The following is a 71,273-nucleotide window of genomic DNA, read 5'->3' as shown; positions in this document are numbered from 1 at the left end:
GTCTCGCACGCAGTGCAAGAAAGCAACCGTCGTTTGTCGTCCATATGGATGCAGAGTCTACATGAATCTGCTTTGTTTGCTGACAAAAAAAAAAAAAATTCACTCAGTAACTCATTCTTTATTTATCTTTCTTTGTCTTTATTTCAGGTGAGACTGAAGAACGTGAGTAATTGGTATCAGATTGGTGCTTTTGTGATTTCTTTCATGCAGTTGTTTTAGACTTCTCGTTTTATGACGTTATTGATAGTATTTTGGTTTCTTATATTAATTGGATTTTTTTTTCAATATTAATAAAGTGGAAATTTGCGAGGATGAGTTTATTGTGTTGAATAAGAAAATACTAGAGTTGAGAAAATAAACTGAATCCAAAAATTCGAACCAATCCTACCCGATATAAATGAATCAGAAGATCAAAACCCAACATAAATACCAAATAGATCTTGTTCTACGGTATTTTTGGTTTCATGTTTTACCTGAACAGAACCCAAATAGATATCCGAAAAAAACAAAAATATAAAATCCCAAAAAGAACTTTTACCAAACCCAATCTTAGTCCCTAATATATATCCAAATTACATTAAGATATTATTGAATACCGACAACAATTGTTTATTACATGAGTAATTAACTCAAATACTTAGTATAATATATATATATATATATTTGGTATTTAGTAAATATTAGTGTTTTTATGTTTTGATAATTGCATCTAAAGTTTAAACAATGTTGTTTTAAGAAAAGTTTAAATAGTGCTTCTTACGTTTGAAGAGTTGATAGTTGTTAATTTTAATTTTTGTACGTTTTATTATGTACTAGTGGTTGGCCCGCCCTACGGGCGGGTGAGTTTACATTGAAACTATTTTATATTAAAATGTATTTTTATTTTATTAATCAAACAATATTTTAATTTCATTAATCAAAAAAAATATTTTATATTTTTTGGAAATTTACTTTCAATTACTTTTAAATATTATAAGAGTATAATTTTAATATTATTACAATAATTAATTTAATTACGATAGTAAATTAATCCATTTCCAAGCTAAATCAATTTAAAATATAATATAATGTGATAAAATCATAAAGATATATATTTTAAAGTAATATATAAATAGTTTCAATAATGTCACAAATAATATATATATATATATATATATATATATATATATATATATATATATATATTTAACAATAAATGATGTTTTGTAATATATATATTTGTTTCCATTTATATTATATTTTCATTAATAATGATTATTCATCTTGATTTGTTGTACTAATATTAAAACTATATACAGATGTTCATTCATTGTTTGGATTTTTTTGTTTATGCCACTTTGTGTTATAATGTTGTTCTTTTAGCTGAGGATGTCTATTTGAGGTTTGTAATGGTTGAGAACTGTTTGTTTAGATTTGTCGGTTGAGGGTTAAAATAAGTGTGCAATCTGGTCATCTAGATAATGTGCTGTTGATTTGCATCTTACATTAGTAAACGTAAAGCTATACTAAATAGATGGTGGTACCAACAGCTTATGACTCTTGAGCATCTCAGAGGTGGAAGAGATGGAAGGTGAGTTAGGACGAAAATTGCAATGACGAAGGTTCTTATTACTTCTTTAAGGCAAAGATGTAGGTTGATATTTAATGTTGTTCGTTATAAATCACATTTTCATTGCTGCTATTAAATTTTGTTCTTTCCTCTTCAGATTCCACACTGTTTTTTCGTGCTTAACAGGTGGTCTCCAAAATTATGCAACATTATATAACATTTTAAAAATGACTTGTTAAGTAAAATACAAATTAGTTGTTTTCTTCTGCTAATATGCCGACTTGAAGCTGAGAAAACAGCTCTGAACAACTAAGGGCAATGATGCAGATAATCATAAAAGCAGAATCAACTCGTGAACTCGTCCAAATGCTGATATATCCTAAATTCCTATAAAATTCGCTAAACCAACACAACCCAAAATATGGTTCAGAAAATTGTTCAACGTGTACTTATTCATGAAACTCAAAACATAAAAAAGCTCAAATGCAAAAAATAACAGTGAGAATGATAAAACTTTTTCACGCCTGGTGTAGGCCACCTAGTCTTTGTGGTCTTCTTAGACCTGCCGCCTTCCTCTTCAGCTAATGCATCTCATAGCGAAACAAAACAATATTCTAGTTCATACGAAACTCTGACAGTAGTGGTCTCATATTATTTCTCAGGTACAAACCTCAACCGCAGTCCTAGCTACTTCAGCAGGAGAGAGTTTTGTCTCCTGGACTCTTTTGCCAGGCTTCAATTCTTCTAGAGGATGATAGTTTTGTGAGACCAACAGAAACTTTTGTGAGGCCAATGTCATGTCCACCAATTTATAAATGAAAGGCTGATTCAAAAGAAGGAATCTTGCACCTGGATCTGAATAGAGGACAACCAAATACAAACGTTTCCATTAAAAATTACTCCAAAAGCAAAACAATGGTTAAATAATCAAAGAGGTAATGAGATTTGTCATTGCATAAACAGAGAATCGAATGCATAGGTTTCAATGTGCCACATTTAAAGCTTGCAGCAATGGAGAGTGCACTAAAGATGGCTCACAATGTATAACTTTTTATTTGTGAATCTAGTTTCCTGTTTTGAAAATGTGAAAAGATTAAGGTCGTACCTTTGAATCAATAAGAAGCATATCAATGCCCATCAGTTAGCCCCTTTTCTTCACATTCCAGGCTTCCCAAAATTGAATGAGTTTGTCTACCACTTTTTCTAGACAGCTTGCATCCTTCAAATCTGCAAAATGGATTCGACAAGTTGCCATAATGAAAAGGTTAGTTTCAAAAATAACAAAAGCTCTGTAATCGGAAAGGGAAAAGTATTAAGCTTACGCTCTCAAGAGGTACATGTTTATACTGAATAGTCAAGCGAAGTCAGTACGTAGATTGAAAGATCCATTGAAGGACACTTTTATTGCTTGACATTATTGCTAAGCGTAACGTTGGCTGTGAAGGGAAGGGTTATCGAAGTCGAAGTCAGTAAGCAAGACGTTACAGAGAGGAGCTGAAGTCGGAGACGATGGAAAGAGGATGGCGTAGATCGGCAATATCCAAGAGGCACATGTAACCCTAAACGCAAGACGCGCCACATATACGAAAGCATGGCCCAAGGCCAGAGAAATGATTTGGAGATGTAGCAAAACGGGCTGCGTTTCGAAACACAAAACAAAAAATATAAGAACAGAGAAGCGAGATTTCAAAACAAAAGGCAAAGGAGGGGCTGTGCCTGGTCGACACGTGGCAGAAAAAAGAGCATGGAGGGATGACGTGGCTTCATGAGGAGCCTTTCTCTTCTACTTTATTAATATAGATGCTTTTGGTTCGTACAAGGCTTTGGTTTGTCATGAATCATAATATATTTGATGGAGTTTTCCCTTAAGCTTCCGACACTGCGCTAATTCATGAAAGAAAGAAACACATAGAACGAGATTGTCACAGTGTTTGGGATGAGGTTAATCAGCACTCTTCATGTTCGTACTAAAGACCAACTCGCAGATATTCTAACTACGGCGTTTGGGAAGCCACTATTTGATGTGTTATCGCCCAAGTTGGGTGTTACAGATCTCCACACTCTAACTTGAGAGGAGTATTTGGAAATCAGGATAATTTCCAATTCTTAGATATTCATTCCAAATCTATTTAAGATACATTCCAGATCTATTGAAGATATATTCTAATTCCAAATCTATTGAAGATATTTTTCCAGTACTCTTGTCTGAATATGGTGTAAGCTGCAACATTTGTCAATAAGAAAGTCTTCTCAGCATTTTGAATACTCTATTTACACCTCACAAACGGGTCCTTTAATCTGAGATTGTTGCAAGACCGATTCTTCTTGATCTTGAAAATCACTGCATCATCTTTCTTCTTTTGACTTGAGCAATGATGACAACAATCATCCTTGACTTTCAGAAATGCTTCATCTTTATCTTCCTATGCTTCTTCTCACTACTCTGTTACACTATCTTCTTCAGGAAGCCAAAGGACTTTCCTTTGCCTCCTAGTCCTCCTTCTCTACCCATCATCGGTCATCTTCACATTCTTCTCTCTATTCTAATCCATAGATCTTTACAGAAACTCTCCTCCAAGTATGGTTCTATTCTCTATCTCCGCATCTTCAGTCTCCCAATAGTCCTTGTCTCCTCAGCATCAGTTGCTTATGAGATCTTTAGGGCACACGACGTTAACATCTCCTCTCGCGGATTCCCACCGACGGAAGATTCCCTTTTCGCTGGCTCTTTCAGCTTCATCTCTGCTCCAAATGGAGATTACTGGAAGTTCATGAGGAAGGTTCTTGTCACCAACCTTCTAGGACCTCAGGCTCTCAAGCGGTCACAAAGAATTCGTGCTGATGAGCTAGACAGGTTTTACAATAACTTGTTCGAGAAGGCAGTGAATAAAGAGACCGTGGAGATCTTTGAGGAAGCGTTTACGCTCACTAACAACAGCATCTGCAAGTTGATCATGGGGAGGTGTTGTCCAGAGGAGGAAGGTGTGATGGAGAGTGTCAAGGGATTAGCTACTGAGTTAGATGACTTGTCGAAGACGATTATGCTGGCAAACCTATTGCCCCCATGGTTACAGAAGCTTGTTCTCTCACTGTTTAAAAAGGAATTGAAGGTTATTTTAAACAGCTTCAATGAGCTGCTCGAAAAGATTCTTGTGGAACACGAAGAGAAGCAGGGAGAGCATCATCATGATAAGGACTTGATGGATGTGTTGTTGGCAGCTTATGGAGACGAAAATGCATCGTATAAGATCACTAGGAACCATATCAAGTCGTTTTGTGTGGTAAATATTACTTACATAAGGTGGTTTCATTGAGAAATAAAACTGCTTAGCTTAAGAAAAAGTTTTGCATCTGCAGGATCTTTTATTTGCAGGCACTACCACCCCGGCTATACCAATACCGTGGATATTGGCAGAGATCATCAAAAGCCCCAAGACTCTTGAGAGACTGAGAGAGGAACTCGATTCCGTGGTGGGGACGACAAGGTTGATTCAAGAAACAGATTTACCAAACCTCCCTTATTTGGAAGCAGTGGTCAAGGAAGGTCTAAGACTGCACCCGCCGGAGCCTATCTTCGAGAGATTCTCCCAAGAAGGGTGTATGGTAGGAGGGTTCTATGTACCAGAGAAAACAACTCTAATGGTTAATGCTTATGCTCTGATGAGAGATCCAAATTACTGGGAAAATCCTGATGAGTTTAAGCCAGAGAGGTTTCTAGATACATGGAAAGATGAGAGAAAAGAGCAAGCACTTAAGTACATTCCTTTTGGAAGTGGAAGAAGAGGTTGTCCTGGAGAAAATGTATCTCATATTTTTATGGGAACTGCAATAGGAGTGATGGTGCAGGGATTTGAATGGAGATTCAAAGAAGAGGAAATTAACATGGAAGAGGCTATTGTAGGACTGTCCTTGACTATGGCTCATCCTCTTAAGCTCACTCCTATTGCTCGAAACCCAAACTCTCTAATTCTCAATCTAAAGAGTCGCGGTTAATGACTTTTTTTAGCAACACTAAAAAAAAGAGAAGCATGTCGCGGTTTATTTAAAGAATAAAAAATAACATTTCTATAATATTTATATATTAGGTGTTTATCCCGCATATGCGGGTATAATCAGTTAACTATCATTGGTAAGTTATTGTTTATGTTCTCAGAAATTTTAATATGTCTTTTCTTTCATTAACATTTTTTGGAAATTTGCACATGTTATAAATATTTTTTTTAAATATTTATATACTATATTTATTTAATCTTATAAATAAAATTTTCAAATCACTGAATATATATTTTTCTATTATACAACATTCAATTTTTATTTAATTAATATTTAATTTTGTATTTTCCTGTTTCTTATTTTTTAAAAAAATTTATGATTGAAACATATTTCAGATAATAACACATTTTATTATTTATTATTTATTTTTATTTTAAAATATATTTTTAATGCTTTTAGCCAATATATATATATATAAATTTATGCTAAATTATCTTAATCTAATAAATAAATTATATATATATATTAATAAAATATATTCAAAGGGGGAGTGTTCAACTTGGCATACTTCCAAACTCCAATCTATATACTATTAAAAAACTCACTTTCAGAAAAATACTGCATCTAACATCCAATTAACTGAATCGTACAATAGTAAAATCTGAAAACCAAGTTACTACTAACAAAAAAATCTGTGAAGAAAATGGATAAACTAATTTGCTGCATGACTTCTAAACCCAAGAAAAAAATGCGGATGCACAATCTTTATGTTTTTGTGTAAAGATATACAGAATAAAAAAATGTTGGACTCTTTAACTTCAACAAAAGTTTGAGAGACACACAAATTTAATATGGCCGGAATTATTTCTAAACGCTCAATCATTAAAGTTGTTATGAATAAGAAACTTAGTCATTCCCAATATAATGATAATTATTAAAACCATTTATAGCATTCATAACATAATATTAATCACTACAATCATAAACTAAATACTCCCTCCGGATTTGAATATATGATGTTTTAGTTTTTTTTTCTTGTATACAAATGTATGATGTTCTACTTTTCATTAATGCATTTTGCTTTTAAAATAAAATGTAAAAAATATAAGTGGTTGAATTTTATTGGGATTCAAATAAATCTTTAAACTAACTAAAAGTAAAACCAAAAAGTATTTGATATAAGTAAGTATTTAATTTCTCTTAATATGTGTGCACAACCTTAAACATCATATATTCAAATCCGGAGGGAGTATAAGATAAACGTAATTATGATATTATCAGTGGATATTTTTAATACCAATAGTTAATATTTATTTATTAATTAAATACCTAAATATCATGATAAGTATATACAATATAACCTCTCTAAATTAATACTATATAAATTAATATACACTAAAATTCTCTATAAAATAATATAATTTTATAGTTTCAAATTGATTATTAGTTCAAATAGTATATCGATAAATTAATATCTCTATAAATTAATAAATAATTATAGTTATGGTGTAGTCCCAACATTATTAATTTATAGAGGTTTCACTTTATATTAAAATAAAAATAAAAATAATAATATAAATTAAATTGATGACTTATCCTAAAATCACAGAGAAAATTATTTTAAATAATAATATTAATTAAACTAAAGACTTATCTTAAAATCACAGAGAAAATTATTTTAAATAATATTATTAATTAAACGAAAGACTTATCCTAAAATCATGTAAAAGATGACAAGTAAGCAAATTCACTTCTCAATTAATATTATAGATACAAATTCATATTCATAATTAATTAATTAGTACACAAACAGATAAATATAAAATAACTTAATCTATTTATCTAATATTTTATAAATTATAAAATAAAATAATTACATATATAGAATAACATATATTCATGAATTTTACAACATACTTCAAATTATTAAAACAAAATATCAATAGTTTTAAAACAAAAAAACTTTAGACCCAAATTATTTATAGGTTGAATATTTTTTTTTTTAAATACTATACACTATAATATTTTTGTCTAACACATTAATATTCATAACTACACACCCTAAAATCGGCATAATTGTGGCAAGATATTTTATAATGATTTTGAATGAGATATTTTAATTATATTAAAATATATGAATAACCAAAATTAAGGAAACTAAACAAATATCTAACAACTTTGAATAGGCCAAGTTTCAGATTGATTTGATTGGTAGATACCCCTTCATTGTTCAACAACCAATGGTGAAGTATATGCGTTTGCCCATCGTGGATGATTCTAGTCTTGAGATCATGCTTGAGGTTCCAAGCTATCATTCTTCTATCAACAGTGTGGAGTTGTACTTAGAGGTCAAACCGGTTTCTCATTGTTCGCCATTAGCAAATCATCAGACACGTAAGCGTTCTCGGCAAAATGATGCAGATGAAAGTGCCAATGTGAGAAACCCTCGTGAGAATAACAATAACGGGTGGCTTGAAGAGGATAATAGTACGGATGACGTAAACTGCGGTAATAACGAGGCTGCGCAGAAAGATTCAATGAAGAAAAAGCCAGATCCAACTAAAGAGCTCAGCAATTGTGTCTCAAAGCAATATATTTTGTCTAGTTCATGGCTTACTGAACGCGAGTTGTATGTTGGGATGCTTTTTAGAGATCAAGAGGAGCTGAAGAAAGCAGTGAAGCTCTACTCTGAGAGAAGACAACGAGACTACGATGTGTATGATTATTCCAGTAAAATTCATTTCAGGTGCACAAAGATCTGCGGATGGGATCTCAAGGCAGCTAAAACGAATGGAAATGGCTTCGAAATAACAGAATACAAAGGTGTACATACTTGTAAGCCAGCAAATGTGGGCTCCGACTTTTTGGCAGGGGAGATCGAATGTCTAATAAAGGCTCAGCCTTCACTCTCTATCTCGGAGTTGATCAAGTGGGTGAAAGAAGAGTTTAGCTACACAGTCTCGCATGATAGTATGTGGGAAGCTAAAAAGAAAGCCATCACTTCAATCTTGGGAGATGCGGACAAGTGTTTTAGCGTATTTCCCAAGTTCATGGCTGCCCTTTGCTCCTCTAATAAGATGGTAATGGATTGGCAATACGATCATTTTCCTAATCATCCTAAAGAAGCATCCTTTCGTTCTGTGTTTTGGGCATTTCAACAATCAATCAAAGGGTTTCCTCACTGCATGCCGGTGATCATGGTGGATACGGTAGACTTGTGCGGTAAGTACGGTGGGAAGTTGTTGGTTGCCACGGGGGTTGATACTGGATCTAAGTCCTTTCCACTTACATTTGCAATTATTACCCAAAAAAGTTTGGCAGCTGATTCTTGGCGTTGGTTCTTTGAGTGCATCAGAAAGAAAGTAACGCAAAGAGAAGGTCTTTGTCTGATAACAAGTCCGGATCCCGACATAGTTGCAGTTCATAACGAGCCTCAGTGTCAGTGGGCTCAACACCGGTTCTGTATTAGTTATCTATGCCTCAAATTTTACGATGTTTTCCGTAACAACCTGATGACGGAGTTTGTTCACAAGTCTGGAACCACGAGGTACAGATCAAGTTTTGATTACTACTTGAAAAAAAACCGAAAAGATGAATCCAGAAGCTCGGAAATGGTTAGACAAATGGTCTATGGCTCATGATGATGGTGGGATAAGATTTGGTTTCAAGAATGCAAACACGATTTTTGCGACTTACGGTTTCATATACAAAGTTCGTGATCTTCCCATCACAACCTGTATCTTGCTAATTTTTGATCACGTGGCAGAGCGTTTCAAATCTCGACGTGAAAGCCACGACGAATCACTGAAGAACAGAGGAGATAAGTTTGCTAAATATGTCATGAAACAGCTTCAAGATTGCAATGTAGCTTCTAGAACGCACGATGTATTGCCATTAGAACCAATCGGAGTGAGGTTTCAGGTTGCGGTTGCGAAGCAAGACGGAGGATATAGTCGATATGTTGTTCATCTCAACGACCGGATTTGCACGTGTGGGATATTGCAACTTGTCAAGTATCCGTGTTCGCACGTGCTGGCGGTTAGCAGGAGGATTAATAGTGACCATTTGCAGTATGTAAACGACTGTTACAGCGCAGAGAATTATCTTGGAACTTACGCTGCTGATTTTAATCCACTTCCGGGAGTCTCTGATTGGTCGGAAGCTTCTGAAGTTCCACGACTGTTTCCTCCTGGAAGTCGTGCGCCGTCAGTTGCCCAGCCAGTGCCAACAGCGCCACCGCACAACAAATCAGCGAAGGCAAGTAAGTTGGTAACAAGCAGAAGACGTTCCACCAGTAAGAAAAAGGCCTGAAAGATCAGTCTGGCGTTGGACCATACCAAACTGAACCGGTACGTTTGGTTTTGAATTCATGGTGTAATTTTGTATGTATGAGAATCGGCTAAAGAAGTTGGTGCATTTTGTTTGTGAAATATGCTAACCGGATAATGAAGTTGGTGGGTTTTGTTTGTGAAATATGATAACCGGTTAAATGTAGGTTTTTGGGAAGGTGTATGTAGAAAACCGGTTTGGTTTATGTGGGTCGTGATGGGCAAGGTAGGTTTTTGTACAAGGAGATGTCTTTCTGTATTTGTTCAACTTTTTTATGTTGTATAATTAAGTATTTGTTACTTTTAGTTTCGTGATGTTCTATGTTTAACCAAATTTGGTTTATGTGGGTCAAACAAATTTAGATGAAAAATTTAGGATTGGACATCTTTGTAGTGTGTTGCTAATATTGTCAAAAAACACTCCAAAGATAGATTTGGTTCTGAGGAGATTAAGGTCGATAAACGAAGAATCAGACATAATTGCATAATGTAGTAATCTTTGCTTAGAGATTCAGACAGTACGAAAAAGTATCATGTTTTGGTTTAAAGCCGGATAACTCGTTTTGGATGTTAGTTATGCATGAAGAACTCGGACGAAGAACAATTCTCTTTATACTCTTCCTTTTCAAGTGCAATAACCTTTGATTCATTTCAAAGCCTTGCTTTACTCTTTTCTTCTGCCAAATAAGCTTCAATGCAACCATTTATTATATACACAATCATATCGTCTGCACTGCGAGATGATTAACATGAGAGACTGACGATTTAGAAAGAGTGTTTCCAGCATGTGTGAGATCCAATAAGCTGATCACTTGCTGGTTGAACCCAAAGCAAATTAAAGAATGCAGAGACTGAACCTCCAAGTCACTTGCTATATTAAACTGCTAACAAGACCGAAGAGATTTGACTACACCCGAAAAAGTGAACCAACATTGAGCTGTAACTTGATTCACTTTCTGGTTCAAGGAATTGTTGAAAACTCGGGATGAATCGAACCTCTCAAAGCTGAATCAAATCACTCGTTTGTAACCTCGCAATCACTCAAGAACCTAAGCGATCTAAAAACTGTAAAGAAAGCAATAGAGAGACACAAGATTGATAACCCAGGGTTTCTCTCCGATGTGGAGAACTAATCCTTAGAGCTAGACTCAGTCTAGCAAATCCACTAGAACAAAGGACACCACTCGCAAACCGGAAGTGGTGATGAATAAGGAGTCTCTGTCATCTCTTCTTTCTCACTCTGATCTCTCTGAGTCTAACCTACTCTCTCGCTCTAATACTCTTTTATATGAACCAAGAGCTTACAAGCCTAACCGGAGCTTAAGTGTTGAACCAGCTGAACAAACCTTACCGACTCCTAACTAACCCGAGTAACTGAATAACAACCTAATGACTAACCAACAAGTATAAGTTCAGCTCACATAATAATTGGAATCAATGTTATTCTCCTCAAGTATTACTCTTCTCAAACTCTTTTACAAGACTTCCCACATCATGTAGAACACTCTGTTGAGCTTATCAGCCAATACGTGCACGATGTCACTTCCTCTTCTCAGTGTCTGTTGAAATTCTAGCTCAGGTTTGTATCTCTTCTCGTTCTTACTCTCTACCTCTCCTTTTCTCTGTCTTTGTTTCTCTGTTTTTGCTGTGCTAAGTCTTGATTTTACCAAACAACTTTTTCATTCATTCTTGCATACATCTTACGGACATTACTCTTCCATACTAATAGTGACATTTCTACTTCCTCTAACCATGATTTCTTGTTCATGCTCCATCGGTATATGTTCCATTTTTTGGGTCTCCTTTATTTTCGACAGCTTTATTTTACTTTGGTTTGTAATCAAACTAGTTTCGGTAATTAATAACTTTAGTCAGAAAAATAAAGAAAACCCCACTAAATGACTGCGATAAAGTGAAACTACTGCGATAGGTCTGCAATATGGAGAAACTACTACTACATTAGTATACATCTCTTTCTTACAAAGTGGCAAACCATAAACATTATGTTGTACAAATATTGATGAATTGTACAACATAATGCCTTGACTAGAACAAGTCCCCGTATGCCTCATAATGAATTGTACAAGTCAAAAAAAAAAAAAATTGTACAAGTCACCATATACATAAGAGAAAATGACTATACTAATACAAAAAAGTGAGGTAATGACTAGACTAATACAAATCTTTTGAAAATGACTAAAGTGTTTTTAGAACCCTAGTAAATTACTGTTTAAGCCCTTTATTATTTTTTTTAGTTGTGATTAATTTTAATTTGAAAATCCATATCAGAAGTAATGATACCACGTCACCTAACACGAAGGAAAATCAAACGACGATCATTAACTTCTCCGAGACTGTTCTCCCACTAAACCCTAACTGTTTTCGAAATCGTGTTCACTACAACTCTTCTCGGCAAAGCGGCTTCTCTGAAATAATCTCCGTAATCTTCTTCTCTAGTCTCCGTAAGCGTTTTCTCTGAAATCGTGTGTCCGTAAGCTTCTTCTTCAGATTGGTTGTCTCCTCAAATCTCCGTAATCGTATTCTCTGGTATATTTCGAGGCTTTGCTCTGAGTTTTTCAAGTATTTGAGTGAGTATAATTAATGCTGTGAGTTAGATATATGTTTTGTCTGAGTTTGAGTTAGTATTCGTTACGGCTGATTTAGGATCCTTAACGACTGATTTATAGATGGTAATTGTGACTGATTTAGTATTCTTTGTGACTGATTTATTTATGTAATGATGGCTGAGTTATGTTTTGTGGCTTGTTTATTTTATGCATTTCTTCTGATTTATCATTGATATGTTATATATGTCTTTTTTGATCATATGGATGTTTCCGAAGATCTAGCAAGGGATTACCCTCCAAGACGTTACCCTGAAGGAGCTTCTATTTTTGAAAACAAAAGCATTAATACGAATAGACATTTTTCTGAGATCCCTCGACTTAGACAAGCAATTGGAATAGATGTGTGGGATAATCTGAAGACGTATCATGTTGGATTGATTGCTAAACTGGCTGAGAGCAAATTGGTGTGGTCTGGTAAGACCGTACATTATCTACTTTGTAGACAGCCGTTGTCCAATAACTCAACTAGATTCATATAACTCAACCCTTACGCGTGGTTTACTTATCGTCTTAAATCAGCATTTTTTACTAAGTCAACTATTTTATTATAAGTCAGCCGAAACTTATACATATACCAGCCGTAACGAAAGACGTATTCTTTTACGGCTGACTTAATGAAAACACGGAAGCGTATTCCTACGTGTCACCGGATTTTTGCTTACGTGGCGTTAAAAAGTAATGGCATTCTCGTAAATACGTTTTTTTCTCATAACATGAATAAAGGGCATGCTTGGCATTTAAAAAATGCCAGTAATAAAAAAAAGATTTGTATGGTTCTGGTCATAAATTCTAAAATATATAATATCTGAGTCAACTTCCCTATACATAATGCCTCATAATGAATTGTACAAGTCACCATACAACATAATGCCTTAACTAGAACAAGTCAACATATGCTTTAGCTTATAGCTCCCTTCTTAAGGAATAAAAACCATAAACATATCGTACAAACGGACAATAAGGACACATTTGAGCTTATTATTTGAAGTTAAAAACAAGAAAAGAGTACGGCTTAAGAAAATAACTTGTTGCTGAAGCAAACAAATGTTTTGTTTGTTAGCCCATGTCATACTTTTTCGTCCAGTTTCTTGTAGTAGCCTTGTACTTTGCTCTGACTGTTTTGTACATGAACAACACAAGAGCATGTCAACGTTACCACCAAACAAGTTTTGTTATTTGTTTGATAAATATCATAACCTTGGGTTCGAAAAAAAAAAGAGAACAAACCGTAAGAACGACAATAGATTGGTGTTTTATTATTGAGTAAATTAGCTAAATATACTAACAAAGTTGAGATATCATTGAATGGGGGGAAAATGGTAATGTTGGGGGGAAGAAAATTGGAGGGATATAAGGTATAGAGTGCAAATAGGGGAAAAGTGGTGTGTAGGGAGTACAGATTCTCTTTATTATTTACTAGTGTTTGATCCCGTACTACGTACGGGAAACAATCTTAATTTTTTATAAATTCAACATATATTTTGAACGTGTATTGTATTGACAATACACTTTGGGTTAAAAATATATTAACTCCACGTATATTGTCATACCACTTTTATTGGGTGTCAAGAGATACCGAAGAGTGTTAATTTATATTTACATAAAACATAAATTATGGATAATATATCGAGAAAAATCATAACAATTACCTCAATTGCGTCCCAGCAGCACCACCGATATGTCATCTTCACATTTCTTAAGGGAAACATAAGATGTCTTTCTTTTGCCACATGGCTATAAATCTATGAAAAAACAATAACAATGAAACAACCGAAATAAAAGTGGTAAAACAATTACTTTAGTATTTCTACACATGGTCTCATTTCTTAACTCTATTTGTGCGACCTTGTTGTTTCTTCGTCTTCATATAATGTTTAATAGTATTACATTCTAAATTCGAAAACACTATTTTGAGTCAAATTTAAGTTAGAGTATTAAATCTGAAGATAGATATAAATAGTTCTGAATGAAAATAAGTTTAGATATATTTATGTTTTAGCTTTCCATAAGGTATCAAAAAGAAATTTAACTTCTTATTAATATATCATAACAAATCCATAAAAGATAGTGAAATTTTTATTTAGATATTGACAAACTATAAAACATAAAATATGCAATTTCTTTGTACTTATAAGGGATATAATAAATTTGTTTGTCAAAATAAAATAACTGGGATTAATTTCAGAACTTGGTGATATACAAATTAAAATCACATTGACATTTGTTCCGTTTTTGTTTTCTATGTACATGTTACAGAACTAATTAGCTTTATCATCCACACTTTTATAAACTTACTTTTTTTTGTCTAAATACAAACTTACTTCTTCTACTAAAACCCATAAATATACATATTGTACCAAGGAAAATATAACAACTTTCATTATCCATAAATTTACTTGAACAATTGACCTTAATCATGTTCGGTAGTTCCCACCACAGCACCAAAAACTATATTCACGTTCCTCAGTGGTAATATGGCCCAGGTTTTCTTTTTCTCTATAACCATTATAAACCTAATTTTTTGGAGAGGAAGCTTTAAAACACCAAAACAAATTCTGGTAAGCTGAAAAAATTGTCAAATACTCACGTTAGTATTTCAAATCGAGTTAAGGTCTGGTGTTTGGAATCTCTGTATACACATCTAAATCTGTTGTCCCTTGGTCTTCTTAAGCATAAACCAATGAAAGAAACACATATTTGTAAATAGTCAAATCCTTTTTGTCAAAGAAAGAGAAAGAAGTAATCTACATCCAATATACGTTATATAATATAGCCATATATACTTACTATTACCTTGACAATGCTTTTGATTTCCCATTTTTCTGGAAGAGCTAAGCTCTGAATCAGGAGAAAACTCCATTGGTATCTTTATTGTGAATCATGCAAAAAAGAAGAAGAGAGCATTAAGTTAAGAAGAAGAAAACATTGAATCAATTACCAACAAAAAGGTAACATTGAATCTGGATTTTTTTAGGAAAAATATAAACATGTAACTGTTTTCTTTTGTTACATTCAAAACCCAAAAGAAAAAAACAATTCGAGGAGGAAGATGAAACTGTGGCAAAAAAAAAGAGCGAATAGAAATAAATTAGTTGACTGAAAGTTATATATACATACATAATAATAAACAGTTTGAAACTGCCATGATATAGAAGTTATGATGTTATGTTCACTTTTGGACGTGGTGATCTGAGAAAATTCAGGGATTTAGATTTTGCAGTTTCAAAAAAGTATGCAAGGGATTTTGCGGTTGTTTTATTTGTTTTTTAGGTTTACCCGATTGCTGAAAATTCTGAATGTATTTAATTAATTATTTTGAAAACAAAAGGTTACCTTTTTTAGAAACTGTAAATGACACATGTCAATCAGAGCATTGTTAAATGACTTGTGTTAGTTTAAATTTAAACTCCAGAAAAATAGGAGATGCAAAGAAAAATTCATAAAAAAATTGCTTTACCTGATTGGGTCGTAAAAGGTTGGTTATTTGTCTTATTTTCAAACTTCCATGTTTTGATAACGTGTTTTACTTTTTTGTATTTTTCAATTTTTTTTTTTTTAAAATAGATTTTCCACATGTCAAATTTAGATTGGTGATGCGACTTGCGCTTTAGTATATAAAGGATACATTTTGTCTTATACATACAAACACATATTCATTATATTCACACATACTCATATACGATAACAACATCAAAATATAAAATTATGTTAGCATCATAAGATTGTAATAAGGATAAAAAAAAGTTGAGTTGTATCAAGAAATTAAAAAGAAAATACCGAGGTAATACTCTTCATGTAAATATTATTGTGTTTTGTAAAAATAATATGTAGAAGCTTAAAACTAAATATAGATGTGAAATATTTGTAGCTATTTTTTGTCATACTTTTTTAACATACAAAATTATCTATTAAAAAGGAAATTTAGTTAATTATAAGATAATAATAAGAGTACTTTTATTTTTTTAATTAGGCTTTTAAAAAATAATATTATTTATTTAAAAGCTAGTTTTTATTCATTTTTTGTACTAAATAATTTTTTGTACTTGTAGGATTTTACAATTAGGCTTTTTTAACATTTTTTCTTAAAAGTTAATATTTTTCTTTTGTAATTTCCTCTCTTTAGTATCTCTTAAAACAAACATTATATATATACATATGCATCTCTTTAAAATATTTTTACTTTTAAATATTTTTTATCTAAATTCGTTTTATTATCTTATTATATATATTTTTAATTATTATATATTTAAACACATGTCACAATATTATAAGGAAATTTGTTATCAAATAGTCTTTTGCAATTATCTTTTGATTAGGATTTAAAAAAAGGAAAATTACTATTAAATAATATTTTAATTACTTTTTAATAAAATTCGTTTTTGTTAATATATTAATACATATTTTTTTAATTATGAGATATATTAACACATATCACATTCTTAAAATATATATTTGTCATGTGTCGCGATCATGTTAATTAAAATTTTGAAGAACTAAACTTTTAGAAAAGGAAAATTCTATTAAATAAATGGTTTTCAATTTTTTTTTAGGATTTTGTAAAAAGAAAACCTCTAAAATAATTACTACTAAATATTAAAAAAAATTCTATTAAATAATTTTTAAAAGTATTTTTTTTATTAAAATTCGTTTTTATTATCTTATTATATACATATATATATGTTTAATCATTATATATTTAAACACATATCACAATATTATAAGGAAAATTATTATCAAATAGTTTTTTGCAATTATCTTTTCATTAGGATTTTTAAAAAGGAAAATTACTATTAAATACTATTTTAATTAGTTTTTAATAAAATTATTTTTTGTTAATATCTTAGTATATATATTGTTAATTATGAGATAGATTAACAAATGTCACAATCTTAAAATATATAATTGCAATGTGTCGCGATCATGTTAATTAGCAACTTTGAAGAACCAAACTTTATATAATAAGATCTGCTAGAGTACACGGTATATATTATATAATAATACACTTTTACCCTTCTATGTAACCGAAGAAACCTGCTGCTAAATACATATTAAATAATTATCTAAAAATTATAATTAACAAATTTCTTACTAAGTCGTGGTTTACCTTCTATTCACATATTATCATTTTCTTCTTCATATCTGGAAACCTCTCAACAACGGCTACTATGGTAACGATACCCAAATAAGATGAAGCAAAGACAACGAAAAAGACTCGGACAACTATACAAGCGCGATGTCTCTAGATTGTAGAATCGAGGTGGGTGGAAACAAAACATAATAGAGGAGAATCATTATATCTGGAAAAAAAGTGAAGAAGATGAAGTTGCAGACTATACTATATTCGGCGGTATTATAGTATAGTATGTATTCTTTATTGCAGTTATTTATGTAAGATTACTATACTATTAAATATAGTGGTCTATTCTTTACGTTTCTCTATATTATTTTCTTTATATATGATTGTTTGTAATATAAATTTAATTTCATCCGAATGTTTCACAAATGTTAGGATCATGTCTAGTTCAAAGATGTTATTTTCATCAATAAATGCTCTTATTTATTTTTATACTATTTTACATATGATGCTCAACTAATGTAAATAGAACATACATTTATATACTATTTTATATAAGATCCATACTATGTATTATTTATTGAACAAGTAAATATGATTTCAATTTTAATTTATAGATTGTATTTGGGTTTATAGGATCCTACCTAAGGTTTAGATTTACTAAGTAGGGGTTTGGGTATAGGAAAATTCGGTGTTTCATTATTTACGTATGTTGTGTTATATATATTATATTTTCATTATCTATATGATTATGTTCTATTTGAAGTTACTTATTATACTGTATATTTGTTTTCCATTCTATTTGACAAATGTGTTGTCTTTCTGCATATGGTAAATAAATTGGTGACGTAACTATGCATGTAACCTAAATAGAATATACCTCTCTTAGAAAATATTACGTTTTTATCCGTTTGTTTTACATGTCAATTAAATGTGCGGTAACTATGCATGTGATATAAGTGACTTCATGTAATTTCATTATTAATAGTGATCATTAACTCATGTTTCTCTCCTCTCATCGACGTTACTTTTCTTCTTAACCGGGTACCTGCAAGTAAAGAGGGTATAACCGATAAAACTTTAGCATAAATGTTAGTTTATTAAATAGGTCAGAATCAATGGCATATGCTTAATTTCCATTTTTGTTTTGTATATTGAGCAAATTCTCCCTAAAACCAATCAAACTAAATTAACATAATTTTAACCATCTAAATCAAAACATATCAAATCACTTCATCTCTCTCCTTCCCCACAAGCCACGGCAATTCCAGAACATAAGCTTTTTTTTGCATGTGATCATCTTCACATCGTTCTCTTCTTCTTTTTCCATGTCACAGTCAATAACGCTTATAATTCGAAGGGTGCTACAACTAGATGAGATAATCAAGCTAAAGTAGAAAACTTTAGCCAATTCCATCGATTATAAGTAAAGATAATAGTTATGAACATTATGATTTCTCTTGGCGCTTGGTCAACAAGAGCGAGTTCGACGTGAAACCGGATCCAGATCCCACCATGTAACTTGATGATATCTGCTTGAATTCAATACACAGGACACATTTGAACTTATTATTTGAAGTTAAGAACAAGACAAGAGTACGGCTTAAAAAAATAACTTGTTGCTGAAGCAAACAAATGTTTTGTTTGTTAGCCCATGTCATACTTTTTCGTCCAGTTTCTTGCAGGCCAGTAGCCTTGTACTTTGCTTTGTCTGTTTTGTACATGAACAACACACGAGCATGTCAACGTTACCACCAAACAAGTTTTGTTATTTGTTTGATAAATATCATAACCTTGGGTTCGAAAAAAAAAAAAGAAGAGAACAAACCGTAAGAACGACAATAGATTGGTGTTTTATAACGCCAAAGTTGAAGTTGAGAAGCTCTCACTTCTTGACTTGAGAGGTTTTAGAGTGGCTGAAACAGAGCGACCCTTGGGCTTAAGTAGAGCGAACCCTTATTGACTCTATGCACGTTCGTCTTGTGTTAGTTACTCATCTCGATTGGTATCTAGCTAACGTGAAACATAAACTTAGAAAGTATGCAAGTGATGCTAGATTTAAGAACTTTGTGTGTACCAGTTTATGCTAACGGCTTGATTTGAATGTCCAAACTTTAGCAAAACTTTGCTTTCTTAAAATCTCACATTCACAAAAATTTAAACCTATGGTATCAACATATACCTGTTGCCGTTACTTCTTCCTCAAGAGGCACAGACATTAAAATTCTTGTAGCTTAAGATTCCAAACAATTTAGCATGCTAAAATCCAACAAACCTAGCTAGCTAGCTAGAGAAAAAGAAACTAAATAAAATATTATACAAAAAAAACGAGCAATATCGAAACGTACGAATCACTTCTCCTCCTCGTCCTTTGTTGGATTCTTCTGCAAGGTTATGCGAAGAGAAGATAACCACAGTTCCTTGGATCGGTTTTAATGGTCAGCTCGGTGGAACAGTTTGTGCACTTGAAGTAGAACCTATAAATTTCAATCCCTAGGTATGTTTCTTCGGTGACTTGTTCTACACGTCTATTGAATTTGGTGCCCTCCGACATGTAATTACCACACTTGTTGCAACGAGCAGGCACCGGAAGCATAAATCGATTCTTTTTCTGATGGTTCTTCGGTTTCAGGAGGCGAGGTATCTTCTTCGGATCAAAGTCTGCCGGATAATTCTTGTTTAGGACTTTGCGTTCTGCCATATCTTCACAACACAACGAATGGGTTTGAATCAGAATAGTTAAGGGTTTTAATTCTACTCTCTGCTTTAGAACTAAGAGCCTTGACCACCTCTCTTTTTATAATACTCGAATTTTCCGTAACAAACCGACTTTGATAAATAAAAGGAAAATAACCTTTTTGTTTTTTTGGTTCAAAAAATAAAAGGAAACTAACCATTATCAGGTTTTGTATTGTAAAAAAATTGTCTATTATGTGTGTTTTAAATACGGCCGAATGTAGTTGGGCTTGTGATGTTTAATTGTGGCCTTGTGGGCTTAGTGTCAATATCGGCTTCTCTGGACTACGCATAGCTCTAAAGAAGGATATCAAAAAAAAGAAAAAAAAATCTCCGCAGACGCGCATCTCTATAGACTTTTGACAGAGAAGAGAACCTCTAAGATCGGAATCCATGGAATCGCTCAAAGGAAAAGGGAAAGGATCGAGGGGAGCTTTGGAGCTCCTCAAGGAATGGACCAATTGGTCTCTGAAGAAGGCCAAAGTCGCGACTCACTACGGCTTCATCCCTCTCATCATCGTCATCGGCATGAACTCCGATCCTAAGCCACATCTCTTCCAACTCCTTAGCCCTGTCTGATCCTCCTGTTTCACCATCATCATCTTCGTCAAAACCAGATCAATCAATCCTGTCCGATCTTCTCGTTAGATCTTCTTTATGTTCAGTAACTAAGTTTTCAAATGCTTTCTCTATGGTTCTTGTCTGTATGGAATCAGTTAGCTTATGATAATGTTCATTTAGCAAGAACCAGTAATGCTTTTGATTAAGAATTGAAAGTTTATTTATGTTGTTTCTCATTATGTCTTGTATCATCTTTGCAAACACATCTGCTGAATTATGTCGATCTTGTGGCTTCAAGTTACCACAAGCCAAACCTATTTGCAACATCTCAACCATCTCTTCCTCTATACCCATCAGAGAAATGCACTGTGGTCCGATTATAAAAGGCCAAGACTCAACAACCCAATTAAACCAATGAAAAATTACGATCCGAAATTTCAATTGTCTTGCTCGGTTTGGTTTAGATCGTACCAATTCGGTTTGGTTTATCAATAACATATGGTTTGGTTTTGGTATATACCATACAAACCGAATGAATGTGATTTTATAAAAAAACCGTAGGATATAGATATGGTTTGGTTTATAACCAATTAAACCGAATAAACCGAACAAAACCGATCATAAGTAGAAACATGTAAATATATATATATTTTATAACGAGGCATGAAAACCTATAAGTTATTTTTTTTTGGTTAATAACCACTACCATATTCTCCTGATCATCATCTTCCAATCCGATATTCTCTTTTGTCAATATTATCGTTCAGATCAATGCTTTTGATTAAGAATTGAAAGTTTATTTATGTTGTTTCTCATTATGTCTTGTACCATCTTTACAAAACATCTTCTGAATTATGTCGATCTTGTGGCTTCAAGTCACCACAAGCCAAACCTATTTGCAACATCTCAACCATCTCTTCCTCTATACCCATCAGAGAAATGCACTTTGGTCCGATTATAAAAGGCCAAGACTCAACAACCCAATTAAACCAATCAAAAATTACGATCCGAAATTTCAAATGTCTTGCTCGGTTTGGCTTAGATCGTACCAATTCGGTTTCGTTTATCAATAACATAGAGCAAAACGGCACCGTTCTGAGTCCCATCGGCTCTCTTATAACCTCACGAAAAAATTACATGTAAACATCTTGAAGCCTTGTCCTTGTTACACAAATGTTCAATATGGTAAAACCAAACCGTACCGAACCGAACCGAACGAAAATAGATAATATGGTTTGGTTTTGGTATATACCATACAAACCGAATGGATGTGATTTTATAAAAACCGTAGGATATAGATATGGATTGGTTTATAACCAATTAAACCGAATAAACCGAACAAAACCGATCATAAGTAGAAACATGTAAATATATATATATATTTTATAACGAGGCATGAAAACCTATAAGTTATTTTTTTTTGGTTAATAACCACTACCATATATTTTATAGTAATAAATAAGCCTAATTTGTAAAACATTTGAACTATAATTAAATAACAATTCATCGCAACCGAAGATTCTTATTTTCTTAGTCTTCCTTTTTGATCTTTTTGCTTTACTAAATTAAAATAAAGATTATAAATTTTATGGATAATAATTAATGAAAATGTTTTACAACTTTTTTCTTATCTATAAACGAACAGAGTTTTGTGTTCAATCTAAGAAACATGACTCTGATGGAAAAACTTTTTTTCGTGCTTCATGCTTATGTTTTTTTTTTTTTTTTCAATATTTCGAGCTTTGATTTTAAATCTAGATTTGATTATTTTATTAGATGGTAAAAGCATTTTTTTTATTTGTTTGTTCTTTTGTTTAAACATTTAATATTTTTAATTAATGATAGTGTTGACAACATGACTCTAAAATTCATATAATATGATGGCAAACAAAATAATTATGTTTTTTGGTATAAAACCGAATAAACCAAAAACCGACGGTATATAAACCGAACCGAAATAAATATGGATTTAGAATGGTAGTTGTATTTTACTAACCGAAATACCAAAAAACCGAAAAAACTGAACCAGAACCGAACCGATATCCGGATTGAACACCCCTCCATAAACATATATTCTTTTCTTCCCCTCTTAAATTCATTATATGTAAATGATTTAATACAACTTCCCAGCCTATCTTGGGACCTAATAACAAACTCAAAAGCACAGCCCTCTCTCTTAAACCAGTTAGTGACAAGGACCACAACAATCAACAAAAAGCAACCATTAGAGGTGGCGGTTTTCATTCACAAAGAGCTCAAATAGCCAAGCCGGATGTCATTGTGCGAGGTAAGATTGCACCTGTCCCCTTGTCTTGTAACACTTTGAGCGATGAAAGCAGCCTCTCTATTTGCTTCTTTTTTCACAACCAACAACTAATACTGTTCTATGCTTTACAGTTTCATCTTAATCTCCTCTACCTGAAAACCAAAGACTGGCCACGCTTGCGGACGAGATGCCGCGTCAAATAAATCATCAAACTCACCTGCCATTATGATTTTATATTGAAGCGTAAGTTGACCATACGCTCCACTGCCCATAGTAATGAAGCAAACTTGGCCTCTTCCCTATTAATTACCTCTAAAAAGAGTCTCCTGCTATGGCAGATCACAACACCTCTATGATTTCGTACTACCCACGCAACTCCTAATAACTTCCTCCCTTTATCCCATTCAAAGGCTATATTACACATCAGCCAATCCACTTGAGTAGAGCTCTATCTGACTCTACTTATCTCTTTACTCCTCAATTTTGCAATTCCGCAATTCCCATGCAAAAGTTAGGAATCATGATATGCAATTCAAAAAAGTTGGGAAGATGCAAATTCAGCATATGCATGAGTTAGAAGTATGAGCCCAATAAAATCCAGAATCTAGAGAAAAAGATATAAATACTCAAAGGTAAAATGTAGGGAAAAAATACAGTAATTAGGTCCACGATGACACCCTTCAAGAAACTGTGAAAATAGTATTATTAAAGATAGAAAATTCACAACATATGAATCTTGAAAAAGGTATTATTAGAGATAGAAAATTCACAACATATGAAGTCAGTTGAAAGCTTACACTATTATTTCTACAACATAGTTACAAATTACTGGAGAGTATCTACACAATATTAAAACAAAAAGAATTAGAAAAAAAAAAAGATTGCAAGCAAAATATGTATCTTAGTAGAGGTATTCTAAAAAAGGTATGAGATACTTATGTATACATGTTAACTTTTTATTGATTTAGGGTTTAAAAAATTTATTTAGATACTAAGATATTATAAAGTTATTAATATTTTTTTCACAATAGATATTATAGAGAGTATTTCAACAATAATGATGCTTTTATATTCCAATGATTCTCATGATGCATGTGTTTTATTATAAAATTGTCTTTGAGACGTATTCTTTGTATAAAATACATCAAAATGTAGAAAAGATTAAGTGTAGTTAGGCTTTTGGTTCAGCTCCAAATGCACTATTTTCACACCTAAAAAGTTTATTGGTATCATGTCCACATTAGTAATGGCGTAAATGTCCGGATCTTTTTATGTTTTTCAGTAGCTATGTTTTTGAATGCTTTCTCTATGCTTCTTATACGTTCTGTATGGAATCAACTAGATTATGATAATGCAAGGTCAAACTCATGCATCGAATCTGTGTTCGCTGAGATTTTCTTATTCAAAGTTTCACTTTTGATTATTCTTCTTTAAGGATTGAAAGTATAAGCTATGTTGTTCCAATGTCTTCTGTCATCTTACAACCTCTGCTGCATGAGTTAATCTTGAGATTGATATCATGTTCTATAGCTATTATGATTATCATTCTAACCAGAACTGAGTTAAATTGTAATTTGCATATCATACCCTTGTTCTTAACAAACTATACTCTTACAAAGTCTTGTGTTGACTAAGGTATACTGCAGTTTATACATTAGAGCTTAAGAGTGATAACTATACTGCATGTCTTTGTATAATTGTATACACAACATAATACAAAGAAAATGTCGATTAAAAATGAATCTCAGCCTAAACTACAAAAGCCTAACCGCTTCTTTGATAAAATAGATGAAGCAACTCCTTTCTATTTGAAAACCTTAAGAATTCCATAATCGCATCAACCATAAAGTGGAGCATCATCAGCAACCAATTTAACAAAAGAAACTGAGGAAATTGGTTTGTGTTGTATAAATGTATTCCAAATACTAATGCTCGACAGTGAGGAGACCTAAGCAATAGCTAGTTCAAAATGTGAAAAGATTGGGAGTAAACTCATAAAGCCTCTAAGATGCCTCTTGTTATTATTTGGAAGCAACCGAGTAATGAGTCTACACTTTCGAAGAGGCCAAAGCTAACAATGTGATTTGGGTAACGAGTAATGCATCCTTACAAGGAAGCCTTTGCTTATATTATCACCAATAACACATTTGAAAGTTCACTGATAGTCTATTTCCGTTTTCCTCACCTTCGGATTCATTAAACATTGAAAGCCTCAAATTCAGAGTCTTTTTCTCTATCCGACATAAGTTATTGTAGTACTTGATCCATAAAATCACCATAAGAAGCGATAGACTGTGGAATTCTTCTTGACCGTTTGAAACTGTTTTGTTCTTTTTGCTCTCAACATTTGTTGTTGTTTACAAATTGTGTAAGTTAAAAAAGTGACTCTTTGGTAAGGTTTGTGTCTCATCAGTGGCAGACCCACAAAGGGAAGAAGAAGATCATATGACATCCCGTAGATATTAAAAAAAAACAATTGTTTGGACTTAGAAGTCATGGAAATAAAATAGCTTTGATGATTAATTTTGTCTGTTGACACCCCTTAAACTCGGATTCGAACCCTCAATGACCCCATTTCACATTGTATTTTTTTTTCTTTAGTTATATATTGAACCCCCTTAAAATATAATCTATTAAATTAGAGTCCTATTTGAAAATTACCTTAGCATGTTTTAAATTTGAGCTTATTAAATAATGTTGTGAGTCTTGTGACTAAACACTTCATATACCATTATACTTATTTATGAACAATTAATTTATTCTACCTTGATCATCGGGTACATCAAACGACTTAACTGATTTGAATTTTCCTTATCAGATCTAACCTGATCATTGAACTATACTTATTCTCAATTATTTGTTCTTTTTTTTGTGCACAAAATCCCAATTATTTGTTCTAACACACGAACACATGAACCTAAATATCATTTTCTTAATGTTTGAGTCATCCAAAGTAACCCATTCTATAATTTTTGTTTCTTATGAAACAAACAAACAGATGAACCTGTTCCTTGACCCTATCATCCTTATATGCTTTAACATTAATGAATCTTCCTCGGTAAAACTCATTTTCTCAACGTTTGAATCAAACTAACACGTATTAGAATTTTGTTTTTCACGAAAAACATGAATCAATTAATCTACAGCATCATTATTTAATTTTCTTTAATTATCCAATCTATTAATTTAGAGTTTTATTTTTATCTATTCTTAAAAGGTTGTCATTTTGAACTAAAATGAAATCATACATATCTAATCCCTTATGTATTAATAGAGGAACATTAGGATTAGACTAACCTTTTCATTGTAAGTTATTTACACAAAAACCAGCTAACGTGGCACTCTCTAAGGCCTTCTCAGCCTCCTTTAATATTAATCCTTCTAACACTAGAGAAATTACAAGTCCCTGCCATTGAGTAATATTCGACCCATATAATTATTTTCTATATATGTTTTGCAGACTATATAAATCTAACAGGCACGTTGGTGTGATCGTTCTACAGATAACTTAAACAGATTTTATCGTCGTATTCAACGTCAAATTAAAATGATATTCAAATAAAAAAAATATTCAAAATTCGTTATTCTTTTTTTTTTTTGTGTAATCACAGTGCATGAACCATTCTGCCGTATAAAGAATCTTTCTCGAATGTGAAATCTCATGTGTACTCAAATAAGTTCATCCACGAACTTTGTTTACGTACACAGACACAAAACTTCTGATAGTTCCTCTAAGGTTTTTGATTATTGTAACTGACGTTCTACAGAATACATACCATCATTTCTTACGTAAATTAAAATCAAACTAACAGTACTATTATATGTGTCAAGTTATCTGGATGTTAAGTATGTATGCCGTTTTATAAAATCTCTGCCGTTTTTATAATATTTTTTGGAGAATGTGTGCCGTTTTTGAAAGTATATAGGTAAACATCCAATAATGATCAAACTTAATCGAGTTTGGTTTGATAGCCAAGGAAATTTTTGATATTGATGTTACAATAATTTGGCACTTCAATGCAGATTTGAATTTAAACGATAACTACCTATGGTGAACTCCGAATTTGTGTTGATTGATTTTTGTGATATGCGAGATTGACAAAAAAGGAAAGCATTAATTTGACGTTAACGTTATATTAAAATGATTGGTTTGATAGACAAGTAAATTTATGGCGCATATTATAACCATAAATTTATTAATCATGAAAGATTTGGTGCCTAATTATAAGTTTCCTTAACGTGGCGGTGTAATTTAATAGATATTTCTTATACTTGAAACTAAATCCCGCTAATTTGATACGTGCGCGTCGGGGTAACCCTAGATATGCTAGACTATATAAAGACCCATCTTCACTCTAAACTCCATCACGCATAAACTTGAATCTATAAGCTTTATTACTTACAATCAATGGCAGGTTTTGACGAAGTTTCCCAATTGAAGCCGTACAAGTCAATGTGGAGAATCAAGGTGAAGATAATTCGCATGTGGAAGCAGTATACTGCTCAAGGTGGAGAAACAATCGAAATGGTCTTGGTTGATTCCAAAGTGAGTTCATTGAAGTGAATTTTTAATAATTCTGTTAGAATTGTGTGGTCTTTATGTAGATAGTAACTTATATGACTTCCATTTTTGTACAGGGTGATAAAATCCATGCCAGTGTTAAGAAAGACTTGGTGGAGCAATTTGACCCAGTTCTCGTGGAAGGCTTCACGAAGATTCTGATTAATTTTGCGGTCACTCATGCTTGTGGATCTTATAGGACAACCAAACATCCCTACAAGATCGCTTTTGTAAACACTACAAAAGTGCGACCCTGTGAGGAACTGCCAATGAATTTGACTGGTTTTACACCTGCAAAGTTTCTCGATGTCTTGGATGGTAGTCTAAATACTGACTATCTGGTTGGTGAGTATCCCTGAATTATACACATCAAAGTTTTTAAAGTTATATGATAATTTGGTTCACTACTCACTATTCTATTTTTATTTTTGGCCTTTTTTTAGATGTTATCGGTCAGATTGTCGAGTATAGTCATGTGGAAATCGTGTCTGTTAATGGAAAAGACACTGAAAAAATAACGGTTGAGCTGCGTAATGAAAAGTAAGTTCTACTCTTTCATGATAACAAGAATGTTATAGTTATGAAAACGATTGTATATATTATGCAAAGTCTGATTCATGTTTCTGGTTACATTTCAGTGATGTTAGGCTTACAATTGTTTTGTGGGGAAAGTTTGCAATGAATGTAAGCGATGCTATTCAACTTCGTGCTGACCATGCTGTCGTTTGTGTTCTGAGGTTTGGCAAGATCAAAGTTTGGAAAGGTAGTAATAAAGTTTGATTTTTATGTTGCATATATACTGAACCAGTTTACAAATTATGTATCATCTTACATATTTTTTTGTTTGTATTTTTTTGTAGAGGATCGAAGTGTATCAAATGCATACAATGTGTCTGACATTGCGATTAATCCCTCTATGAATGAGGTCCAAGCATTTCTTGCATTGTAAGTAATATATTGTTTAATATGATATAGGCTTCGATACTAAATATCTTTTCTACTAAGAATTAGCCACCTGTTCTTTTATTTGCATATATATTATTTATTCCAATAACCAATAATTGTTTGTTATTAAATAGGTTACCAGAAGATGGTTTGCCTTTGGCAATCGTGGAGGCCAAGGCTCTTCCAATGGTTTCTATGATTTCAGAGAAGGAAGACTTTTTCATTCATACCCCAAGGAAGACAATATCTGAGGTGTTGGAGAGCAGACAGGTTTGAATTATATTTCCATTGTTTTTACATATTAATTTTCATAATCACAGGCATCTGACACATAATTAGCACATTTGCAGACTGAGAGGTGTATTGTTATGTGTACTATAGCAGCCATTGAATCAGATATGGGTTGGTTCTATTTGAGTTGCAAAGTATGCTCTAAGAAAGTTCAAACCGTGCCTAATGACAATGATGATGGTGGGTTCAAGTACTTTTGTGCCAAGTGTAAGGTTTACACTCCTAAGATGTTGCCAAGGTAAAATAATTAAAAATTATATATTTTTTACAAAGTTACACTGTCAGATCTACGCTTAGATTTGTATTTAATTATTATATTTATATTATTTAGGTACAAGTTGCATTTGGTAGTGCTTGATAATACAAGCAACACCAAATTTCTCCTATTTGATAATCTTGGGCTCCAGTTACTCAATCAACCATGCATTGAATTAACTGGAAAGGTTACCGATGAGGTTTGTTACTTCACTATTGTTTAAGTCTTGATAATATATTTTGATATGTGGCTCCCTATTTAAAACTCATGTTTTTTTATATGTTGAACTGTTCTAGGTCCAGAATCCTGATGATTTGCCAATCGCCCTGACTAACTTGGTTGGTAAGACCTATCTATTCAAGATAGGTATCGAGAAGGAGAATTATCTTTACAAGCACGACACCTACAAGGTTCTCAAGATTATCACCAATGCTGATATGATATATGAGTTTGATGTGAACCATGATCCTTCGGTATGATAATATACTCATATTAGTTAGTGCGTAATTTTATAGTGTCAGTATTTTCTAACTAAATTTTTATGTCCAGGGGAGTGAGAGCACTGTATGCCCACAATTTTCAAATGTTTCTGAAGCACCAGAGGTTAATTGTAATTCGTGATTTTTTATATTATGAAGATATGTAGAAGCCTAATATATATATATATATATACATGTTTTCAGGGCTCTATGATGATACTTGGTAGTTCCTCTCAAGTGTCGGAATCAAACAGTCTGACGCCTGCGAAACGTAGTGGAACCCCAATCATGAATTTGGAGGAAATCTTTGATCAGAATAGTGTCACAAAGACAAACGCTGCGGTTAGGATCAAGAAGGAGAAGATAGAAAAAAGTGGCTGAAGAGGTTTTTAAGAAGATGTTGCAGAGGAAGAGGCTTCTTTTATTTTGATTATTATGGAATGTTTTCGTTTTGGATTTTTTTTATGCTTTTTTATGTTTTCGTGTTTTTCGTTTCCTACATTCTCTATTGTTTCTGGTTTTTTATATATTAATATGAAGCCTCTTTCTTAATTTTACAACCTACTCTTCATTATTTATACTAATAGCCTATTTTGTGCAAAAAATATATAAGTTTACATACCTCAATAAGGCGTGTATTCCAACTAATATATAGTTCAGATTGTATGTATTTCCTCTTCAATCAGGTTTTTTTTAAAGAGGTATACATAATTGTTAGTTTATTAGTAGGATGATATTTGAAGCCTATATATATGTGACAAATATGTACCTTCAAAGAAGTATTTTTCCAACGGTATAGTATCCATTGTTTCCCATTGTCTTGGCTCCATAAACTGCAAACAATCGACATCAAATAACGTTAACTAACTATATACGTAATCTTATGACGGTGAAATAAACACATATACTGCAGAAACGTAATTCAATTTGCGATCCTGTGAAATTTATATATTATTTTTGATGTCGATATAAATACCATTTATTGGATAGATTAAACATTGCTATATAATTGATCAACTTTCTAAAATTAAACCTTTGAATTGCAAGGTAATTATTGAGGTCTAACTATTGTAAAATTCGAGGATTATTATTTTCTATTAGTTTTTCCTTTGATCTGTAACCAAAATAATCTACAGTCCACAGCCCCAGAAGCTTGAAGGAAGATGAACAACGGCAAACGTTCTCTTCAATCAGAAAATCCTGATGACAATCGAAATACGAAGAAAAGAAGAAAAAGTAAGCAATCAAAACTTTCAATATATTTATGCTTCCAAAATTTTAGATTCAGCAATTATACTAAAAAATTCACTTTGTAGATGTCACAACCCTTGAAGATGTGAGACACGGATACATGTCTCTGAATCCTAACTCAACTCCTCTAGGAGAGATAACTAATTCAGGTCATTCACAAAGTAAAGATGCAAGAACACATAGACTGGAAATAAGGCGGATGAAAAAATCTTGTGGAACAGTTGTTAAGAGACCCGACGTCACAGCTACTTCTACGATGAGACCCATATCTACTGGAATGGACTCACAATCCAGTATTATTCTTAACCCTCAAAGCCAAGCAGAAGGTAATTCATACACATTATCTGATGAAGTTCTATAACAGAGATGTCTACAAACTAAAAATAATACGTTAAAGTCTAACATGTTATACCACAAAAATATAATAGGGAGATCATTGGGGAATAATGACGCAACTCCTCAGCCAACTACATTGGGGTCTACTGGATTTCAGTCTCAGACCAGTCAAAATCATAACCCTCACAGCCATGTTAAAGGTAATTCATTGTCAAGATCGGTATTCATTATCATTATGTTAACGACAAAAAGACGTCGAACTAATATGAAAGTGTGTCAAACCAAACATTCTGCTCAATTCAACAGATAAGACTATGTATCCTCCAAAGAAAATGGCTAAAAGGGATTTTCCAAAAAGTCATTTCCCAGGGAGTTCAGTTGGGAAGAAATGTGACGTCCCAAGTCAATCTTATGCAAATCCTATATCTACGGCATTGTATTCTCAAACCAGTCAAATTCTTAACCCTCACAGTCAAGTAAAAGGTAATATAATCCATTGTTACTATGGTATTGTATGAATATTATGAGTTCCCCATGAACTAATTACTATCACTTTGTTTAGAAGCAAACATTCAGGTGAATTCAACTCCACAGACATCGATTCCTCCACAGAAAAGAGCGGATGGTGACACCCGAAATTGTTTTTTAGTTGGTTCATTTGTTAAGAGTAGTGACGTTCGAAGTAATTCTATTGCAAATTCCATATATACTGGAAAACAATGCCAAACAAAACAACTTCACCGTCGCAGTCAAGTTACAGGTAAGCCTTAAGATTGAGCTGGAAAGAATTTTGAGATCAACGTATTTACCTAAAACCTAGCTAATATCAAATATTTTTGATATTTACTTTCTGGTTAATTCAACAGAGCATATTTCATACCCTCCAAAGAAAATGGCTAAATCAACAGATACTGCTCAAGTTGATTCAGATGAGTCAGGTATAAACCTTGAAAATGTATCTATATAGAAATATTGGCCATACTCTTAGTTGTAGATACAGACACCTTCTTATGATGAAAAACTAATTATAAAGTAATATTCATGGCTATTCAATTGTCAGATTCTGGTTCTGAATTATGGGATTGCACTAGCAGCGATGACGATGACAACAAATCTGACTCAGATACATTTGAGGATGATCATGCTAAAAGGATTGAAAGGCAAGCACGAATCAATATGGTTGCAAATCGTTTTGCACAGGTGTTTGGTTGTTTGACAAACAAAGATTCACCTGTAGTTGACGTACCCGTGGTATCAAGAGCAAAAGAAGAAGGTAATTCACATGATAGCATATAATTTTTTCATACATATACTATTTAAGTTTTGGTATGAATAGAAATATTAATAAATGCATCTGTGATAATTGGCACAGAGGACTATAAAGATGATGGTGATCTAACAAGACAATGTCTGAAATGTGGAGCTCTGTTTTGGTACAATGAAAGGGTCAGTAAGAGTAGAAATGCAAGAACTCCTGTGTTCACCATGTGTTGCATGAGAGGAAAAGTCCAACTTCCCCAACTAAAAGAACCACCTGAATTACTTCGTCGGCTGCTTACAAATGATGATTCGATGAGTAAGCACTTTCGTGATAATATCAGACCCATAAACATGATGTTTTCCTTTACATCTCTTGGTGGAAAGATTGATAACTCAATTAACAAGGGTCAAGGTCCTAAAGTGTTCAAACTACATGGTGAGAATTATCATTTGATAGGGAGTTTGAAACCTCCGCCTGACCACCCTGCAAAGTTCTCTCAGTTATATATTCATGACACGGAAAATGAAGTTCAAAACAGAATAGCTGCACTGAGGTAAATTTAGCACCGTGTCTATAAGATTATATTTACAGAAACTAAATATATATTTTAAGGATTTTGGAGTTTTAATATTAATATTTGTACGGGTATATTTTATGCAGTGGGAATTCTGAAAAAAGCAAAATAAGAGAAGACTTGGTCGAGGCTATCATGAATATGTTAAGAAGCTCTAATGTTCATGTTAAGACCTTTCGTAATGCAATGGACAGGTTTAATGCTGAAGATGAATGTCAAGAGCTCAGTTTGGTCTTAATTCACAATCGTCTAAAAGATGGACGTGTTTACAATCTCCCGACTTCTTCAGAAGTAGCAGCTTTGGTGGTTGGTGATTTTCAGATAGACATGGACAAACGTGATATTATTCTGGAAAAATATTCGGGAAAACTGAAAAGAATCAACGAGCTGCATCCTTGCTATCTGCCTCTTCAGTATCCATTGATATTCCCATATGGAGAAGATGGTTTTCGTTTAGGGATTCAAAATGGTTTCACCGGTAACGGCAAAAGGAAAAAGCCTAATATCAGTATGAGGGAATTCTTCGCATACAGGATTCAAATCCGGAATTCTGGTTCGCAAGTCCTTCTTCTATCCAGACGTTTGCTGCAGCAGTTTTTGGTAGATGCTTATACAATGATCGAGACACACCGTCTACGGTACATTAGGAAAAATCAGGCTAATCTACGGACACTGAAGTTTAGTAAGTTTGTTGCTGCTGCGAACGACGGTAATACAACTTTGCCTATTGAGGGTAACCGAATTATCATTCCCTCATCCTTCACAGGCGGTCCAAGATATATGCATCAGATGTATTTGGATGCTATGACTATCTGCAAATACTTTGGGTTTCCAGATCTCTTCATAACTTTCACATGTAATCCTAAATGGCCTGAGCTGTCTAGGTATTTTCAGAAATACAATCTCAGGTCCGAGGACAGACCTGAACTGTGTTGTAGATTGTTCAAAGTAAAGCTGGATTGCTTGATGGAGGATCTAACCAAAAAACATTTGCTTGGCAAGACAGTGTCAGGTATGTTAATAAGTTTGATTATTTCATATGAGATGTAATTTTAACTTTTGTTATTGGATTTCTAATTTTTCTCTTTCTTGCAGCACTTTATACTATCGAGTTCCAGAAGCGTGGGCTCCCACATGCTCATATTCTTTTGTTCATGGATTCAAAAGACAAATTTCCTAATGCCGACGATATCGACCGCATTATTTCAGCCGAAATTCCTGAAAAAACCCAAGAACCCAAACTGTATGAGGTTGTAAAGGACATGATGATTCATGGTCCATGTGGTGTTGTCAACAAAAAATCGCCGTGCATGCAAGATGGGAAGTGTAGCAAATTTTTCCCCAGAAAACATGTTGAGAAAACTACTGTGGATGCTCAAGGTTACCCTGTTTACAGGAGAAGAGAAGATGGGGCTTTTGTTGAGAAGAAAGGAATTCAGTTAGACAATCGGTTTGTTGTGCCTTACAACAAGAGTTTACTACTTCGGTATAATGCTCATATTAATGTGGAATGGTGCAATCAGACCAGGTCAATTAAGTACTTATTTAAGTATATCAACAAAGGTACTGACCGTATTACAGCAACAGTTACTCAAAAGTCGAGCACAACCGAGGCTACTGGAGCTGAGACACGTGAAACAAATAACCCAAGAGGAGAAGGCGAAACTACTACGGATGAAGGTGCTGAAGCTGTAGTTGATGAAATAAAAAACTATTTTGAAGCGAGGTTAGCAAAACTATTATGTATTATTACTTTTTGTTTGTTTTTCCTAATATATGAATGTGGCATCGATTCAACTATGAATTATAAGTATTTTAGGTACATCTCTGCTTGTGAGTCGTCTTGGAGGATCCTTGCCTTTCCCACCCATTACCGATCTACACCTGTAGAAAATCTTACATTCCATCTAGAAGGAGAGCAACCTGTTATTTACAAGGAAAGAGATTCTGTGGAAAGTGTTTTGGCTCGTGTCCAGAATTCAAAGACAATGTTTTTAGCTTGGTTTGTTTGTTGTGAGCGATACCCTGAAGCAAGAGATTTGACCTATGCAGAACTTCCAACAAGATTCGTGTATGATGGAAAACAAAAAGAATGGAATCCAAGGAAGAAAGGTTTTGCAATTGGAAGATTAGCTCCAGTTTCCCCAAGTTCTGGTCAGAAATATTTTCTGAGGGTTTTGCTGAACAAGGTTAGAGGTCCACGGTGTTACGATGATATAAAAACAGTAGAAGGGATAGTTCACCCAAGCTACGAGGATGCATGTTACAAGCTGGGTTTGTTGGACGATGATAAAGAATATATTGAAGGGTTGAAAGAATGTTCTTTTTGGGCGTCCAGTGGTTATGTCCGCAAACTGTTTGCGAACATGTTGTTATCCGGTTGTTTATCTACGCCTAAGTTGGTCTGGGAAGCAACCACTGACATCCTATCTGAAGATATTCTCTACATTGAGCGTAAGAAGCGTCATAACCCAGGTAAGAAATTGATACACTTCGAACTTCTATTTAATTTTATGGCTTACTTGAAATCCTAATAAAAGAATTTTTTTTTTAGGCCTCATAATGACCGAAGAAGAAATTTTGAATTGTACTTTGGTCATGATTGAAAATATCTTGCAAAGTAAGAATAGTTCTTTGGCTAATTGGGAGTCAATGCCAAAACCCATTCACACTTCTCAGGTTTTTGACGACAATCAGTTATTACAGCAGGAACTTAACTACGACAGAGACGAACTGCAGATTAAGCATGATGAATGGCTTCGTATGCTGACAGATGAGCAAAAGTCAGTGTATGATGAGATTATAGGAGCTGTCTTGGGGAAGAAAGGTGGTGTCTTTTTCGTGTATGGTTTTGGAGGTACAGGGAAAACATTTTTGTGGAATATTCTTTCAGCTGCCATTCGATCTAGAGGCGATGTTGTCCTTAATGTTGCATCTAGCGGTATCGCCTCCTTATTGTTACCAGGAGGGAGAACCGCTCATTCACGGTTTGGAATTCCTCTAAATCCTGATGAGTTTTCTACATGCAATATAGAACCTGGAAGCCATCGGTCTGAATTAATATCCAGAGCTTCTCTTATTATTTGGGACGAAGCACCAATGATGAGTAAGCATTGCTTTGAGGCTCTTGATCGAACTATGTGTGATATTATGAACACCACAGATGACAAACCATTTGGAGGTAAAACCGTTGTTTTCGGTGGTGATTTCAGGCAGATACTACCAGTCATTCCTAGGGGAAATCGAGCTGATATTGTAATGGCTGCTCTGAATTCTTCATATTTGTGGAAGTATTGCAAAGTTTTGCAGCTGACAAAAAATATGAGACTGTTTTCAGAGACAGATGTTCATGAAGCCGAGGAGATTAAGGCTTTTTCAAAATGGATTTTGGACTTGGGAGATGGAAAGATCAATGAGCCAAACAATGGGGAAACTTTGATAGATATTCCGAAAGATCTTTTGATTACTCATTGCAGTGAACCAATTGAGTCAATAGTTTCGGAAGTTTATGGGGACACATTCAAGGACTCTAATGATCCAATTTTTTTTCAAGAAAGAGCCATATTATGTCCCACCAACCAAGATGTTGATGTTATAAACAACTACATGCTTGATCATCTAACAGGTATCTATTGTTTGTGTTACCCAATATTAATATTGCATTTAATTACTCCCTTTCGGTTTTTCTATGTTCATATTATATGTATTTGTATTTTCAGGTGACGAAAGGATTTATTTAAGCTCAGATAGCGTTGATCCATCTGATTTGAACTCCAAAGATGACTCTGTTTTCTCTCCCGAATTTTTGAATAGTATTAAGACGTCAGGGTTGCCTAATCATTCTCTAAGGTTGAGAATTGGTACACCGGTGATGTTATTGAGGAATATTGATCCTGATGATGGGTTATGCAACGGGACGCGGTTGCAGATAACTCAATTGGCTAATCATATTATTGGAGCAAGAGTCATTACAGGGAAACGTGTTGGGGAGAAAGTCTTTTTACACCGTATTCTAATAACACCTACAGATACGAAGCTGCCATTCAAAATGAGGCGGAGGCAATTTCCCTTGAAAGTTGCATTTGCGATGACAATAAACAAGAGCCAGGGTCAAACACTTGCAAATGTTGGTTTGTATCTACCTAGACCAGTGTTTTCACATGGACAATTGTATGTTGCTGTTTCAAGGGTCAAGTCTAGGAAAGGGTTGAAGATTCTTATAACCGATACCGATGCCAAGCCACAAGATTCAACCATGAATGTTGTATTCAAAGAAGTTTTCCAGAATCTGTTTGACTATCACGATGATATGTAGTTTCGGCCGTAGTCAAGCAATTCAGCATTGCGTTGTTGAGGTATGTATAACTTAGTTACTTGCATGGACGTATATTCAGTTTTTCATTGCCGTAAAATAAATGTTTGTCTTCCTGACATGGGTTGCAGATAAAAGACGCGGAAGCAAGGGCTACATAACCTTATCAGCTAAGAAGGGTATAACCTTCATAAGTTTGTGTTTTTATAGCCCCACGGTTTCATATATATTTTTAGTTTAAGAGCAACATTTATAAGATTACTATGAAATCTAACACTATATAACTTTGCAGGAGATGAAGTTTGAATGCTATCCGATGACCTAACGAGTGCATAGCCAAATAAGGAATTCTGTACCCTGAATCTATCGAGTTTTCTAATCAGTCTTTATCTTTTCAAGCAAACATATTCAGTTATGAACAATAAGTCTATATTTCATGCATTTTGAACATTCCATATTATCTAGAGGTTAACATTAAACAGGAGCAGATGAAGGTACTAACCTTTTTTTTTTAGCTTTGGAATTTGAAGTTTGTTATTTCTAGCTGATTGTTTGGTGATTCAAATTCTTGTAGTTTTCTCCAACCTGATATATAATATAAAACACACATTGCTTTAGTTATTCTTCTCCAACTAAATATCAAACAGATGGTTAATTTTTCCAAATTCAAAAAGCATAATTTCAAAAGTATTCTGACCATCTTAGTCAATTTACGTATAGCAAACCTATTCAGTTATGAACAATACGACTCTACTTGCCTAATTTTATTACATTTGTAAGCATGAAGAGGCTTATAGTCATCGACTGTACCGCGAGTTATTATTTACGTAAACTGGGCTATGTAATTTGTTAATCATGAGTCCAACTATAGAAAATTTTGAAGTACATACACGAAAGTTTAGAAACTTAGCCCATTAACCGTGACATAGCTTCGTTTCCTTTTATGTAAAGGTTTTCCAACTATCTTTTAAATTTATTCCCTGTAAAAAAAATTATCAATTATACAAAAAATGTGTATAAAGTAAGTAAAAAATATATTTATATAAATTGAGTGTTGCATTAATAAGTTCAAAATCTTATCTTACAGCCCTCTTCTCCAAGGGCGATCCCTTTTTGGAAGCTGATATTTTCGCGTACACCTTTTGAAATTATAGTTTTAAATCTTTCCTTATTTCTTCCTCTATATTTCCTGAAACGTTAGAAGTTAATGTCTTAGTAGTGTCGTATATTAAAGGTTCCTAATAACATTACGATTGCATTTAAACAATTGTCTTTACAAATCTTATAGTAGGTTGTTTCACACTTTATAAAAGATTTGCTTCCCTCTTTCGTATTTTCTAAATTAAACTCTCGATTATGAATGCACAGTTATTGAAAGCCAATTTAACACCTTGAAATCTACTGCTCGAATAAAAGTTCACAATAACATAACTTATAAGTATATTTCCTTTCCAAATCTTATAGTAGTTTGTGTTACACTCCGTAAATTAGTTATTTCTTTTCCTTCGTTAAGCCAACATTAAACACAAGATCTTTTTTTTTTTTCCACACTAAAGGAAGGCCAATTTAACACACTGCGTATATATATACAATGTAATCATAACTAAACCTTAACAGTCAAAAACGTATTGTACTTCCTTCTTCAATTGCAATGTCTCAATTCACTCTTTTGGCCAACTTGGATCTATCGATCAAGAACCCTACAGTCCGTGTTAAGGTGATCAGTAAGTGGAGGGTGAATTCACCATCAAGAATTCACAAAAAACAAGTTCTTTTCTGTGATGAGAAAGTAAGTTGTTACACTAAACATATTATAGTTATGTTAACTCTAGACTATTTGTGTACTAATACATATTCTTTTTTTCAGGGAGTAACAATCGAGGGTACCATTCATGAGGCTTTCCCTAAGTCATTTGAAACCATTATGAATGAAGGTGAATGGTTTGGGATTACTAATTTCAAATTAGAACACAGTTTCGGCAGAGTAAGAACGACAAAGAACCGATACAATGTTATTCTCTCTGAAAAATCAATCATTTTTAAGAGTGAGCCAACTACGCACTGCAACTACTATGCGTTCAAACCATTTGGTTCAATTATCCGTGGTCTTGCTCATCCAATGTACTGTATTGGTATGTCTTATTAAGTTTTCTCATTCTCTTTTATATTGTCTTAGTTGAAATTAATTTGGTGTTTTTCATGTTGGCATAAATGTTTTAGACTTATACGGAGCGCTGGTTGGTGTTGGGTCGCTTGAAACATATGTATTACAAGGCGATGGAGTTGGGGATAATTCTCTGGACAACAAATTGGTCTTCTCCCTGATAAACCCTGAGTATGTACTCTAAATTACTTTGCAACTTTTGTAGTCTGATTTGAAATTTTATACATTTCATAATGGTTAATTATGTTTTCTACAACTAATGACAGATTCATTCAAATAAAATGTATTGCTTATGGAAGTACTGCTAGAGAACTATATGCTTATTGGTCATCCATAAGGGCTAATGTTGTTTTGTGTGTTTTAACATTCTGGCAAATTGAGTGGGGTGAAGGTATTATAACTATATACCATCAAATTGTCATTACGATTTTATATATATATATATATATATATATATATTGATTTACTGTAACAAAATTCTTAAATATTGTTTTCGTAGGTGGCTTTAGGTTCATGACAAACCTGGAAGGATGTTCAAAGATTATGTTTAACCCAAGCATTCCGGAAATTGAAGCTTTCAAGAAGAAGTAAGCAAACGATATAGCCTAACTATTAGTCATCTTTACCAACTTAACTTATTCACCTTTACACACTGACACAATATTTTTGGTGATTTCCAGGATTCCAGCAATAGCATTTTGATGACGTATATCAAAATATGAAGTTCAGTTATGTTTGGATTTTTACTATAATATGCAGTTTTCCTTCTATTTATTATAATTGGCTTTTAATAATTATATGCAGCTTTTCCTTTCTATTTGTTATGTTTGGCTTTTATAATAATAATATGCAGATTTTCTTTCTTCTTTTAGCCTCACAACTCTATTACCATTGAATCGTATCTTTATTATTAATTTTTGTTAAAAACAAAATCTTTTAGGATTTCTCAAAGTCTACAATCACAGAAGTGTACAATCTATTTATTGGTTTATATTATATGGGATTTAATAAAGTATTGAAAACGTTTTGCAAATACCTGGAAGGTAAATTCTGATTCTGACCGCGAACCCAGAATAAGCTTCACTCCGCTTCGAAGCATTGTTAGATGTTATAGTACAAGAGTGGCATCGTTTTTGCCTTATCCACGTCAATTGCTCACTCCCTCTTCAATTTAGAAGAAATCCAAATACTGAGAAGGAGTTATTAGATGTAAGAATCAACATAAGTATCGTTTGACCACGAATCTCATAAACAAAACATATAAAACGACCATAAACTTACCTGAATAATCTTCCACCGAATGAAATTGGTGAATTGCGAAACCCTATTCCCCTTTTGATTAAATTTGCCTGCGTTTTTTTTTCGGTGATGTGAAGCTCGAAATAACAAAATTTTATCAGCTAACCCATGAGACCATGTCTTATCTAATTGGTAAGCATAAATATTTTAAAGCCCATTTTCTAAAACGTTTACATGTTTATCAAATTTATAAAAAAGCCCATGTGGTCCATTATAAACCTGACCATTTAAATTTTACGAAACACATGATGAATCAGGTTTTCTAAAAACCTTGTGTTCATTACCGAAGCTGACTATATTAATTTCACATGCGCTATATGGTTTGGTAAATTTATACTATCGTTTAAATATTTTTCTGTACATATTATATGTTTCTATATGTTTATTAAGCAAAAAAAATCCATAAAAACTAACCTCATATTTCCTTAACATTACGTATTATTCATAATTAAAACATATTACTGTATCAACAAAAATAGCCATTATAATATTCTTTTTTTTTTTAAAGTATAATAGACTTTCCAACGGCTATATAATGATATAGTTCCAACTCTTTTTTCTATTTTCGTACATAACTACATGGTAGAGAATAAATTATTTTTAAACAAGGCAATATTACACTTCAAAATATCAAAATTATTTCAAACAATTATTTAGCCCCGCGCAAGGCGCGGGTCTCATCCTAGTTAATTATTAACTCCCAACAAAAAGCATGTCTATATATTGATAAATTAGGTAATTTTCTCTTTAATACGTTTGTTCAACGTAGTTTGTTTTTAACGGGATTACCCGCATAATTATGAAAGACATCAAATTACTAAACCTAAATAATTGTGGAGTCAATGGAATTATTAATGTGTAACATTAATGAAATCCATGCCTAAATTAACATTAAAACTACTGAAATTGTATTTATTAAATGCTTATAGCAAAAGATTTCGTCAAATCTTTTAAATTGTAAAAAATATAATCCGCGTTAAGATTCTAGTAAAACCTAATGCTGGGTCCGCCATTGTCTCTGATACGATGAGAGAAATGCACTTTAGTCAACCATACAAAGTCAAAGACTCAACGAACCAGTTAAACCAGTTAAATTAATCAATAATTTGATTAGGAAGTTCAAATCACTTATTTGGTTTGGTTTAGATCGCACCAATTTGGTTTGGTTTATCAATATTATAGTAATATAGAGAAACGGCACCGTTCTGAGTCCATCAGCATCTTACAACCTCACCTAACGAAACGAGATTCAACTCTTCACCAGTTTGTTAAGTCGCCTTCCCCTTTGTCTCTTGGCTCCATCGACGAGTCCGTCACTTTCACCCTTATAAATATCTCCGCCACTCTCCCCCCCATCACCAACCCCTCTCTCCAACTCTCTACCAACTCTCTCAAATGGAGTCCGCCGCTCTCTCCCGCATCGGTCTCGCCGGCCTCGCCGTCATGGGCCAAAACCTCGCCCTGAACATCGCCGACAAAGGCTTCCCCATCTCCGTCTACAACCGAACCACCTCCAAAGTCGACGAAACCCTAGATCGCGCCTCCGAGGAAGGCAAGCTCCCAGTCTCCGGCCAATACTCCCCTCGCGACTTCGTCCTCTCCATCCAGCGCCCCAGATCCGTCATCATCCTCGTCAAAGCCGGCGCCCCCGTTGACCAGACCATCTCCGCCCTCTCCGAGTACATGGAGCCAGGGGACTGCATCATCGACGGCGGTAACGAGTGGTACCAGAACACAGAGCGAAGGATCGTCGAAGCTGAGAAGAAAGGATTGCTCTACTTGGGGATGGGAGTCTCCGGAGGCGAGGAAGGGGCTCGTAACGGCCCCTCCCTCATGCCTGGAGGATCCTTCCAGGCGTATAACAATGTTAAAGACATTCTCGAGAAAGTCGCTGCTCAGGTGGAGGATGGTCCCTGCGTGACTTATATAGGAGAAGGCGGATCTGGGAACTTCGTGAAGATGGTTCATAATGGGATCGAGTACGGTGATATGCAGCTCATTTCCGAGGCTTACGATGTTTTGAAGAACGTTGGGGGATTAAGCAATGATGAGCTGGCGGAGATTTTTACAGAGTGGAACCGAGGTGAGCTGGAGAGTTTCTTGGTTGAGATTACTTCGGATATTTTTAGGGTTAAAGATGAGTTTGGTGATGGGGAGTTAGTGGATAAGATTTTGGATAAGACTGGTATGAAAGGTACTGGGAAATGGACTGTTCAGCAGGCGGCTGAGCTATCAGTGGCGGCACCGACTATTGCTGCTTCGTTGGATTGTAGGTACTTGAGTGGACTCAAGGAGGAGAGGGAGAATGCGGCCAAAGTGTTGGAGGAAGCTGGATTGAAGGAGGATATTGGTTCTGCGTCTCGTGGGATTGATAAAAAGAGGTTGATTGATGATGTGAGGCAAGCTTTGTACGCTTCTAAGATCTGTAGTTATGCTCAAGGGATGAATTTGCTTAGAGCTAAGAGTGTGGAGAAGGAGTGGGGCTTGAATCTTGGTGAGATGGCTCGGATTTGGAAAGGAGGGTGTATTATCAGGGCGGTGTTCTTGGACAGGATCAAGAAAGCTTACCAGAGGAACCCGAATCTTGCGAGTTTGGTGGTTGATCCTGATTTCGCTAAAGAGATGGTTCAGAGGCAGGCGGCGTGGAGGAGAGTCGTGGGTTTGGCCATCTCTGCGGGGATAAGCACGCCTGGAATGTGCGCGAGTCTTGCCTACTTCGACACTTACAGGCGTGCGAGACTGCCTGCGAATCTGGTTCAGGCGCAGAGAGATCTCTTTGGAGCTCATACGTATGAGAGGACCGATCGTCCTGGTGCGTACCACACGGAATGGACTAAGCTTGCTAGGAAGGGGAATTAGATTGTTGAGGTTATCCTCTCTTTCTCACGCTTTGTCTTGTGCTTAATTCTGAATTCAGTGTGTTTGATTTTTCCCCGAAAGCTTTTCATGTTGTGTAGGGCTTTGTTTCCATGATTTTAATCCTTTGAAAAAAAGAGAGTTTCATGCTTTTGAAGGCATAGAAAACGAAAACAAAACAAGCAAATTGTTTCAGCTTATTTTGTTCAGTTCTAATAAGAAATGCAATGCCCTGACTCTGTTTTTTTTTTGATGGAATACCAAATTTATTGATCAAACAAAGAATGTTATTTACATAAGTAAGGCTACTCTTTTATCTTTATGTATGAACCACATCTTCTTCACATGCTAAGCTGGAACCATCGACTGAGTAATCCTCCTTATTTGTGATCGAATTTGTATTTGAGTGAAGAGATTCTATTTCTCACTGCCTTATCAATGTGCCGTCGCATGTGATCAGTGGTAACTCTACTTTGCTGATGATGCCTCCCATTCCTGACTCTGTTTTTGCTGTCTGAGAGATTCTGTTTTTTAGGTTTTCTGTTCTGGTTCGTGTTTCGTTTAGGCAAGGGGTTCGAAGGGTTAGTTCCAAATTGTTAACGAGAGACAAAGCTTTCTTTAGAAATTGATTTGATTTACTGATGAACTTTTTCAGTTCCTGATAAATTTAAAGTTTCCTCCTAGAGTTTTATATATTCTTCAGAAAAAAGTCAAACAATGAACGTATTTGGGCTATATAGAAAGAGCCCATTTGATATTAGATCTTCTAGGTCTTCATTTGAAGTTTCCTCCTAGAGTTTTCATATATACACTATTAAAAATTTAGAGGAAACTCTAACATTTCAAATTTACATTTAAATGATAACCACTTTAATAAATACCTTAAGTTTATTATGAAAAAAAACTAACTCTCATAAATCATTTATAAATGTTTAATTATGATTTATAAAAGTTTATAAATTCAATCTCACCCCTTAAATACTAATTTCTAAACAATACTCACTAAACTTTTAAACCCATGTATTATAATATTTTGATAAATTGTATTTTTGAATAGTTACATCCAATTTTTGTGTAGTTTAAGCAATTATTTTCTCAAAAATTTACGCTTCAGATGATGAAATATGATTGTGTACTTCTATTGGGATTTCATTAGTTTCGTGTTGGATATTCACCGGTAATTTTAAGTTCAAACTTCACTCAGAATTAAAATATCAAATAATTCAATAAAGAAACAAAGTAAAATTATGTTTTATCTGTGAGATTCCTAAACTGCAATTTTTTTATTTTTGTCTTTCAACTTTATATGAAATTAAACACTAATTATAAAATAATATTTTTAATTCACTCCATTGAAGAAAAAGGCAAAAGACCGCCGACATATCAATATTTACTATTTTTATTTATATTGGGTAACCTAATACATTTTATTATGTCACAAACACTAATAACAATTAATAATATTATTATTTTTCTTTGATAAATGTGTGTATTATTATAAATATTATTTGAGTTTCAATGTTGATAAAAATCAGGGTGAACAAGTATTCTTTTTATTCTTTTGATAAAAGCACCCGCAAAACACCTGTTGTTTTGATTTTTTGCCAAATCATGGGCCGCCGATACGCAATGAGCAACCCCTTTCCTTTTTCTGGCACATTCAGATTTACAATCGGTAGTATCACATTTTCCATTTTTCCCTCTATATGCCTCAATATAAGGAGGTAGTCCTTTTTTCTGAGCAATCGTCATTACTCATGTTACTATCTTATATATTAAAACAGAAGTCACAACTTTGATTCATGTGTGATTTTTTTAAAAATGGACCCTCACTAGAAATCAGTTATCATTCATTTATTACTAATAATATGGATTAATAATATATCATTTCTAATATAACATTAACTCCTAAAAACCTGGATTGGTTAACAAACTCACTTTGATTCATGTGTGATATTTTTATTTGGCTCATCATTTTTCTATTAAATGTATTTTCTTAATGCTAATATATAATCTTTTAACTACTTAAATCATAATATAATTTGATATCTTTTAATTTAAAAAATATATATATATATTTAATTTTCTTAACAAATGTGTTGAAAAACATTATAACAATATCTTAATTATCAAAAATTGTATATAAATATTTTCACTAATTTTGTAATTAGTAATGAAATTAATGTTATTATACATTAATATATATATATATACTCAGTTATATTTTATAAAATGAAAAAATTATATCAAATTTTACTATTTTATAGTTATATATATCATTTTAAAATAAAACATTGCATTTAACTAAATATATAAAATTATTTTAAACTGATAAATTAATATATTTTATTTTCACAAACATTAAAAATTTATGCTAGAAATATAATATGTTGGTAGAACGGGTTAACATTAGTAAATTAGATAATTCTTGTATATAATTAACTTATCTTAAATTTATATATATATATATATACAGTTATTATCTTAAATGAATAAACATAAAAAATATTGATAAAGGAAATCTAGCGCTTTGAATTACGGATCAGTATCATAATAATTGAATAAAAAATAATTTTAAAATATATATAATAAAAATACTAAATATATGTGATGATTTGAAATAATCAATTAACTTACAACATGAAAACTATCAAATTGTTATATTTAAAATAATTATATATAAACATTTAAATATATAAGTAACTTTAAAAATATATTCTAATTATGTAAAATAAATATAAACATGGAAATTAATACCCGCACGGTTGTGCGGATCTAAATCTAGTAGTAGTTAAAACATAACTTTAGTCTTTGTATTTAAAATAGAAACTAATGTTTTTGGTAAAATATCTGCTTAGAGAGTTTTTTTCATATTTATAGGAAAAAAACTTAAAAGTATAAACATATTATTTCTTAATTATTGATTATTCTGGAAAATTTACTAAACACAACATTATAGAATTCAATATACAAATTATATCAGTATATAAAACAATATGTATCAGAATAACTTTAATTTTAAATTATTATTGAATATAATACTAAAATGGTAAATATAAATACAAACCGAACAGAAGAACTGTAAGCATAACGAAACCACTAAGATGTGTCGTATTGTAACACTTTAATTTTAAAAATATATAAAAATTATGAAAATATACGTTTGTTACTTTAAAAAATGTGTTGTTTAAATAGATAATTGTTGAGGGAAGAGTTGCCAAATATAATTTTCTTGATGACATCAACATTTATAGCAAGAATATTTTATATCCCTTAGATCACAAAAACAAAAAAACTGTAACGTTGGATTGGAAAAAAAAATTCTAAAAAAAAAAAGATGATGTCAGCAGATACAAAATTTGGGTTTGCTATATATATAGATATACGATATGTTTCACCTTGAAAGCTTAAGCTCTTTTGTTACTTATGTTGCTTTTCTTCCTCTATAGTTATTTGAGAATACTAGTGCATTGCTATAAGAGGATTAACATGAAGATTCTTACTAGCAAGTACAGCTGTGACCATGTGTGCGGAACCAAACGCGCTTAGCTTGTAAGTTATGTTTTTATTATCCAAACTATCTTTTATGTTTCCTTCTTGAATAATCTTAGAACATGACAGAGACACCAAGAGCAGTTGATAAACCAAACAAAAACGCTGGCAGATCTGAGGCTGATGCAGCCGTCACAAGCTTTCCGTCAGTCACACATCCCTTTGACACAACAGCTTCACCTCCAGCCACTTTTACCATGACCTTCATCCCTTTTCCACTAGCGCATCGCTTCCCCTAGAGTTTCATTAAAAGAAATGTCACATGACCAAGAAATGATATTAGATACATGACTTTATATACACATTCATGATCATATTGTTTCCTCCATCTACCAAAAACTAAATCACATTTTGCATAGTCGATGCAAATAAATTACAATTCACTAGATGGGAAGAAGTAGTGACTTACCTTAAGTACACCGGTGGCTGCAAGCAGCAATTTACCCTGTCCAATAGCTGCAAAGACCTTATCTTTCTCATCAAACTTCTTGACCAAAGCAACAGCCTTTGGATTCATCACTAGTAGCTCAGGTGATCTCCCTCCTGGAACCACTACACAGTCATAGTCATCAACGCATACATCGTCCCAACACGCAGTCACAAGGAAGTTGTGCCCTCGCTTCTCTGCAGGAAGCTGCCTTGCCTCCTCAAGGTCATAAACTAATGTTGCACACATCTCTCCCTTCTTCTTGTTCGGTGTCACTGCATCCACTTTACATCCTAAAGCTTGTAGTGCTCTAAATGGTACATTGATCCCATAGTCCTCTACATAGTCCTTCAAAGCCAACACAACACCAACTATTCAAAGCAGCCCTAGAAATTTATACCAGAATCAGCCTAACAAAATTTTTGGTTTCGGTTAAGAATCGTTATGAGTTCAGTTTTCAATTTGGCAAACTTTTGAAAATTCCTGGTAATCGATTAGTTTGGTTCTGTAACAAAAAAAAAGTTAACCAACTTCGGAGCAAAATAACAAAAAAAAAAACTGATTCCAAACTAACCAAGGAAAATAAACCAAATATAACTAAAATTTAACCAGTTGTAAACAGGCATATTTAAACCAAAATTTAATTGAAAAAAATAAAATTAACAGAATTCCAAACCAAAATAACAAAAAAAAAAAAAATCGATCCAAACTAACCAAGGAAAATAAACCAAATATAACCAAATTTATTTTGGTCTAATTCGGTGAGATTGTGGATAAACTGAACTAACCGAAGATTGAATTGTCCTAACCGATTTAACAGAATAAACCAAAACCGATGCCTAATTCAAACATACTATAGAACAGAACATACAGTAAAACTCGAACTTACCCCAATGAGGAAAAGCACAGAAGCTTGATTCTCCTTCAAGCTCGAGACTTGCCCCCCAAGAGACTCCAGCAAAACCCTAACCCCGTGACCAAGCGTCGGCCATCCAACCGTACTCACGACATTCCCGTCCTTGACGCAGTCCGTGATCTCGAACATGCTCTGTATCCCAGGCTGCTGCCACCACTCGCCGCCGGAGAATTCGATCAGAGGCTTCATGCTCTCGAACGCCGTGCACTTCACACCTCCGGCGAGAGCTCCGGCGGCCATCAGCATGACCTGGCTATGGCAGCTGGTGAAGATCAGCTTCTTGAGCTCGGCGAACCGAGCAACGAGGTCGACGCACCTCTCGTCGGCGCTGAGAATCTCCGTGAACCGTCCCCCGGGGATGATGATGGCGTCGTAGTTATCGGGCGTGACGTCATCGAAGCTGGCGGTTAAAGTCAGCTGGTCAACGACTAGCTCCGTGTATAGCTCCAGGCCCGTGAAATCGTGGGCAGCCATAACGCAGCGATCGCCGGAGTTGCGGTTGGGGGAAACGCAGTGGACGCTGACGCCGAACGATTGGAGGATGTAGAGAGGAACGAGCGTCTCGTAGGCTTCCATGTAGTCTCCGCATAGCAGTAAAGCCGATTTCTGAACCGACGACGATCCCATCGTTGAAGTTGTCTGTACCGAACAAATCACTCTTGAATATTATTTGGTCTATATATACGTATAATATTAATTGTTTTTGTTTCTTATACATATTGTACTTGTAAATGACATGTGGAAATTTTGCATACCTACCAACTCAGTTTCACCAACTTTTTTCAGCTGTGTCAAAGTCCAAATGTTCAAGTTCATATTACAAAGTTCTCATTGTTATAATTTAACTATGATTACATTTTAATGGTAGGTACTTTACAGTGGATATTAGGGATACTAACATCCCAATATATCCAAGTACAGTAATATATTAAATTAGATGAGTTTTCAATTAAAAACCAATAGAAAATAAGTTGATTAACTCATAATATCACTTATATACTACAATTTTATCTCTATCACTTCCATTCAAGATGATGAGTCTCGACTATTAATTTTGGAATACTTTAGCAAATGTTAATAGATCAGTTTTTGGTTAAATTGATTATGGGTTGGACTTTTAATTTATACAGTTTTAAGTTAGATGAATCTCCAACTAAAATCAATTAGCATTAACTAAATTGGCTCATAACATATAACATTTATATACTAATTAAGATCATTTCTAAATTTGATATAAGACTTTGTCTCTAATACTAAAATGTTAATTTTATTCAACTGCAAACAAATACTTTAGTCAGAAACATACATTAAATAAGTTTGGACATTAGTAACCGTTCTGGCGGAAACGAACGCCGGAGTTACTAGGCCTGGGCATTCGGGTCGTCGGGTCGGATTCGGGTCGGGTCCTTTCGGGTTCGGGTCTTTCGGGTCTAAGAGTTTAGGACCCGATAGGGTAATTTCAAATTTTCGGTTCCGGGTCGGTTCGGGTCGTGCCGGGTCCGGGTCGGGTCGGGTCTTAGATAGTTAGACCCATTCGGGTAATTAGAATTTATCGGTTCGGATTCGGTTCGGTTTCGGGTCGGGTTCGGTTCGGGTTCGATCTAAAAAAGGCCTAAAAATACAAAAAAATATCTGAAAATATTTATATATCCGAAAATATTCAAAATTTTATTCAAAATTTGTGTTTTTATTATATTAAAATGTGTATATATACTAAACTATGCAAAATACAACAATAATTCGTTGTCTCCTAGTGGTTGACCCCTATATTATCTAGACAAATAACCCGTCTTCGATTCCCCCTTGATGCATTTTATTTAATTTACATTATTAATTCGGGTACCCATCGGGTTTCGGGTTCGGGTCGGGTCGGGTCCAAGACCCGCGGGTCCTCTACAACAAGACCCGATAGGGTAATTTGATCGGGTCGGTTCCTACCCGAACCGGGTTTTTTCGGATCGGTTTCGGGTCGGGTCTTCGGGTCCGGGTAAAATGCCCAGACCTAGGAGTTACCAACAAGGCAACAGCCACGCATTGTATTGGTTTGTTTAATTGATATTTTTTTTATAAGTTTGTGGTCCATATAGAGCCTAGCCGGTGGTAGGGACCCTAACGACGATACGGTTTGTATCAACCCAAACTCTGACCCGGTTCTCCCTTAAATCTGCAGTCACTATACTTCCAATCAAAAGCACGAAAACATTAAAGCTCGGGTTCTCTCTTTTTATCACTGAAGCCGCATCGTCTCCATGTGTTCCCACAAGCTCCGGCCACGTCTTCACTACATGAAGTCAAAGCAACCACGTACGTTAGTTAATTAATTATATCGATCATTTAGTTACATTTGGCATTTTAGAGATCCATCCACAATAACACATATAAACTGATATAATTAGATTAATTGTTACATCATAACATAGCACGTGAACATGGAAAACAAAAGGATAGATTAGTCAGCGTAACTAAGAAAATATTAGTTTAGAAAAATTACAAAAAGATGCATTTGATTAGAAGGTAAAAAATAGGATGAACAAACCAATAAAAGCCGTAACCAATAACAAAATATGATGTTGCACAAAAAAATAAAAAAATAACACAATATGATAAAAGGAAAAAAACTTACAAGGCATTTTTCTTATATATATATATCTAAGTTGTAATGTATCTGGTATGGTCGTCTTTGGGAATCTGAGTTCATTTTATAGAATGTGATACGTATATGTCCTGTAGGTGTCCTCCGTTAGCTTGCAGATCAAAAGTCAAAACTTTAGCCTTTTAATTAACAGAAATAATTTAACTAGCCAGCTATGAATACATCCATGACTTTTATTATTTGTTTGGCAAAAGATTTTAATACATCCTTTGACATTGTCAAGCTTTGAAAATCTTTGATTGTCAATCAATATCCACAATTTGATTAAGATAAACAAAAAAAAATAGAGCATTCGTCGACCTAGAGAAAGGGGATCGCATCCCTCTGACCTTTATACGTCTGAGTTCAGTTGTCATTAGGAACGTGTAAACCACTTTGTTTGGAACACGCGCGTAGACGTTTATTTAATGTGTGATGGATTTGCAGGAATCTCCTGTGAAGGGCAGGCAGGCATGCCCACTCCCAAAAATACTCAGTGTTGTCTCTAACTTCGTAACCTTCGATTTTGAAAAATCCGTTACCGGATACAAGTGCTAATCCGTGATTATTATCATATTTGGATGGGAAAGTATCTTCTATATTTCTTGCTTTCTAAATGGTAGATTGGTTTTATTACATTTGCTAACGGTTGCAGTTGCATGCATTTGACACAACAAGCAAAAACAAATAAAACTTGAAACCTTTTGTTAGTCATACCGACCTTTTTCTAAAAAATTTATTTCATAAGTTCTGCTTTAGTTAATCCACGGGATTTGTTTTTAAAAAAAGCTTTAAATAGTCCACAGATACTATTTCGTTCTTCATTAGCTGTTTTAAAAACTACAAATCAATATCTATTTTATATGATAGTTAGTATATGAAGCAATATAAGATGATCTTATATAAATTCAATGCTGATCCCTAGCGTTCTTAAGTACTAAGTTCTAAGTAGGACATGAATATTATTCACTTGCAACCATTACCTTTATACAAACATTTATTTGTAACTTTGGACATTAGTAACCGTTCAGGTAACGAAAGCCGAGATAATTCACGCAAAGGATAACTTACATCATAGATTCATAACCAAACCAACAATCAACTATGCATTGTACATAGTATTTTATTCAGATTAAATAAAAATAGTATCAACTTGGTCCGTATAGAAGTCTAACCGATGGTAGGGGTTTTGACGACGATACCTTCAACTTCTTTATCAACCCTGACCCAGACCCGGTCGCACCTGAAGTCTGCAGTCACCGGAGATCCATCCAAAATCACGACTGCGTTGACTCTCGAGTTCTGCCTTTCGATCACCGAAGCCGCATAGTCTCCATTTGTTCCCACAAGCTCCGGCCATGAGGTCTTCCCTGCATGCACTCAAAGCAACCACAGTGGATATATTGGTTAGTAATTTACATTTGATATTTTAGAGATCAATAAGTCCATCACAAGATTTCCATGGAAGTATGGAACTAATTAAAAGAATATGCCGTTTAGACCATGCCTCTCAGGTCATGTTTCGGTAAATGAGAATTCTTGAATTTTCTAACAGAAACATCAACATGGCGCCGGAAAAAGAAAATAATATCAAATTGTATACAGTAAAGAAACATTACCAGGACATTCAGACGACATTTTGCTTCTTGTTTTATCTTTGCAATGTTGTGAAATAGTATTTGATATGCTCGTCTTTATGAGTTTGAGTGCAATTTATAGAATCGGAGACGTCTATGTAGTCGGCGGGCGTTTGCATATTCAAAGTAAAATAAATTAAACTATAAATACTCCTTTGATATACTCATTTGGCAGGATTTGGTAAAGATATTGTATATATTTTAGTTGATATTCAAGCTTTTTGACTAACATTATTGCTTATGGATTGATGCGCTTACAAGTAATTTTTTTTTTTTTTTTTTTTTGAAAATGGACTTGCAAGTAATTTAATTTTAAAATTTTGTTTTAGCTAGTCATACCGATCGCAGCAAGATAATGTTTCAAAAGCATATATAATAATAATACTGAAAGAAAATATTCCCGATGATTCTGTCTACATTTAATTACATTTTATATTTTGTGATTTTTTCACAACTCACAAGAATGCTTATACAGATAGATCATTTCTTTTGATCAAATATACATATTCGCTTAAATTATCTTCTTTCCTCATGTTTTCCTTTCTTTCATCTTAAGGCTCAATCATCTCTTCTTGAAATTAAAAAGTCTTATCTAGGTTTCCTTCTCTATAATGTCCTCCGATTACAGTAGTGTAGGTCAGCACAGTTAGAGTCGCATCATCCCTTTTCTTCAACTCCTCTAGCATCTTGCTTGCTTTCACAAACCGTCCCTTCTTGCTGAGCCCGTCGACAAGCACCACGAACAAGACTTCATCAGGAACAATACCTGAAGCAAGAACCTTCGAGTACAAATCGGATCTCCATCTTTTAACAACCCGTCTATCTACGTAAACAGATCACACTTCATTCCACCACTCAACATCTTCTTGTTAGAGGTCAATGGCTACAACCATGTTACCTAGATTACTGTAGTGTACATCTCCTCCATCGACGCTTTCCTCTTCTTTCTTTATGATTGATCCTCTGCTTTCTCTGTAACAATGGCAAATGAAATTACCAACCCTGCTGAAACCAATACAGTTTACAATACACAAGATCATGCGACGACCCTGTCTTTCGGTGAATATGGGGCTGTTCGTTTCAACATCTTTCATCTCCATCCAAATGATTCATTGTATGATCTATCCAGATGATCAATTCAGACTTTTGTGACTGTTTGTTTGTCCATCCAGATAGTTCATCTAGATGAATCATCTAAATGGATTTTATGTTTGTTTATTTATTTTCATTTCCATCCAAATGAGTTTAGTAAACAAATTACCAAAATGCCCATGTGTTATTTTAATCATATGTTAAAATTTTATTACAATAATACTTTCTAGTAAACAAAAAAATTGATAAACATGTATTTGAAAAAAAACTTTAGAGTTTCAAACTAAAAAAATATTAATAATAAACCGATTGTAACTTCGGTTTTGGCGGAAAATAAGATTTTTCGGTTTTAACGGGAAAACGAGATTTTTCGATTTTGACGAGAAAACGAGATTTTCTAAACGATGGGAAAATACAATTTTTGGTTTTGGCGAGAAAACGCGTTTTTGGCAGGAAAATACAATTTTCGTTTTGGTGAGAAAACACGTTTTGTGGTTTTGGTGGGAAAACGCGTTTTGGCGGAAAAAAAAGATTTTTGGTTTTGGCGGGAAAATACGTTTTCATTTTTGGCGGAAAAACAAGATTTTTTGGTTTTGGCAGAAAACGACAATTTTCGATTTTGGCGAGAAAACACGTTTTATAGTTTTGGCGGGAAAACGCGTCTTTCCGGTTTTAGCGTGAAAACACGGTTTTGTAGTTTTGGCACGAAAACGCATTTTTCGGGTTTCACAGAAAATGCGTTTTGGCGGGAAAACACATTTTTGCGGTTTTCGCGGGAAAATGCGTTTTGGCGGAAAAGACGTTTTGCGGTTATCACGAGAAAACGCGTTTTGCAGTTTTGGAGGGAAATGCATTTTGATGAGAAAACGCATTTTTGGTTTTGGCGGGAAAACACGTTATAGCGGAAAAATATGTTTTGTGGTTTTGGCGGGAAAACGTGTTTTTGTGTTTTGGCGAAAAAACGTGTTTTGGGGTTTTGGCGTGAAAACGCGTTTTCGTGATTTTGGCATGAAAACACGTTTTTACGATTTTTTGGGGGAAAACACATTTTTGCAATTTTGGCGGTAAAACATGTTTTTGTAATTTTTTACGGAAATGAGTTTTGAGGGTTTTGGCGTGAAAATTTTGTGTGTGACAAAATGATATTATGTTTAGGTTTGCATTTTGTGAATTACATCAGGGGCATAATAGACATTATACCATTTTGAATAAACCATCTCCATCCAAATGGTCCAAACTGGTTCAACTGAATGGACTTTAAAATTAAGCCTAGATTTTCAAAAGTCATTCGGATGATCCATCCGGATGAGTTGCACTTTTAGTGTCTAAACGAATAAAACTCTCATCTCCATCCAGATGGCTCATCCGGATGGAGAAACGAACATGTCCTATGTCAAACATTACTATGCTCACAAATAACTATATCATGTGGAATTGTCAGATCAAAGCCCTCCTTAAAAGTCATGAACATCAAGGCAGGGTTCACTGACAATTTAGCTCAGATTCCAACACCCACACTCACCGTTGACGGTGAAACCACACCAAATCTGGTAGGTAGGCGTATGCTCCCTGAAGACGCCAAGACATACACTTCTTTACAGTATCTCTTCCTCTCCACATTTGGAAATCTAACTCGTGGTCATATTTAACAACTTATGTATCAACTCTGAACCTGTGTCAAAGGTTACGACGATTTAGCTTTTGTTGGGAAACCTCTGGATTCAGAAGATTTTACTGATCAAACCCTAGCTGGATTATCTGAAGCAGTCAACGGTAGATACAAATTAATCTTCTTCTCTGAGCTACATGCAAACTACTTAATCTTGAGGTGATGATACTGCACAGAAACAACCTCTGTCCCGACTGTGCCTACTACTGCTAATGCTGCTGGTTCACGTCCAAAACAACAACGAGATGGTTAAAAAGCAAAAGGTTCACATCCAATGAAAGAAACCGGTGATTCTCTGTCAAAAACAGAAGAAGAAACTGGAAAACAAGATAATTGAATCGTTTCATCGGTACGTTTAAGTTCAAACTTCACCTACATATCAATATTTGTTATTTTTATTTATATTTGGCAACATAATACACTTAATTATGCCATCACAATGCTTCATGTATGAGTAATACGTGAGATAAGTTACACATAAGCAAATTCAATAGATATACGAAAGATGTGTTAGCTTTATGGACTGAGCATTTTGGATAGGTGTTTTGTATTTCTTAGTTTTAATGTTCTATGATTTTTTTTTAAGATAACAAAATAATATATAAGATATATATATATATATATATGCTTTTGAAATATATTTTTATTTTTTAGCTAATTTATATACATATATATATGTTTTAAATTTTGATTAGCTAATAAAAATGTGATGGAGAAATGTTTTGGCTAATTTTTTGGAGCCCCAGACAGCAGTAAACTCCCGGAGATCTGGTCTTCACTGTCAGATATTTCTTCTACGAGGAATTCTCCATGTTTCCTGACTAGAAACTTCAACGAGAGAACCGACAAGTTTGAAAAGGCGGGAGGTATAGAGAGACCTGAGAGCTCGTTCAGCTCCTTCCGATCCTTTCTCTCAGAATGTGACCTCTTTGATCTGAAGCACACAAAATTTTTCCTTTCCTGGAGAGGCCAACGCCATTCACATTTAGTACACTGCATATTGGATAGAGAAATGGTGAATAGTTCATGGTCTGATCTTTTCTCGAATGGCCGATCTCACTACCTTCAATTTGAATCATCGGACCATAGACCTATCCTCTCAACCTTTGACTCGAAAAAAAAGAAATCTGCACGTCTCTTCAGATACGATCGGCGGCTACGGGACAATGAGGAAGTAAGTGAACTAGTCGCGAAGAGATGGAACGAGAACCCCAACCTCTCAGTTGCAGGGAAGATCAGCAAATGTAGAAGGGCTATATCGGCCTGGACTAAAGAGTACCATGTCAACAGCAAAAAACTGATAACATAAACAAAAGAGGCGCTTGATGTAGTGCTTTCAGCTCTTACCTCAGATGATGACCTCATCTCCCATCTCAATCTTAAAAAATTTATAAATCTCGAGTTAAGAAAGTTCCATCTCATTTACAAGACTATCATTGTTATGCTCTTCCTCCTAAAAATGATCATCCTATTCAAAACTTTCTTTCATATTCAAAACTTTCTCCTTCCCATAATGCATACATCAATGCTATCACTAAGATACCTATACCTTCTTCATATATTGAGGCTCAGAGAGACAAGGAGTGGTGTAATGCAGTTGATCTCGAGTTTGGAGCCATGTAATCAACTCACACATGGGATGTTACTAGTTTGCCGAAAGGGAAGAAAGCAGTGGGTTGCAGGTTGTTGTATTCATTGAAGTTTAATGCTAATGGGACTCTTGAAAGAAGGAAGGTGCGTTGTGTAGCTAAAGGTTATACACAGAAGGAGGGTTTGGATTTTAATGAGACATTTTCACCTGTAGCAAAGATGATTACTATCAAGTTGTTATTGAAGATCTCAGCTTCCAAATAATGGATTCTCCAACAACTTGATATTTCTAATGCTTTTCTTAACGGTGATCTTGAAGAAGAAATATATATGAAGTTTCCAGATGGTTATGCTGATAGACTCGCGAGATAGGGGGCCTCTGTTCCTCAGAACCCTATCTTGAATATCAACAAATCGATTTACAGGTTGAAACAAGCTTCAAGACAGTGGTTTCGAAAATTCTCTGAAGCATTACTACTGATGGGTTTTCAGAAATGTCATGGTGATCATACATTGTTTGTCAAGAGCCTAAAGAATGAGTTTGTGGTTGTGCTAGTTTACGTTGATGCCATAATCATTGCCAGCACTAGTCTTGATGAAACAATGCAATTGACTTGTGATCTTAAGAAGTGCTTCAAACTCAGAGATCTTGGTGCTTTGAAATATTTTTTGGGGTTGGAGATTGCTCGTAGTTCTGATGATATTTCGTTATGTCAACATAAATATGCATTGGAGCTTCTGACATCTGAGGATATGCTTCTATGTCGTCCATCTTCAGTCCCCATGGTGCCTAATCTGAAGCTCTCCAAGTCAGATGGTGAACTTCTTGATACTCACGGAACGATACCGTCGCTTGGTTGGTCGTCTGATGTACCTTACTATAACTCAACCGGATATCACTTTTGCAGTCAACAAGCTATGCCAATACTCATCTGCTCCACGCTTAACTCATCTTCGTGCAGTCTATAAGTTTCTTGAATACATCAAAGGTACAGTTGGTCGTGGATTGTTCTATTCTGCTGAAGAAGACCTTACATTAAAAGGATTTGCGGATGCAGATTGGGCATCTTGTCAAGACAGTAGACGCTCTACAACTGGTTTCACCATGTTCATTGGTTCTTCTTTGGTCTCATGGCGATCTAAGAAGCAACCGACAATCTCAAGATCTTCAGCGGAGGCTGAATACAGAGCTTTAGCTCTTGCCACTTGTGAAATGATGTGGTTATGTCAGTTACTTCGTGACTTGCGCATCACTCACTTACCTATTCCGGTGCTATATTCAGATAGTACAGAAGCTCTATATATTGCCATTAATCCTGTCTTTCACGAGCGGACTAAACACATTGAACTTGATTGTTATACAGTCCGGGAGAAGCTCGAGAAAGGCCTACTTCGTAATCTTCATGTTCGTACGATGGATCAAGTGGCGGATATACTTACTAAACCTCTATTCCCTCATCAGTTTCAACATCTTATATCCAAGATGAGCTTGATCAATATACACAGCTCATCTTGAGGGGACCTATTGGAGATGACCGGTTTCCTTTCGCTGGTTCATTATATTTAATTGTGAATTGGTTTAGTTCGATTTAGTTAATACATGTATATATATGATTGTAAAGCTACCGTTAACAATCAACGAAGATATTTTCCATTTCTCTAACAAACTATTTCTTCTTCATCATCTCGATCCACAATCGTAATATGGTATCAGAGTCATCAAGCTCTTCTTCCGCTTGATTCTTCATTCGATTTACTCTTTTCCGATCATTCTTCACGACGATCGTCATCTCCGATGGTTGCGATGAAGAAAATCACTCGAAAATCCACAATCGTAATATGTGCTTATCTCATCTTAGAAACCCTTTCATAACTTGCGGCTTAGTTGTTCTTGTCTCGGCTTCTCTGAGTATACACCACACCGTTATTAATCTCTTCTTGTCTCGGTTTCACTGAGTTTTCAACAATTGTATGTTGAAAATAGGACATTCTTATGTTGCACGTATGCATGTGTGAGGTGAGAAAGGCCTTCTAGTCTATCGAACGACTTGGTTTTCAATTTCTTTACTTCAGTTTACAATGTATACGTTTATCAACACATATACTACTATTTACTCTTTTAAAGTCCTCGATCCAATCTTGCCATGGCGCAAAGCCCATCCTCTCCTAGGAGCGCATTGGGCTATTTAAAACACAGCAAGCAATTGAAAGTATATTCTCAAACATTTGCACAAGTTCTAACCTTAGATGAAAAATATGAGAGTGCGATTATGTACTTTTTCCAGCTTACACGAAGTCATAACCTTTTTTTTTTTTGAACAACACACGAAGTCATAACCTAATTTTAAAGAAAATGTTCACTTTGTTACTTTGTTCAAAAAAAATCAAGCATAGTCTCTAGAATTTTTTTTTTGGTTTAAAAGCCTAGTTCGTCATCTGATGCTATCGACGTAGACATCGGATTTTGACTAGTTAGCAATAAAATGATATTGTGATGAATTATTTGTTGATGCAATAATTACAAACAAACAAAAGATTCCTGGAAAATATGACCCATCTGGTTATGGATTAGACAAATGAAATAACATAAAGGTATTGATTGGACAAACAATGGCGATAAATTATTTTCCAACTACTAAATTCATAGTTTATAATGACAGATAGGATTCGCAGGGAGAAAAAACACAGACCCTATTTTCTACCTGACGGACTATAAGATTTTGTTCAGAGTGGCAACCAATATGTTTTCTTAAGCAATTGAATCCTAACGAAACTCCAACTTGGTTAAGAAACGTCACCGTCCTTACTTCACTTCTGTAAATTGTTGTAATCCTGATTTAAAAACCAATCTCCAAAGACTCTCAACAGCCCAAAATTTCATTAAATCTGCAAATTGAAGAGTTTTGCCACACCAAAAAAAAAATTGCATGATGCATAGATGCGCCAACCTTTCAATAACTTTATTTAGTCCATACGCGATCATATATCGAATAGAATGCATCGGACACCAGCGTTTGTTATCCTTTGTTTCGTGATGCAAGTTATTCTTTATTATAGTCAGCGGTCTTTGAATCATAAATACTTTACAGAGTCTTGTTCACCACTTTAACCAAACAACTTCTTTCATTGATTCAGTACAAATATATTTGTGGTTGATAGTACTAATAATTTTTTTGTTACACGACGTCCAGCTTATCAAACATGGAATCAAAAGCAGTGCTTGGCCTTCTTTTCTTCTGATTATATATGTATGTGTAATCAACATCACATAATTCATATATATAGCTAAACATCAAGACGAACTAACCAATACCGGATAATTCATATATCTACTCTATTAATTTAGAGTCATGCTTTTTATCTACTTAAACAATTATCATTTAAGTTTGGACCTATTCACAATTCCTTAGAAATAATTAGAACATTCCCTATTATTTGCTTGTACAATATAACTCCCGTTAAAAAAGTATAATTCTTAAATTTTACCCTTCAGTTTGATTATTTATCAAAACTATACTTACAAAATGAGTCTAACAAACGTAACCATAATTCACGGTTCAAAATTATTATCCCTAACCAATTCTAACCAAATGAAATACTAATCACTATGGTGATTTGATATGTTCCACGTGATCTATTGTTTTGAGAAGCGAGCTGATAAAGCCTTGCAAATTGTTCATTTGTTATAATTTTATTTCACTACATTTTTATTTTATGGTCCAAAGAAACATCTAACTCAATATATTAAGTGTTTACACATTTACATGTGTTATTTTCCTTATTAGAAATTTCAATTTTTCTTACAGAATTCAAATCTTAAAAAAACAATATCATAAGATATATTATTCACTATGAAATTGTAATATATATATTTAGTCTGTAAATTTTAAATAAAAATCTACAAAACCGTCTCGATGACAAGTTTTATTAAAACAATAAAATATGCATTAAACTTGCATTACATAAATTTTATAATACTGTTTTAAAATTTCAAATATTAAATATTATTTTTAAATTATGATTTAGAATTTAAAAATTGTGTTAGCAGTTAGAACATAATATGCGCTATAATATTTTTTTCTAATTTGTATTAGTTTACTCTTCATATGTTCAAAAATTGATTTATTTAACATTATAAATTATTTTTCAGTATACAGTTACAAATAAAAAATAGAAAATCAAAACTTAAAATATAGTAGAAATAAAATGATATGTTTAATATATTATTTATCACAAAATTTAAATACTTTAAATAATTTAAAATAATCAACTATAACCCGCATACAACGCAGATAAGAATCTAGTTTATAATTAAATAAGTGATTTTCTTTTATTATAATTTATGTGCTTTGATACAAAGAAAATTGACCTTGCCATTTCATAACAATTGTCACTTTCGCTATTTCACAAACTTCTTTACATTGTATTCTTAGAAATTGAAAAAAAAAAATTAAACATATTGTGAGAACCCAGTCTATGACTAAAAAAATAGAACTGTTACGTCTTACATTAAAAACCATTGTAATAAAACTGATAATATAGTACTATATTTGAAATATTACTAAAATTTATAAAAATATAATTATGTATACGGTTTTACTTTCACAAAATGTAATTGGATTAATATTGTTTTTGTTATTTTCCAAATGCCATGATAAATTATTGCATTCTTGATAAATTATTGCATCCTTGAGAAAACAATTTATTGGATGCCCGCTAAATTATGTCTCTTTTTATAATAATATACTTTTTCTTGAATCTAAGAATTTATTCGATAACTAATTCGTAAAATTGTCCTGAAATGTGCAGTTCAAAAAAAAAAAAAAATTGTCCTGAAATGTCATTTGCTAAATAATACTGTATTTTCGTTGCCGACATTATAGTTTAATAAATACTTTTTATGCTAAATGGAATTTATTCTATTGATGTGATATAATCGAATATCCAATCATTTATGAAAACTTTTCCAATACCCAAATTTCAAGCCTAGTAATTTGAATTGATTATTTTTGTTTAAACTGCTTTGAACTGATTCTTTTTGCAAATAAATGTAGATACATTTTTCCACTTTCAACTTACGGCTTAAGATTCTTCTATAGTTACTACTATCAATTATACGTATTATATATATACATTTTAAATTTAGTGGAGAAACATTAGATGATGATAACCATGTTACCACTTCCAGTATTTACACTTTACGGGACACGATTCAATGTCTTTGTACTTGTTGAAGTTCAGTGTACATAAGATGTCATTTAAACCTATATAATATAGATTCTTATCACTACTTTCTATAAAGCTAACAAAAATAAAGAGTTGAGAGATTAATATTTCATTTTTTATGTGCGTGGTATTTTTTTTTTCTTTTGAACACATGTGCGTGGTATACATATGATGATTTTATTTTCGTTTGAAGATTTCAGTTAAATTAGTTTTATGGTATTTTTTTTTTTAAATGCCATCTTATGTTATGGTCTTTCATTTTCTTACGATTTTTTCATATGAAAGGTTTTGTGATAGGTAATTATATGGAAAGATTTTTTTTTCTTTTCAAGTTAGACGAATGTTATTATGTTTAAAGAAACCAATTTAGTAGCTAGTTTCGTTTTCTGCTAAATAGAAAATCCCAAGCTGAGACCTAGCCTCACCTGATAATACATTTTAATAGTTTAAAATCAGGCCTTCTAAATATGACTTGAATTATATGGATGTGGTTCAACTTCTTTTAAAATTCCCAAGTCTCTATATAACCCAGCAATTTAATTTAGTGTTGCCAAGTAATTTTTCATTTTGATAGTTTAAGGATCGACTGAAGTGAAAAGCGTTAAACACCTGCTTAACAACTAAAGACTTTCTATTTAATTGAAATTTTTATCTAAGATAGGCAGATTAAAAATGACTTTTCTGAAAAGTATACTTATACACAAAATTTAACTAAACTCTAATGTTTACGAAGCTGCATGTTCTAGAGAAACGACTGCTCTATTTGGAACATCAAAGTACAAATTTAATACTAAACTATTACTATAATTATGATAAAGATGCATCTTAGCAAGTTGGTCATTACATAATGATACTTTATGTCGTCGATATTCTCCTTCTCTCTACACATATATAAATTAGTATATTGTCATATAAATGCATCGGTAGATATATATATACACATATATTGATTTGTGTACGTATACGTGAGCCTAATAATGGAGAAAAGGCTATGAAAGAAAGCCTATGTGACACAGATTTTGTAGGTACTTATCTTGAATCTCCGAACTCCATAAGAAGCAATACAAGTACAAAATTAAATCTTCTATAACGTTTATGTTATAAACAATTACTTTGATTTTTTAGGGTAAATTATTTATATTCTGAAAGTTGATTATTAAGGCTTCGAATGTTTACAACTGTCCCGCCCCGCACCGCAGTTAACAGTAACAAAAATCTTTACATACACCATATATCTATACGTTTTTATAACTGTTAAAACTGTACCGCAGTTGAACCGCTTGTCCCGCACCGTTCAAACCGCAGTTACCATTCGGAACCTTAAAATTCCAAAGTTCCCATCTATGATTCCTAATCTGATAATGTTCCTGTTACATATTTCTTCTGAACATAAGTGAGATCTCGAAACTAATAGCTTCAGTTATTATTCAAGTAAGCAGAGGGTATTTCACAAATTAAATTCTTAATGAATTGCCATACTTTTTCGTCTTTGCAGACATAGAAGCAACAAGTAGAATATCGACGTGTACTAGTAGGTTCAGTGTAGACAAAATTAAGATTCCTAATTTTTTACTCTTTGGAAAATATATGCTTATGTACTTATTTATATCAAAAAGCAAGTTTCCCGGGAACAAGGTCCGGCCGCTTGAGTGGAAAGCAGACAATTATTATGAACACATAAAGCAAATTTCGAAATTTTAATTGAGTACAGAAAAGAAAAAAAAATTATATAAAATTCAGCATAATGAAGAAATATACATGCTTGTTTAATTAAAATCACTTGGTACTGCTTTTCGTCGTCTAATTTGTTGCAAGTTTTTCTTTACACCCTGTATATTGGAAGTTCTTATAAACACTACAGAAAATGAATTGATGGTTGTTGTACATACCAATTTAATTGATAATAACATAAACATCGACTTCTTAAGAACATAAACAATCAAGAATAAAGAAAGATTTTACCACACAAAAAAAAGAATAAAGAAAGAATAATATTTTACCAAAAAAAAACATTAAAGAATAATCATGTAAACTAGTTTTCCTGGTTTGTGTAAGCGTAAAACGCTAAAATATTTCGAACAAAAAGGTGGAGAAAATATTAACCATCCACTTATTCAATAAGCATATATAATTCAAATTCCTAGTGCAACAAAAAAAACAAAAAAAAAATTACACAAAAGGTTTCGCCTATGTTTTACATTTGTTTTGCTATATAAAGCCATTAATCCTACATGCTCTTTAGACATCTCTTCTTCTCTCATCTATCTTTTCTTCTCTCTTTTCCTCCTTTTTATCTCACATAAGCTCTTTTTTACATAAATCCATATGGTGCCTCAAAGCAATCCATGGTCTAGGGTTTGTTTTGAAGATTGATTCTAGCACACACAGAAAAAGATCTGTGCATCAAGAATGAAAAACATGGGGCATATATATACGTTTTACTGTTTTATGCTCTATACAATATACTCAGATTATTCATATACTAACTGTATATGTCCATATGCTTATATATATACATATATAGCTGTAGAAATTTTAATATGGTCAGGGATGCTGGGTTGGTGGGGGAAGGGAGCTTTCTTCGGTCCACTCATAGAATAATATGTGAGATTTAATTGACTCTCGACTCATTCATCCAAATACCAAATGAAAGAATATGTAGACATATGGTAAATGAATGAATGATGCTAGAGACAAATTGAATCTTCACTTCTCTATGCTTGGACTGAAGGGAGCTCCCTTTTTTTATTTTCCTGTATTTCAACACTTCATCATATACAATCATTCTTTGTAAAGATCAACTTCAACATTGATATTATATTAATAAGTCTGACACTCAACTGATATGAGTGTTTATGGTGTTGTTTTGCAGGATTCAGTCGTGGACCTCCCTGAACATCTTCGAGACTAATCTATGAAGGCTTATGTTTTTCTTTGTAATGAAAGTTTCACTACTAGAAGCAATAACAATATACAAGATAAGGTTTCTACTAGCTCATCTACCCAAATAACTTCGCTTCTTTCTTTTTGTGGGGGTCAAAACTTCGTTTCTTTCTATTCCATGTAAACTATCATGTTTCTGGCGCTCGCTCAATTAAAGGCGACTTGCAAATAGATTATAAGCTATCACAAGCTATTACGCAATTTCGAGTTCAGAGATATAGCAAACAATAAGAAACTATGAAATTATAAGAAATATTCAAAAACAATCTCTTTACATGTGTTTAAATAATTAGGGTTTTGACCACACAAAAAACCCTAAGATGGGCTGTAAAGTATCATATTCATAAAAGGGAGAGAAAGAGATTAAGTGTTCAACGACAACATCACCTCGGGTCTTGATCTCTTTCACTGCAACAAGTTCCTAGATATGTCTTCTTCATGGTTGGAAAAATACGTTTAATGACTATACTACCCTCAGTTACGGGCATTCTTAAGAGGGCATAATCGTACATCAAGATCGACAATTGACGAGTGTCAATATCATCAATTCATCATATGCATGATCTACAATTTGATCATGTACTTAGTTTTCATTGAACTATTTATGAAAAAGAATCATCCTAAGAAATCAGGGATATTTTGTGTAATCTACAAATAAATAATCAAGTTTTCATTTAGTTTAAGTGATAATAATCTATGGAGAATGACTAAAATATATGTTCAGATTCTTGTAACGATGCCACATCTCCACCGAATACCAAAAGAAGTTTTAATTTGTTAAAGTTAGTAAATATATTTATATGATGAATGTGAGTACTCTTAGGTAAGAATAAGATACCATTTTATAGTAATTAAAGAACTATAAAATTATGCTATTTTAAAGCATACAATTGTATGCCAAATATAGGTGACAATCTGTTTCCGGTCTGTGATATTTTCATGTGTCATTTGTATATAGTTACATGCTTGTTTACCCGTTGTTCTTTCTTATTAACATGTGTGAATTTCCTTGTTTTTGACACGTGGTGAAACTTGTCTTAGTAAACCAAACGCATGTGTTTAGAGTTAGATTAATACTATATGACAACCAAATCATCATATATTAATATATGTCCTATTATGATCAAAATGAAAAAATCTGTCTGGTCGACTTATTAATTGTTATTTTATTTTATAATTTAAGTTATCTCGTAGTGAAATGAAATCATTCATGGGCTATTCACGCTTAGCCTCTTTTGAGTTGTAAATGAACCGAGTTACTGTTTAAATCCCATACATTTTCAGAAAACGATGTACAAAAGCATTTTCATATACACGATTTGTGGTGGCTCGCTTTCAATGTAAGTGTTAATGTTTTCCACTGCTACTAATTTAGTAGTGATTTATTTTCTTTGGTCAAATACTCGTAAATTATAAGAAAATAATATGATTTATAGATTATATAACATACCATTTCGAAAACATGATGAGACAAAGAATATTGTTGGTGGATTATGGCATTTGACTTTAGTCTCATTGGCACACTGAAAAGAGACGGTGGTGATGACGAGAAGAATGCAGGTTTCATTATATTATACACGTTTACAAATATATGTTTATGTACACATTTAATTATATGTGTGTATGTGCGAGACGATGTGACATCACAAAATCTATCTTATAAGAAACAATAAAGTGTGATTAAAAGCAACACCTGAGAATATGAATTTGTTAATTACTTAGTTGGGTACACTCAATAAATCCTTTAGAGTATTTCTGTTTTTAATTATTGTTCCAAGATAATTGTCACTAATTAAGTTCCCGTTCTCAAAAATATGTATTCACAAATCATGAGCACCATTTAACCTTTTATTTTCTCACATTGTTACTATCTCTTACTAGATTCTGATCCGTCCTTTGAAAGAGCGGGTATATTTTTTATTTACATTTTTAAAAAAAATTTAATTTTTATATTTACGTTATTTTTTACGATCATATTTGTGTATAATATTAATTTAATTTATATGCAGAGTATATATGAGTCTGTTGTTTATTTCTTACAAAAAAAATTTTAATATAACTTTTGGTAACTATATTAAATATGTGAAGTTGCATAACTATACACGTATATCATACGCATTTAAGAAATTATTTTTAAACTATATTTCTAAAGTTTACAACATATTATATTTTCTTAATAGTTATCTAACATAATTAGTCAAGAATATTTGTACTTAAAAAATCGATTCGGAATCGATTCGAAAATCAAAATATCATACTCCATTAGACCTGGCCTATATACTCGAACGGTTCTTAAAGTGTTATACCCGAAAACCAATGTCAAATCCAACCCGCACCGAAAACCGAATAATTTTTTTGAAAAATGTTTGAAACAAATAATTTTAAATATATTATGTTAGATATATATATATATATATTATATATATATGTGGGTTGAAATGCTTTTATATTAATGAAAACATATTTAAATCTTACATATGAACGGATTTGAATAGAGTAATATAATATAAATATCATCTTCAAATATTTTAATATAAATTATATATACCATTATTATTAGGCTCGTATAAAAACTGTCAAAAAGCAAAAAGCAGTTTTAATATAATTAATGTTGATTTTAGAAGTAACATGTGGTTATTAAATCGCCCATTACGCAAAGAAATAGGGAGTTACGTCTTTTTTTTACAGCTAATAAGGGAGTTATGTTTTTTTAACTTTAAAACCAGAATATTATTACATAAAATATAAGAAAGTTAAGACTAATGATTTTATTATTTCATTTTAGATTTTTAGCTACCCAAACACGTAAAACTCTTTCTAATATTTTTTGTTTATAACGCTTCATCTGAATGTCTTTTAAAAATTTGTATCCATGTAACTGCTTAGAACTTTTTTTTCCACCATTTTATTATTAGTAGGTTATTAGTAGATTAGTGAAAATTTAAATTTGAAAAATGCATGGCAGAGACTATTTATAGATTTTTAAAATCTATTTGAAAAGTCACAACCCTTCAATCTGAATAGTCGTATTCTTCTAATACTCATAACTTTTCACTTTTTAAAAGATACTTATGAATAGTCTCAACTTTTACACAATTTTATAAAAGCCACAACCTTACAACATAGAACTTTTAGAAAAGACACAATCTTTTACACATTTTTTTTAAAAGACACAGTGGGATTCACAACATTTGAAATTAATCAGGATTGCTATTATTAATAGATAAACATATAAATTGTAAACTGTAAAGCATCATAAGTCGTAATATTTATTATTCTCTAGAGTGAGAAAATATTTACTATACCTTAATATGATTTTTTTGTAACACCATATTTGTTTCTCATCATAACCTCACATTCTTAAAACTGATTTATAAAGTTGAATATGAATTGTGACTATTTGGGCTAAATAGCCACGATTGATAACCGTCTTTGTCGGTTTTTAACTTTTGTTTTAAGTCTTTTATCCAGTTATAATACGTTTCTGAGTCATTTAATCTTTTATCGAATCATTTCATGTATTAAGTTGATTTGGAGTAGAATGTATTGAACTTGGTGCAAATGAACATCAAAAGATGCAGAACTGTGTATATGCATTAGAAGTTTAGCAATGAATCAAAGATTTCACACTGATTGATTGAATTCAAAGTTAGACAAGGGACATTTGAGTTAGTTTTCCAATGGCATCAGTTATTGTTCGATTTAACAGTTAGATTCAAAGTTATGTGCGTTTAAATAAATATTAGTCTATATGCGAGTTCAATTTGAGAATTTTTTTTTTGGGTTTCTTTATTTTTCGGTTTGGTTTAGCTTCAAATTTGATCAAGACGAAATTAGACATATATCTCTTGTTTTCCACTTATTGTTTAAGCTAAATTTTATTTTCATCTTATTTTAAAGTTTTAAAGTTTTGGAGAAATAGATTTGTACACTACATTTGGAAAAGTGTTTTGAACCGTATTTTTGTCTATATCTATCTTATTAAAACTCAAGTACAAAATAGGATTGTTTGGAAACTTAAATAGCAGTCTTAATGAAATGTGTTTGGAAACATGTATAATTAGATTCATTTTAGTAATTTCAAAAACATAACCCTTTTACCATAAATTATAAATCACGTGGCCCATTTACAAAATCTTAAACGTAAGCCCACTTTTCATGTTTTTTAAAATGAAACATGTGATCATCTTTTTGAAAATATCTTGCTTAACCACCAAATCATTTCGTTACCATAAATTTGGGACCGAAAATATATTATTCCGTCTAACAGATCGAATATTACCTTTCTGTTTCATTCATTCTTTCTCTCCACGTAAACACTAAAACCAAATAAATACACCTTCCTTAACGATTTATGCGCAATATATTTTTAATATATCAATGAGATTTCAGCAAGAAATCCTAAAAATACACAACCAGCTAAATATTCTGCACTAATTTGTTACCATGTTTTGCGCAAACAAGTTTAATAGTATCTAATATTGAATAAGATATAGTGTTATATATACGCGCCCGCGCGGGTATTATTGTTGACACCTATTTTGAAAAATAGGATTGTACCTCCGTGCGGGTGTATACAGATACATGATCCATCCTATTACAAGGATAGTAGTATTAAGAAAAAAAGTAATGGACTTATGTTATTAAGAAAAATTGAAAATCCATCATATTATAAGAAACTATCTATCTAGGTCAGTTTTAAAATATACGAAAATAGATCAATCTAATTGCCTAAAACTTTTTTTTTCTAAACTAACCATAAAACAAAATTTAAATTTTATACACATATTTCAAATCAAAATAATAATTTAAAGTTGATTTATATCAAAAATTGATTAAAAAATAATACATATATTCAAAAATGGATTTTTACTAAACTATTTTTCAATAACCATTATAAAAAATGTTGTCAATATATATATAAGAAAAATACAATACAAAGCCCAATTTGAAATACCAACTCAAATTATGGTTTTTATATTTCATATTAAGTTTTAAAAATATAATATATGTAATTATTTATATGATGGTACGTATAAAATACTATTAATTATATGATTACTTATATGATGGTATGTATAAAATACGATTAATTATATGATGACAATATACGATATATAATAATGACTAGGGATGGGCTTTCGGGTACCCATACGGGTTTGGTTCTGATCGGTTTGTGTTTCGGGTTTTCGGAGTCAAAGATTTCAGTCCTATTAGGATGTTTCTAAATTTTGGTTTGAGTTCGATTCAGATCTTTGGGGGTTTGGTTCGCGTGTGGATAACCCATTTAAATTATTTTGAAAGTTTTAAATCATTACTAGATTTCCACCCGCACAACCATGCGGGTATACATTTTCACATTTATATATATAGATATTTGTTTTACATAATTATTATATATTTTTAATTTTACTCACATATTTAAATGTTTGTATAATTATGCCAAATATAATAATTTTATACTTTTCATGTTGTAAATTAAAATCATCACATATATATGTTGCTTATTATATATTTGTCTTATTGAATTTGCGTTTGATTACTAAACTAAATTTTTTAATGCATGAAACAACATATATGAAAACAATTTTTTTAAAAAAATTAAAAGATATAAAAGATATTATGACTAAAGTAGTTAAAAATATTATGTATATTAGCATTAGTGATATACATTTAATATAAAATTTAAATGATGGTCTAAATAAAAATATCACTCATCAAAAAATCATGATTTTTATTTTATTAGAAAACAAATTTGAAAAAAAATAAAATAAAACAAAATATTTATTTCTAACAAAATATATAAAAATTATTAGTAAATGTATTTGTGAAATTAATTAATTTCATTTTATTTAAATTTTCGTTTATAA

The 71,273-nt window shown here is 33.0% G+C and overlaps 9 protein-coding genes and 2 long non-coding RNA genes across 11 annotated transcripts; 9 read left to right on the top strand and 2 right to left on the bottom strand.

Moving 5' to 3' along the window:
• Positions 1-1,916: 1,916 nt before the first annotated feature.
• Positions 1,917-3,234, bottom strand: LOC125607960. The gene is made up of 3 exons (XR_007339010.1): positions 2,872-3,234; positions 2,655-2,776; positions 1,917-2,404 (listed from the first exon to the last, which is right to left on the bottom strand). It is a non-coding gene; the product is annotated as an uncharacterized LOC125607960 (long non-coding RNA).
• Positions 3,235-3,367: 133 nt separating this feature from the next.
• Positions 3,368-5,858, top strand: LOC106449721 (cytochrome P450 705A22-like). Its single transcript, XM_013891431.3, has 2 exons — positions 3,368-4,830; positions 4,907-5,858. The coding sequence occupies exons 1-2, from the start codon at positions 3,922-3,924 to the stop codon at positions 5,540-5,542; spliced, it is 1,545 nt and encodes a 514-aa protein (XP_013746885.2). The 5' UTR covers positions 3,368-3,921; the 3' UTR covers positions 5,543-5,858.
• Positions 5,859-7,782: 1,924 nt separating this feature from the next.
• LOC125608180 lies at positions 7,783-9,853 on the top strand. Its single transcript, XM_048778143.1, has 2 exons — positions 7,783-9,089; positions 9,199-9,853. The coding sequence occupies exons 1-2, from the start codon at positions 7,783-7,785 to the stop codon at positions 9,851-9,853; spliced, it is 1,962 nt and encodes a 653-aa protein (XP_048634100.1).
• A 10,771-nt stretch (positions 9,854-20,624) lies between these two features.
• Positions 20,625-21,104, top strand: LOC125607959 (mitochondrial import receptor subunit TOM7-1-like). Its single transcript, XM_048777538.1, has one exon. The coding sequence runs from the start codon at positions 20,701-20,703 to the stop codon at positions 20,884-20,886; it is 186 nt and encodes a 61-aa protein (XP_048633495.1). The 5' UTR covers positions 20,625-20,700; the 3' UTR covers positions 20,887-21,104.
• A 6,438-nt stretch (positions 21,105-27,542) lies between these two features.
• On the top strand, positions 27,543-30,047 carry LOC106404099 (replication protein A 70 kDa DNA-binding subunit C-like). Its single transcript, XM_048778142.1, has 11 exons — positions 27,543-27,680; positions 27,773-28,040; positions 28,139-28,235; positions 28,334-28,458; positions 28,556-28,640; positions 28,775-28,910; positions 28,991-29,169; positions 29,263-29,386; positions 29,484-29,660; positions 29,737-29,790; positions 29,871-30,047. The coding sequence occupies exons 1-11, from the start codon at positions 27,543-27,545 to the stop codon at positions 30,045-30,047; spliced, it is 1,560 nt and encodes a 519-aa protein (XP_048634099.1).
• Positions 30,048-30,829: 782 nt separating this feature from the next.
• On the top strand, positions 30,830-36,527 carry LOC106404100. Its single transcript, XM_048778141.1, has 12 exons — positions 30,830-30,902; positions 30,983-31,243; positions 31,346-31,453; positions 31,560-31,736; positions 32,120-32,191; positions 32,314-32,526; positions 32,626-33,067; positions 33,283-34,100; positions 34,184-34,814; positions 34,908-35,563; positions 35,643-36,343; positions 36,426-36,527. Exons 1-12 carry the CDS (start codon positions 30,830-30,832, stop codon positions 36,525-36,527), a joined length of 4,254 nt encoding a protein of 1,417 aa, XP_048634098.1.
• A 249-nt stretch (positions 36,528-36,776) lies between these two features.
• LOC125608179 (ATP-dependent DNA helicase PIF1-like) lies at positions 36,777-37,403 on the top strand. The gene has a single exon (XM_048778140.1). It carries the CDS (start codon positions 36,777-36,779, stop codon positions 37,401-37,403), a length of 627 nt encoding a protein of 208 aa, XP_048634097.1.
• A 1,648-nt stretch (positions 37,404-39,051) lies between these two features.
• Positions 39,052-40,266, top strand: LOC125608178. Its single transcript, XM_048778139.1, has 7 exons — positions 39,052-39,189; positions 39,268-39,384; positions 39,445-39,532; positions 39,621-39,735; positions 39,831-39,955; positions 40,064-40,151; positions 40,245-40,266. The coding sequence occupies exons 1-7, from the start codon at positions 39,052-39,054 to the stop codon at positions 40,264-40,266; spliced, it is 693 nt and encodes a 230-aa protein (XP_048634096.1).
• Positions 40,267-42,111: 1,845 nt separating this feature from the next.
• Positions 42,112-43,967, top strand: LOC106446309 (6-phosphogluconate dehydrogenase, decarboxylating 3, chloroplastic). Its single transcript, XM_013888008.3, has one exon. It carries the CDS (start codon positions 42,259-42,261, stop codon positions 43,720-43,722), a length of 1,464 nt encoding a protein of 487 aa, XP_013743462.2. The 5' UTR covers positions 42,112-42,258; the 3' UTR covers positions 43,723-43,967.
• A 3,201-nt stretch (positions 43,968-47,168) lies between these two features.
• Positions 47,169-49,296, bottom strand: LOC106446299 (DJ-1 protein homolog E). The gene is made up of 3 exons (XM_013887997.3): positions 48,588-49,296; positions 47,681-48,046; positions 47,169-47,506 (listed from the first exon to the last, which is right to left on the bottom strand). Exons 1-3 carry the CDS (start codon positions 49,239-49,241, stop codon positions 47,327-47,329), a joined length of 1,200 nt encoding a protein of 399 aa, XP_013743451.2. The 5' UTR covers positions 49,242-49,296; the 3' UTR covers positions 47,169-47,326.
• Positions 49,297-62,013: 12,717 nt separating this feature from the next.
• LOC111210474 lies at positions 62,014-65,615 on the top strand. Its single transcript, XR_002661804.2, has 2 exons — positions 62,014-65,064; positions 65,333-65,615. It is a non-coding gene; the product is annotated as an uncharacterized LOC111210474 (long non-coding RNA).
• The last annotated feature ends 5,658 nt before the right edge of the window (positions 65,616-71,273 follow it).

The sequence above is a fragment of the Brassica napus genome, chromosome A4 (genome assembly GCF_020379485.1).
Source record: "Brassica napus cultivar Da-Ae chromosome A4, Da-Ae, whole genome shotgun sequence".
NCBI classification, from domain to species: domain Eukaryota; kingdom Viridiplantae; phylum Streptophyta; class Magnoliopsida; order Brassicales; family Brassicaceae; genus Brassica; species Brassica napus.
The sequence above is the reverse complement of the archived record's forward strand: the minus strand, read 5'-3'. Positions and strand labels throughout refer to the sequence as shown.

What these genes read in the sequence shown, in the direction of transcription:
- LOC125608180 (XM_048778143.1), top strand. Translation starts at nt 7,783, where the DNA reads ATGGTGAAGTATATGCGTTTGCCCATCGTGGATGATTCTAGTCTTGAG. An exon ending in CACAAGTCTGGAACCACGAG is followed by an intron (nt 9,090 to 9,198) that starts GTACAGATCAAG and finishes TGGTGGGATAAG; the next exon opens with ATTTGGTTTCAAGAATGCAA.
- LOC106446309 (XM_013888008.3), top strand. Translation starts at nt 42,259, where the DNA reads ATGGAGTCCGCCGCTCTCTCCCGCATCGGTCTCGCCGGCCTCGCCGTC.
- LOC106446299 (XM_013887997.3), bottom strand. Translation starts at nt 49,241, where the DNA reads ATGGGATCGTCGTCGGTTCAGAAATCGGCTTTACTGCTATGCGGAGAC. An exon ending in CTGTGCTTTTCCTCATTGGG is followed by an intron (nt 48,047 to 48,587) that starts GTAAGTTCGAGT and finishes TTGGCTTTGAAG; the next exon opens with GACTATGTAGAGGACTATGG. An exon ending in CAGCCACCGGTGTACTTAAG is followed by an intron (nt 47,507 to 47,680) that starts GTAAGTCACTAC and finishes ATGAAACTCTAG; the next exon opens with GGGAAGCGATGCGCTAGTGG.
- LOC125608178 (XM_048778139.1), top strand. Translation starts at nt 39,052, where the DNA reads ATGTCTCAATTCACTCTTTTGGCCAACTTGGATCTATCGATCAAGAAC. An exon ending in TTCTTTTCTGTGATGAGAAA is followed by an intron (nt 39,190 to 39,267) that starts GTAAGTTGTTAC and finishes TCTTTTTTTCAG; the next exon opens with GGAGTAACAATCGAGGGTAC. An exon ending in GCAAATTGAGTGGGGTGAAG is followed by an intron (nt 39,956 to 40,063) that starts GTATTATAACTA and finishes TTGTTTTCGTAG; the next exon opens with GTGGCTTTAGGTTCATGACA.
- LOC106404099 (XM_048778142.1), top strand. Translation starts at nt 27,543, where the DNA reads ATGGCAGGTTTTGACGAAGTTTCCCAATTGAAGCCGTACAAGTCAATG. An exon ending in AGGTGTTGGAGAGCAGACAG is followed by an intron (nt 28,911 to 28,990) that starts GTTTGAATTATA and finishes GCACATTTGCAG; the next exon opens with ACTGAGAGGTGTATTGTTAT. An exon ending in ATGTTTCTGAAGCACCAGAG is followed by an intron (nt 29,791 to 29,870) that starts GTTAATTGTAAT and finishes ACATGTTTTCAG; the next exon opens with GGCTCTATGATGATACTTGG.
- LOC106404100 (XM_048778141.1), top strand. Translation starts at nt 30,830, where the DNA reads ATGAACAACGGCAAACGTTCTCTTCAATCAGAAAATCCTGATGACAAT. An exon ending in AACAGAATAGCTGCACTGAG is followed by an intron (nt 33,068 to 33,282) that starts GTAAATTTAGCA and finishes TGCAATGGACAG; the next exon opens with GTTTAATGCTGAAGATGAAT. An exon ending in GCTTGGCAAGACAGTGTCAG is followed by an intron (nt 34,101 to 34,183) that starts GTATGTTAATAA and finishes TCTTTCTTGCAG; the next exon opens with CACTTTATACTATCGAGTTC.
- LOC125607959 (XM_048777538.1), top strand. Translation starts at nt 20,701, where the DNA reads ATGGAATCGCTCAAAGGAAAAGGGAAAGGATCGAGGGGAGCTTTGGAG.
- LOC106449721 (XM_013891431.3), top strand. Translation starts at nt 3,922, where the DNA reads ATGATGACAACAATCATCCTTGACTTTCAGAAATGCTTCATCTTTATC. An exon ending in ATATCAAGTCGTTTTGTGTG is followed by an intron (nt 4,831 to 4,906) that starts GTAAATATTACT and finishes TTGCATCTGCAG; the next exon opens with GATCTTTTATTTGCAGGCAC.
- LOC125608179 (XM_048778140.1), top strand. Translation starts at nt 36,777, where the DNA reads ATGTTCATATTATATGTATTTGTATTTTCAGGTGACGAAAGGATTTAT.